Here is a 72089-nt window from a genome sequence, read left to right on the forward strand (position 1 = left end):
CCTGGGCGGGCTCGGGGAAGTCTCGCCTTCCTGTCCCCCGCAGTTTGGCAGCTTTGAAGGGGGTTCCCCTTTCTGGCGGCGGGCGGGCTCGGCACGGTGCCCGGCGCTGGGGGCACCTGGGCGCGCGGGGCGCGGGGCTCGCCGCGCGGGGTCTGGCGGCCGCAGCTCCGGGGCTGGCCCGGCGGCCCCCGGGGGCGCAGCGAGCGCGCCGGAGCCCGCGGCGGCGACCCGGGACTGGGGACGCGGGACGCGGGCCCGGCGCGGCCGCCCGGGGGCCCGCGGGGAGGCGCGCGCGGAGCCGGCGGCCGGGGCGGGCGGACCTGACGCACCGCCGCGCGCGCTGTCTCGCTCCGCAGCCCGAGCGCGGCCGCCGCTTCCCGCGCGTCGCAAGGGCAGCGGGCCTGGCGCGGCCGCCGGATGGCGCGGCTCGGGGACTGCCTGCCCCGCCTGGCGCGCGCGGTGCGCGCCCTGCTCTTCTGGTGCCTGGTCTACTGCTACTGCGGGCTCTGCGCCGCCGGCTACCTGCTCAAACTTTTGTGGAGCATCGGCAGGGCGCCCGCGCAGACCTTCCGGCGGGTCGCCCGGGAACAGCCCCCCGCCTGCCTGAACGACCCCTCTTTGGGCACCCACTGCTACGTGCGGATCAAGGTGAAGGCCGGCGCGGGCCCGGCGGTGCGGGGGGGACCGTGACGCCCCGAGAGCGGAGGGCGCCGGGCTGCTCCTTCCGTGACGTTTGGCCCAGCGGCCCCGAATGTTCCCGGGGCGCAGAGGGCGCGCGGTGTGGCTGGGAAGATGCCGAGGGGCGCAGAAGGGGCGGTGTGGCGGGAGGAGGGTCGGACTCTGTGTGTGTGTGTGTGTGTGTGTGTGTGTGTGTGTGTGTGTGCACGCGCGCGCGTGAGAGAGAGAGAATGAGAGAATAAGAGAATGAATAAGAATAGGTTATGTGGAGTTTCTCTAGTCAGGGTTCTCTTATTTTACTCTCCACTCCTTCTGAACCCCAACAATCCAGAATAATTCTGCTCCCTTGCTACTCCAAGGGGAAGCTGTCTCCTGTCACCTTTTCACCTTTTTGCCCTTTGGAGCTCAAATCAGCTGGAGGGAATTGTTTCTAGTGGCCTGTAATGTCTCAGGAGGCTCCTTAGCCAAATTTTAGAGATTGAAAGAGTGAATAGTATAAATTATTGGAAATCGGGAGTCTATTCTGATCCGTGGAATGGAGCATTTGTAGATTACCCGAGCAACAGGAATAGAGGAAGATAAAATGGTTTGTGGGGAAGGACCCCGATTCAGAAGTCAGAACCAAAGGAATGGGATCCAAAGTAAATGTCAACTGTGCGTGCAGACTCGCTAACGGTCCGTGCTTGTCCCCAGCCTCCTCACAGCCCACGGATATTCTATTTCCTGAGACTCCAGGTGGTGAAGGGAAGTGGCCCCTTGTGATGCACCCTGCAGTCTGACTCACAGGCCTTACAGAACTAGTCTCACAGGAGGGGATATTTATGTCACCAAGTCCTCTTCCTATTAGCCAGATTTCCTAACAGCTGGAGTTCAGAAGACCAAGGGCACTTTTGACATTTCAGCCTGGCTTTGATATGACAATTAAATGAGCTAATGTTTGTAAAAATAAAAACAAAAACCTTAGACTGTTGTAGCATAGTGCTGTAAAGGGTTCGTTACCTCACCGATCAAGTGCCCACGGCATTTTATCTTCCCAGACTCACTACCAATAAAAGAAGTCATTGACCTGATAGGAAGGCATTCAATATTTGAGGGCAAAGTCAGTTTTGTTATCTGCATCCAACATAAGAAAGCAGTGGAAGCATCATCCAGAAATCCTTATAATGCCTTTCTTCTGACTTTGGCCACCATTAAGAGGTTGTTCAGAGATACAGAAATGAGAAGTAGAAAGAACTTTCTTTGGGAGGTAGCACAAGATGGGGGATCTAGTCACAGTCCTGTTCCCAAAACTCCTTATCTTAACATCACCGAGAACCCGGGTACTCGGTTTCCAAATCTTCAAAAATGATGGGGTTGAATTAGAAGTCCTTTAAGTTTTTTTTCCCATCTGAAAACCCACTTGCTTGGGTTACTGGATATAAAACTCTGTGCTTAGCTTTTGGTTTTCTTTATTTCTTTTCTTCTTTCTAAGCTTTTGTTTTTCTCCCATTTCCTTTCTTCAGTTTGCTTTGTGCTGGTTGTGTTCCTATCTGAATCCCATGCTTTTTATTTTCCTTTGACAGTCCTGTCCCCCATATGCAGAGTGAAGCCTTGAACACATAGAGCATTCTGCTATGAGGAATACACTGATATGACAGAGGAGCAGGCAGCAGGGGAACAGCACACGCAACTCTCAACTTAAAATAATAATGTGGGAAGGAAACACCTAAAAATAAGGAAAGGAGGTGTGAATTATGTAACTGATGGCATAGCTCTTGATGGGGTAAGCTGAGAAAAGTACATGACTAGGAGGTAAATATGGCAGGAATATAAATTCAGATCAGAATTATTTACATGTCCTGCAGTGTCTGAATGAGATGAAATGTGACACATCAGTAAAATGAAAGTCACAAATTGTGACATTATTTCAAAAGCTCATAATATATACACTGACCTTTTAAGCAGAACAAGAAGGGATGGCACAAGGGAATGTAGACAAAAGTGAATCTGTTAACTTGCTCTCTGCTAATACATGAGTTTCTTCTTTTTGAAATTTAATATTTAATTTCTTGATATTACAAGTAATTAGAGTTTTTTTTTAACGGACTGGGAATACTAAATGACTACTTTGAAATCAACACACCACTAAAGTTCCATACCCTCTGTTTTCTACTGCAGGATTCAGGACTAAGATTTCACTATGTTGCTGCTGGAGAAAGAGGCAAACCACTTATGCTGCTGCTTCATGGATTTCCAGAATTCTGGTAAACTTGCCAATTAACTTTTAGTTTTGTTGTATCATTTATTTTAATGACTTGATAGACCCTACTCTATGATCCGTTGCCTACAGTTATCATTCTTAAATGCTTCTGAATCACAGGAATGGTATTCCTTCTAAAGAAATGCTTCTGAATTTTCTTTTTTTTAATTTTTTTTTACTTTTTAAATATTTTTATTTTTTAAGATTTATTTATTTATTTATGTATTTATACAAACACTGGGTACAGTCAGAAGCGCGGGAGGGTGAGAGAATTCACCAGAGCCAGAGTGGGGAACAGAACAGACAGACTGATGAAATACACTGCTGAGGGGAGCAGGGGGCGGCAGGAGAGGTCTGCGCTCCATGTGGGACCCTCCTCTGGTGGCCAGGGAGCAGCCGGGGATTGAACTGGCGCTGCAGAGGCTGCGGGCAGTTTGCAAACCCAGCACTCAACCGCTGCGCCACCAGGGAGGCCCTGAATTTTCTTTTTGAGAATTAAAAGCAGTATCTTTTAATGTTTCAATTCTGAAATAATTCAGAACAGTTTTTATAGTACCTTCTGTGTGCAAAATGCAAAATTAGAAGAGGAAAGGAGATTTGAAAGAAACCAAAGACTTAGAATGCCTGTTACTTGGAAACTTTTTGTGAGGATTGAGGGGAAAGAGAGACAGGAAAGAAAATTCACAGAAACTGAAAATGAACTATTTCCTATGTACACCACAACAGGTTCATATGAAAGTGGGACCAATTAAACACCCAAATACTTCACATTGGAAAGAAAACCTCTAGCCTAAAATACACAGTTGCTCGTTACCTAGGAGAAAATGTTCTGTCCTCCCTTAAACTCCACAGAGTCAAATAAGTACAGAGGAAAAGAACATATGACTTAAGCTTTTTTATAAAAGAACGTCTTTAAAAGAGGTGATATATCATGCTGATGAAAAGAAATCTAGATTTTTTGCAGCATAGACTTATGATCTTGAGATGATTCATGAATAGGCCAAGAAATAGATGAAAATATATCTTCTGCGTTGGCTGAAAAGTAGGATATGTGGTATCTTTTTAAAGGTCTGGGGCAATGTCTTGTCCCTAAATATTTCCCTTACTATCCTCTTAATACCTAGAATTCTATCATTGTATATTTTTCACCTGCTGGACATTTTAGAGATTTTGTGTCAACAAAGGTCCTGATTTTAAATGCATCCAGCTCCATATACCTCATCATTTTTCCAGAGCAAGAAGTCTGTGCGTGATCCTTACTTTCTAGGGAAAAAAAAAATCTGTGACTCCCTTGTGAGGGTTTTTCTTCCTCCAGGATTTACCTTCACATAAATAAGTCAATTTAATGATAAAATTTATCCACCCTGTCCTCTGGAAGCAACTTAATTAGGAGGTAGATAAATAGCCCTGTGGAACTCAAGTATATATATATATATATATATATATATATATATATATATATATGACTTTTTTAATTTCGTGCTTGATGTGATTGGTTCACAAGAAAATATTGGTCTGAAACATCAGTCAGATCTGCCTAGAGTAACATAGGCAGTGAATTCTGGCTCATCCACTTACTTGGTACAGGACCCCCCATGGTCCTCTACAGTAGTCTTACAGAGTTGTTGTGAGTGAGGATAAAAGGAGTCTAAACATGAGGAAGTCCAGTCACATGACCCCAAGTGAATACTCAATAAAGGTTCATTTTCTTCTTTTCTTCCTGTTCACTCTGTTTGGAGCTCCACATATCAGATAATTTCTGATTCTAGCTGCTACTATTGCTGATAGCTAACATTTTTTGAGCACTTACTATGTGCCAGGTATTTTCTCTTTTACAAATATATATCATCTCATTTAAGCCTCAGAGCTACCCTATAGAATTGGCAAGGCCATAAAGTGAAGAACTTCAGGGCTGACTTCTGCAGCTTGTTCACAGTATTTAGGAATGATGATGATCTGATACAGGGACTTTAACCCTTCAATTTTTACACCTTATAGAAATAATCAAGAGCCATTAAAAGTTAGCCAACAGTATGAAAATACCTTACTTCAACTTTTAAAATCATCATTCTAAGTAAAATTCATCATCTGAATGGGGAACATTGATAATTAACTTTTTAGAAAGAAAAGACTTAAAGGTTGTTCTCTCTATCTCACACCAACCCCAATACTTGTCATTGCTCCTTTTCCTCCTGGAACTTTATTTACGTTTGGAACAATGTACCTGGAGATAAAAATAAACTTATACCCACTTGGTAATTGTTTTGAGGTGTCCCCCCAAATAGCAATGATAATCACCTAATAGAGGATAGTAGATACTTTCTGTCACATTCTATAAATGATACTTTTGCATACATTTTCTTAGCATTATCCCACTATTTTCTCTTCATGAGGTCTCTTTTTGGAGACTAGAAATATTTGGTGATTCTTGTACATGTCCTGGAATATTCAGTGGACAGGACAACCTAGGGATGCCCTGCACTGATCCATGGGCTTCAGCCCCATTAGCTCCAATGACACTGTTTTAGATGTGTCTGAAGGGGATCTAGTCATTGTGAACAATGGTTTTAGTTTCGGAGGGAAAAAAATATACCCTCACTCTGAAGAGCATAAATTAGGAAATAGAAGCAGATCACAAAGTTAGTTCACCAAACCCACTATTTGTTACTCCAGCAAGAACTTTGTTACAATTTAAAATATTAGCATCAACCTCCAGATATCATTTACCCAGTAGACCAAACTGAATACACTGCATTTTGCAGACTATTGATCTGAAAACTAGCTGGTTGTTGAGGGAGAATCTTAAAGCTAGTACTTGAAGATTGTTGATAATCAAAGACTTCTATTTGAGTATGTCACACTCTAAATCAAGACCTCAAATGTTCATGCCCACTTGCCTTCGATCCATTCAAAAGACCATTATTTACGCATAAAGGAATATATCGTCAGTTCTATTCAAGTGTTCCACTTAGAAAAAAAAGTCTCTTTGAAGCAGAGTTTAGAACAAAACTGTTTTGATTAAGCAACTTCAAGACCTTTCTTAGGTTTTCCCTTTTCTTTTTTTCCTTTTCATGACTTCCTCTCTTTAAAAGCTCCCCCCCCACCAAAAAAAAAAAGGATTTTAAGTCTGGCATTTCAAACCAATTCACACCAGATTCATCAATTACGTTATAAATGTAAGAATTTTTCCCCTATTAATCAAATTTTGCCTAAATACACATGAAATTACAAGCTTGTTTGTAGATCAAATAGTTCAGAAACATTTGATTCAAAGATTTGATTCATAAATTGTCAATGTGTGTAAAGTGCGTTTTAAACTGAAAAGCACTATATAGTATATTACCTACGTTTATCGTCATTACCTAAGAATAGCTCTTGAGAAATGGTGACGTTTAATATAGACTATTAGATGTTACAGAAACAATAAAAATCCTGGATGTTCTTTCTTAAAACCTAAAGGAAATTTCAAACAAGATACATGTCTATGAGATCTTTAGCTACATTATCCCAAAATAAGTCTGTTCGTCAAAGGATGATTTTTCTCCCACTCTCTCTCCACCTCAATTTGCATTGCCTTTAAAAAGATTTTGAGCTGATGCAGGCAGTTTCTTGAATCGTTTTCATCACCAGCTGTATGGGATGGATTTGTCATTTCTCAATTGCTGAGGCAAGTGGGCCTCTTCATGGAGACAGCTGGGCACAGAAGCCTTCTCTCTGTTATGAAGGGAAAACAGGTATTTACACTTGCAAGTGGTTAGCCTATAAATCAGGAGCCCTCCTTATGTGAAGAGTAATAACTAGCAAATATGTACTCTTTTTTAAAAGTATCCTGTTACTACCTAAATTTACCAGGAAAAAGAAAACCCAGTGTGGATGAAAATAACTAGTTTTGTTTATTTATAATATGTTTAGGATTTACAGATTTTGTGATTATGTTTCATTTCTGTATCAAAGAAGTTGGCTTTTGTTTTTTTCATATGAATGACACGCCCATCAGTGTATCACTTGGGTGATTTCTCATTCAATGTAGAGTTAAAAGTGTAAGTCAATAGGCTGTTTATGAATCCCAGGAAAATTACATTTCAAAATTATTCTTTTGCAATTCATTAAAACAGTAGTTGTTCTATTTCTTAGAAAGGTTGAAAATAGGGCCTCCCTGGTGGTGCAGCGGGTTGAGCGCTGCGCTGTGAGGCGTGGGTTCTATTCCCGGCCAGCCAGGGAGAAACCCACATGGTGCAGCAGACCTCTCCTGCCTCTCCCGCTGTTCCCCTCAGCAGTGTCTTCGGTCCTTCTGCCCGTACTGCTCCCCGCTCTGTCTCTGGTGAATTCTCTCACCCTCCCGTGCCTCTGGCCTGTACCCCAGTTCTTGTATAAATAAATCTTTAAAAAAAAAAAGGTTGATGACATTGTTTGACTCCATTCATTGATAACAGCAATAGTTGGATTTATTTGTAAGGTAATTTCAGTTATTCACAAGATGTATGCAGGCACTACATTTGCATAATCTGTAATATAATTTCAAATGTAAAATATTGCAAGATCTTAACATTTTCAGTCAAATTTTTCCCTCAAAATCTCTATCAAATGAATTCTAAATGACAGATATTTAAGATATTAAAACAAAGCACATTTTAATAGAAATGGAAGATAAATTGCTTAGGAGTAATTTGGGGATTTAATTTCTTTTTTATAGTGTAATCTGTCTTTAATACTTGTAGAACAAATGAATAAATGGACACATGAATAAAAATATGGTACATTACATTTTCTCTTCTTGTGCTCATTAGAGTTTCTGGTTGAAATAGTCATCCCATGTAGAGTTGAATTTGGGAACTATTTTTTAATTTATTGAGATAGCATTGCTTTACAATACTACATATGATTTAGGAGAATAGGTTCACACTTTCTTAGATGTATGTTACCATATCCTGCCATTATCCAAGAACCCATAGTACTTTGCCCATAAGCCACTTGTCCCCGCCTCTTTATCTTCCCCCTCCCCCTCTAATAGTCTCAATTTTGTAGTCATATTTCTAAGGTTAGTTTTGTCGCTTCCTTTGTTTTATTTCTTTAGATTCAAAATATACATGCAATCATCCAGAATTTGCCTCTCTTCATCTGACTTACTTCACTTAGCGTAATTCCCTCTATTTCCATCTATGTTACACATGGCAAGAGGTTTTTTTTTTAAATAAATTTTATTTTTATATTCCCCATACAATTGCAACCCCCTTATTTTGACCCCAATCCCTCCCCTCCCCGCCCCCCCCTCCATAGAGTGTCTCTGGTTCATAGTTTTTTGTTGATTTTGATTTTCACTTTCTTATAGTTATTCATTTTCCTGGTCCCTTATTTAAGTTTTCTAGATTCTTGCTATGAGTGAGACCATCCGGTATTTTTTTTTTTTTCTTTCTGGCTTATTTCACTGAGCATGATCCCTTCCAGTGCCATCCATGTTGCTGCAAATTGCATGTGTTTATCTTTTTTGAATGCTGAGTAATATTCCATGGTGTATATGTACCACATCTTCTTGATCCAGTCATCTATTTTTGGGCATTTGGGTTGTTTCCAAAGCTTAGCTATTGTAAACAGTGCTGCTATAAACATAGGGGTGCAGGTGTTCTTTGGAATTGATGTTTCTGTGTCCTTTGGGTAAATACCTAGGAGTGGAATTGCTGGATCATATGGAAGCTCTATGTTTAGTAGGTCCAGAAATCTCCACACAGCTCTCCATAGTGGTTGGACCAGTTTGCACTCCCACCAACAGTGCAGGAGAGTTCCTTTTTCTCCACATCCTCGCCAACATTTGTTGTTGCTAGTTTTTTTTTAATATGTGCCATTCTCACTGGTGTAAGATGGTATCTCATGGTAGTTTTGATTTGCATTTCCCTGGTTACAAGTGATGTTGAACATTTTTTCATATGCCTGTTGACCATTTGCATTTCCTCTTCAGAGAAGTTTGCAAGAGGTTTTTTTTTTTAATAGCTGAGTAATATTCCATGATACATATATACCACATCTTCTTAATCCACTGCTCTGCTGATAGGCATTTAGGTTATTTCCACAACTTGGATATTGTAAATCGTGCTGCAGTGAACATAGGAGGAATTTACTGAGAGATAAAGGGCAGAGACTAGGGAAAGGGGAGTGGCAGAGGGGGATGGCTTGTCAGACAAAGGAAATCATGTGGACCAAATCATAAAAGCAAAAAATAATACCCATCTTTGTTCATCACAAGTGGTTTAGTGTCACAGAAGAAATGTACTGGGAACTTTGAGGTTAGACTCCCTGGGATTGAATGCTGGCTCTGCTATTTGCTAATTCTGTGAAATTTGGCACTTCATTTGTAAAGTGGAGATAATAAATAATAATACCTACCTTGCAGTATTGTTTAGAAGATCAACATCACTAGGTGTGAAGCACTTAGAATTTTGCCTGGCATATAGTAAGAATATTGATGTTAGCTCTTTTTATTATATAATGAATTATATATAGTATAATCAGGCTGAAAAATTGGGCAATAGTCAATCAAATCTTGGCAGTTTTGTCTGCTAGAATAACATGAAGTTTGGGCTTCTTGTTATGAGTAATAGGGCATCAAGGAGATATTTTAAACAAAAATGACATGAGATAGTTTGTGTTCTTGCTACATCACTCCGATTTGGTAGAAGGTAGAGCTGAGGGGAGTGAAATGACATAAACCAATCAATAGGTTACTGCATTAGTGGAGACCTGAATGAAGGTAATGATAGCAAAGATGGATGGGAAATATGATTAAATAAATATTTAAAAGGTTAAATCTGCAGAAGTTTATTGATTGGGTGTGAATGATTATGAAGAACAAAGAGTTGGGCTCCAGTTACAAAGATATTTAAAAATCAATTCAAATTTTTAAGTAAGGCTAATGGGGAAAATAATAAAATCATCTGCATTGACAGATGAGTAGCTTTAAGGAAAAAAAAAGACTTAATTTTTTTTTTATTAGATAATAAATTTTATTGTTATATTCCCCATACAATTGCAGCGCCCCCATTCTGACCCCAATCCCTCCCTCCCGCCCCTGCCCCCCTAAAAGTGTCTCTGGTTCATAGTTTTTTGTTGATTTTGATTTTCACTTTCTTATAGTTATTCATTTTCCTGGTCCCTTATTTAAGTTTTCTAGATTCCTGCTATGAGTGAGACCATCCGGTATTTTTCTTTTTCTTTTTGGCTTATTTCGCTGAGCATGATCCCTTCCAGCGCCATCCATGTTGCTGCAAATTGCATGTGTTTATCTTTTTTGAATGCTGAGTAATATTCCATGGTATATATGTACCACATCTTCTTGATCCAGTCATCTATTTTTGGGCATTTGGGTTGTTTCCAAAGCTTAGCTATTGTAAACAGTGCTGCTATAAACATAGGGGTGCAGGTGTTCTTTGGAATGGATGTTTCTGTGTCCTTTGGGTAAATACCTAGGAGTGGAATTGCTGGATCATATGGAAGCTCTATGTTTAGTAGGTCCAGAAATCTCCACACAGCTTTCCACAGTGGTTGGACCAGTTTGCACTCCCACCAACAGTGCAGAAGAGTTCCTTTTTCTCCACACCCTCGCCAACATTTGTTGTTGCTAGTTTTTTTAATATGTGCCATTCTCACTGGTGTAAGATGGTATCTCATGGTAGTTTTGATTGCATTTCCCTGATGACAAGTGATGTTGAACATTTTTTCATATGCCTGTTGGCCATTTGCATTTCCTCTTCAGAGAAGTTTCTTTTTAGCTCTTCTGCCCATTTTTTGACTGGATTATTTTCTTTGTTGTTGAGTCTCATCAGCTCTTTGCAGATTTTTGTGATCAGTCCTTTATCATTAGTGTTGGGTGCAAAAATGTTCTCCCAGTTGGTGGGGTTTCTCTTTGTTTTTGTTATTGTCTCTTTTGCTGTGCAGAAGCTCTTTAATTTGATGTAGTCCCAGCTGTTTATCTTCGCCTTCACTATCACTGCTTTGGGTGATGTGTCTGTAAAGATGACTTTGATGTGCAAATCACGTAGTGTTTCGCCTATTTCCTTCTATATATTTTATGGTTTCAGGTCTTACGTCTAATTCTTTAATCCATTTTGAGTTGATTTTTGTGTATGGTGTGAGGTAGTGGTCAAGCTTCATTCTTTTGCATGTAGCAACCCAGTTTTCCCAGCACCATTTATTGAACAAACTTTCTTTGCTCCAATGCATAGTCTTTGCTCCTTTGTCAAAGATTAGTTGACCATAAATCTGTGGGTTTATTTCTGGATTTTCTATTCGATTCCATTGGTCTGTATGTCTGTTCTTGTTCCAATACCATGCAGTTTTGATGATTATGGCTTTGTAGTATAGTTTGAAGTCTGGGAGTGTGATGCCTCCATTCCCTTCTTTTTTTTCAGGAGAGCTTTGGCTATTCGGGTTTTTGTGATTCCATATGAATTTCATCAATAATTGTTCTATTTCTTTGAAGAATGACATTGAAATTTTGATTGGAATAGCATTGAATCTGTATATTGCTTTTGGAAGGATGGCCATTTTAATAATGTTTATTCTTCCAATCCATGAGCAGGGGATATCTCTCCATTTCTTTGTGTCTTCTTCTATTTCTTTTAACAGTGTTTTATAGTTTTCTTTGTATAGGTCCTTTACCTCTTTTGTTAGATTTATTCCCAAATATTTGATTTTTTTTGTTTTCAATAACGAAAGGGATGGTTTTTTTTTGATTTTTTCTTCTTCAGATTTATTGTTTGTGTATAGGAAGGCTACTGACTTTTGCGTGTTGATTTTGTATCCTGCCACTTTACTGAACTGATTGATGAGTTGAATTAGCTTTTCTGTGGAGTTTTTGGGGTTCTCTATGTATAATATCATATCGTCTGCAAATAGTGATAGTTTGACTTCTTCTTTTCCTATTTGGATTCCTTGGATGTCTTTCTCTTGTCTTATTGCCCTGGCTAGGACTTCCAGTATTATATTGAAAAGCAGTGGTGAGAGTGGACATCCTTGTCTTGTTCCAGATCTTAATGGAATTGCTTTCAGCTTTTCACCATTGAGAATGATACTGGCTGTTGGCTTGTCATAGATGGCCTTTATGATGTTAAGGTATGTTCCTTGTATCCCAAGAATTTCAAGGGCTTTTATCATGAATGGGTGTTGCACTTTGTCGAAAGCTTTCTCAGCATCTATTGATATTATCATATGGTTTTATATTTCTTTTTTTTGATGTGTTGGATAACGTTGATTGATTTTCGGATGTTAAACCATCCTTGTGTCCCTGGAATGAATCCCACTTGGTCGTGGTGAATTATCTTATGGATACATTGTTGGATTCTGATGGCTAAAATTTTATTGAGGATTTTTGCATCAGTGTTCATTAGGGAGATTGGCCTGTAGTTTTCCTTTTTTGTGTTGTCCTTGTTCGGTTTTGGTATTAGTGTAATGTTGGCTTCATAGAACGTGTTTGGTATTGTCCCTTCCTTCTCAATTTTTTGGAAGAGTTTGTGAAGGATAGGCACTAATTCGTCTCTGAATGTTTGGTAGAATTCATTTGTAAATCCATCAGGTCCTGGGCTTTTGTTTTTGGGGAGGTTTTTGATTACCATTTCAATTTCGCTGCTTGTAATTGGTCTGTTTAGGTGTTCTATTTCTTCTTTATCTAGCTTTGGGTGATTGTAGAGTTGTAGGAATTTGTCCATCTCCTCTAGATTGTTAAACTTGTTTCCATATAACTGTTCATAGTAGTTACTGATTATTCTTTTGATTTCTGCTGTGTCCTTAATTTTTTTTAACCCAGAAACAAGATTGCTATGCCTAGCAAAAAAAAAAAAAATTCTTATTAGCATTTTCAAATCCTTCCTAATTGCTTCCAATGCTTTTGCAGATTTTCACAAATCATAGATATCTTAGGAATAGATCAATGATTCTGTGTCCTTTCATAATTCTATAAATATGTATCTGACTCCCTTATATCTGTTGGTATTTGATTTGTTTCACGGATCTTATTGTTTTATGTCACTTCTCACAATGATTGATAATTCAAATCACTCTACTCACTTCATTATTACACTACAAAAACCTTTTCAGACAATGATCTTCCATTTGGCTTATGTCAGAAAATTTACACTGTATTTCCGTGAAGAGATGTGCATGCAGATACATTTGTTTTTTAAATGCAGTCTTGAGTTCCCTCACATAGTCACTTTGAGAAATCCATATTTTTTGATTGTTATCTAAAATGATTTTGATTTTGAAGGATATCTTATGGCTTTCTGATTTCAATGAATTCTGTACAGAGGGAATACCTGGCCCAGCAGAGGACTTAGGACTTGGCTGTAGCATTATGGTCATTCTAATTGGTGTATGCTGGTGCCATTGGGTTTAGTTTAATTAATATCACACTTGCTTGTACACATGAATCAGGATCTTCTCCACCAAAGAATTTTGTTTTAGCAGCAGATTTATCTTAAACAGTTATTTGATTCTTTCTTTTTTTAAAAAAGATTTATTTTATGCATACAAGAATTTGGGTGTAGGACAGAGTTACGGTAGGTGAGACGATTCACCAGAGACAGAGTTGGGGGAATTATGGGCAGATCTACTGAAAAACACTGATGAGGGTGAAACAGGAGAGGTCCGCTGTGCCATGTGGGTCAGCTCCCTGGTCGAAGATGGAACTTGTGTTGCAGTGGCTGCCAATAGTTTGATAGCGCTGTGTCTTTAACCTCTGCACCACCAGGGAGGCCCTAGTTGATTCTTTCAGTAATAATCCTTTTTTTCAGGGCCTCCCCGGTGGCGCAGCGGTTGAGCGCTGGGTTGCGAAGCTGCCCGCAGCCTCTGCGGCGCGGTTCGATCCCCGGCTGCTCCCGGGCCCGAGAGGAGGGTCCCACCATGGCGGCAGACCTCTCCTGCCCGCCCGCTGCTCCCCTCAGCAGTGTGCTTCGGTCCTTCTGCCTGCTCTGCTCCCGCTCTGGCTCTAGTGAATTCTCTCACCCTCCCGCGCTTCTGACTGTACCCAGTGCATGTATAAACAAACAAAAAAAAAAAAAAAAAAAAAAAAAAAAACAAAGAAGAAAGAAAGAAAAGAAAACATGCTCTATATAAAAATAAAAAATAAAAAATAATCCTTTTTTTCAGCCTTAAGAATTTTTCATCCATAAGTAAACTGTTATTATTACTAACAGTTTATTACTGTTATTAATACTAACAGTAATAATAACTAAACTGTTATTATTACCAAGCCCTATTTGACAGTGGAGAAAGATAAGTAAACATCTACATTTTAGGGAAATAAATTTTATTTTTTTAAATATTTTATTTTATATAATTCTTATATCATTTTTCATTTTTGGACAATGTATGCATTTTCATTTTGGTTTATATTCCCCATACAATTCCCACCCCCCTTATTTTGGCCCTAATCCCTCCTCTTCACCCCTCCCCACCCCCCATAGTGTGTCTCTGGTTTATAATTACTTGTTGATTTTGATTTTTTCTTTATTATAATTAGTCTTTTTCCTGGTCCCTTATTTAGGTTTTCTAAATTCCTGCTATGAGTGAGACCATTCGGTATTTTTCTTTTTCTTTCTGGCTTATTTCGCTGAGCATGATCCCTTCCAGCTCCATCCATGTTGCTGCAAATAAATTTTAATCTTGAAAATTTGTTTAGAGGATCAAATGATTCTACTATACAGATGCACTTGCAGGTTTAGGTGCCTTCGCACTTGTAAACTAAGAAAAGCTTAGAAAATTGATTTGTGAAGTATATCTGTATATATTTTAGTTTCTGATAGTTTACATCCTTTGTTATATCCACTGGAGTGGATAAAAAATAGGATAATATAATTTTAATAAAGAACAGCAGTGCTTTTTGCTCACACACAGCTATATAAACTTCCTCAAAATAAGGAGTTTCTTACAATTTTCCACTAAGAAAATCTATACTGCTATTCCTTGTTTTAGTTATTGTGATTTTTTAACATTTCTTATTTTCTGCAGGTATTCTTGGCGTCACCAACTAAGGGAATTTAAAAGTGAATATCGAGTTGTAGCTCTGGATTTGAGAGGTTATGGAGAAACAGATGCTCCCACTCATCGAGAGAATTATAAATTGGACTGCCTAATTACAGATATAAAGGATATTTTGGACTCTTTAGGTAGGTTGTTTTTTTTTTCTCAAATTACTGTATTGTACATAACATTTTTAAATTGTATTTTTTACATCATTCTTCATTTTTGTATAGTATATGCTTTCTCATCTCGGTTATAGTTCCTGTGAAATTCCCACCACCAATTAACCCATATACCATCACCATAGTCCCTTGCACTCTTGTTTTTAAAAAGCATTAATTATTTTCAAGGGGCTAACAGTCAACAAACTGTATAATGATAACCTCATTTCTTGGAAGAATGTATTTTCTATCTATATCAACTGTGATCTTTATCCTGTCACCATGGTTTCAGGTGTGAAGACTGAAATATTTATATAGGGAATTTGAAATAACACATCCAGAATGACTATTCAGTCCATCAGCCAAGAGCAACTTTCAATTATGTTTTTAAAGATAGATATAATGATGTTTTTTATTATATTCAGAGCCAATTATTGGAAATCTTATTCTTATACTCAGAAGATTTATTTCTTTAGAACCAGGGCCTAAATGTTTGTTTTTAAAAATATCACATGAGGCAGAAGCATTTGTATTATCTTTCTTGTATTCACCAGCTGGTGTCACAACAATACGGTGTAACATACCACCCCAAACTCAGTGGCATACAGCCTCTGCTCATGGGTCTACAGATTCACTATAGACTGGACTGGATGCCTTTGAGTCTTTGCCTCAGGCCACAGATCCTGCTAGAACTGGCTTCTCAAGCTAAAGGATAGTGGTAATGGTAGTAGTAGCCCAACTGTTAAAGCATATGCAAGTTTCCATTAGCTGTCCATTTGCCAAAGCAAAACATGTGGCTGAGCCCAAAGTCAAGCCCCACACTGACCATGAAACCAAAGCAAATCACATGGCCAAACCTGATATCAAAAGTGCAGTGATAGGGCCTCCCTGGTGGCTCAAGGGATTAAGTGTCAGCACTATAAAGCTCCAGGCAGCCACTGCAGCACACGTTTGATCCCAGGCCGGGAAGCTAACCCATATGGGGCAGCAGACCTCTCCTCTCTCACCCTCTGCTCCCCTCAGCAGTGTATTTCAATACCTGTTCTGCTCCCCACTCTCTCTGATCTACCTGTTCTGCTCCCCACTCTCTCTGGTGAAGCCTCTCACCCCCACCATTCCCCCACCTCTCGCTTACACCTCAGCTCTTGTATGCATAAATAAATAAATTCTTTAAAAAACGCAGTGAGAGGGCCTCCCCTGGCAGCTCAGCGGTTGAGCGCTGGGCTGCCTGCAGTCTCTGCAGCGCTGGTTCGTTCCCTGGCCTCCGGTGAGGGTCCCACAAAAAAAAAAAAAAAATCAAACATGCAGTGAGAGAAGGGGGAGTAAATATATCTTAAATGTAATCTAATTCACTCCATCCCTTTGTTGACTAAAGTCCAGCTGTTGCCAACATTATGTTAATTGAGCCAATATAGTGAGAAACACCAGGAAATCAAAGGCACTTTCTTCAGTATCTTTCTCCAATCATCTAATGAGATTATTGCAGCTCAGGTGAATATTCTTAGAGGAAAAAAAGATGATGAAATCTGGGCGTGTCAATGCCTTGTTACTAATTGCTCTGATTATAATAAAATAGATTCAGAGACACTGATTCCAACAACCATTTTTATTTCATATTTTGTGGTAATTCAATCATACCTGGTCTAAATCTGTTACCTCTTAATTTTCTGCATAAATCAATAATATAAATAAGATGCGTATGTGCATTTGTCTGTGTGTGCATGCATGCAGTTGTGTTAATATAATGGTGGGGGTGATGGTGAGAAATACTGGGAAAAAATAAGTAATTTTAAGTATTCTAAGCATAAATTGAATCTTACCCATCCATATGAAGGAAATCCTGTAAGATTATCAGTTGTTATTTTAACGTAATTCAAATGACTCTAATAATTACTTGAAATGAAACTGTAATTGGTGCTAGAATTAAGATATTCCACTAATTCAATTTGGCTTTGTAGTAGAAGCAGGCACAGGGCAGGCTGAGGGTCAGGAACCAGGGGACCAGGAGGTTAACAAGCCTCCCAGCCCCCAGCATATCTTTACTCTCTCTGGGTTTTCTGGCATCTTATATGCTCAGCCTCCAGGTTCAGGTGTGCCCACTTATTCATGCCCACACCATGCTCCAGGCGTCCACCATCAGACATGTGTACACCAAGCCCATGCTCCCAAGCGCCTCCTGCATTCAAGGCCACAGGTGATAGCCACAGAGGCCAACAAGTACAAAAGCCTGAGTAATCTTCATTTACCCTACAGCTTCACGGTTTAAAATTAGTGACATTTTACTGTGTTGAGTTGTAGCATTGGATTTCTGAAGCTAGGGAGAAAATAAATGCTTCTTGGAAATAAAGATTACCAGTTGGACACAGAAGGGTCATTTATGATTTTTCTGTAACTAGAAATTTCTCAACATTCAAAAATAACTCAATCTCACTTTTGATCTAATTATATGTAGTCTTTGCTATGTTTTCCAAACTCAAATTCATGGAACCAGATCTGAGACGGCTATTTCAGATTCTTAAAAATAAATAAATCCCTGGAAAAGAGTCTGAATTTATAGGTTTAGAGTGGAGCTTGGGGGCCTCCCCGGTGGCGCAGCGGTTGAGCGCTGGGTTGCGAAGCTGCCCGCGGCCTCTGCGGCGCCGGTTCTATCCCCGGCTGCTCCCCGGCCACCAGAGGAGGGTCCCACATGGCGCGCAGACCTCTCCTGCTGCCCGCTGCTCCCCTCAGCAGTGTACTTCGGTCCTTCTGCCTGCTCTGCTCCCCACTCTGGCTCTGGTGAATTCTCTCGCCCTCCCGCGCTTCTGACTGTACCCAGTGCATGTATAAACAAAAAACGAACAAATAAATAAATAAATAAAACATGCCTCTATTAAAAAATAAATAAATAAATTAAAAAAAAAAAAATAGAGTGGAGCTTGGTTGAGCAGCAAAATTTCCTAAAACACTACCTAGATAATTCAGACATACAAGTATTAGAATACCACTCAGTATTAGCAAAAAGTACATAATGAAGGTAAGATAGTGGAAAGATCAATTTCAGAAGCAGGTCTGTTCTCTGTGAGGCAATGATGCACCCACTTGTTTCTTTCCAGTGATGTCAATATTTATTTCTTGATTACAGGATATAGCAAATGTGTTCTTATTGGTCATGACTGGGGGGGCATGATTGCTTGGCTTGTTGCCATCTGTTATCCTGAAATGGTGATGAAGCTTATTGCTGTTAACTTCCCTCATCCAAACGTATTTACAGGTGAGTTTATATTTTCATGAAAACATCTTTGCCATTGTGACAATTCATTATTGCCATTGAAACTTTGGATTAAAAACAAATTGTGATTAATATTTTAAAAATCAGATGACTAAAATAGGATATTACTTGGCAATATCAGATATATTGGCTGTAAGTGTCCCTGAAGAGTCTGAGAAAATTTAACTTCATATTTGCTTAATAATTTTATTCATTTTTCGAAAGCATTTTACTACTAAAATGGGGGAAAGAAAGGGGAAAATATGGTGACATTACTTTGACAGTAATGACTCTTGACAGCTTTGAGATAAATTCTTCCTTTGCCTGACTGCTTTGACTATTAGAAATGGCAGTATACTTTGAAGCAGCAGTTCTCAAGTTTTGGGTCTCAGTACTTCTTTATTTTCTAAAAAATTAGTAAAGGCCCCATGATTTTTTGTTTATATGGGTTATTTCTATACTGTATTAGCAGTGAAAAATGAGAATTAAAAATATGTATGTAATCATTTTTTTAAAATAATAAATTCAGTACATGTTAACATAGATAACATTTTGATGAAAGCTGTCTTCTAAAACAAAATATCAATAAGAAGAGTGTCACTGTTTTACATTTTTGCAAACCTCTTTAATTTTTGGCTTAATAGAAGACAGCTGGATTCTCAGATCTGCTTCTGCATTCAAGCTGTTGCAATATGTTGTTTGAATTGAAGTATGTGAAAAAAATCTGGCCTCACACAGATTTGTAATTGGAAAAGGGAGGAGTATTTTAATAGCCTTTTCTGATAACTATGGATTTTCTTCTTTAATATTACACCAAGCTCAGAAATTGGTGGTTTCTTAAAGGTTAGTAACAATACAGAATCTGATGTCATATTAATGAACTTTTTGTACTCTGTTACATTAAAATCCATTGATCTTTCTAGAGCTTTGAATGGATTTTTTACTCATGCATGATTTTGCTTTATCATGCACTGAAAGACATTGGTTCATTGAGTTTTGCAGATCTTCCATCCGTTGACATATTTTATTATACGATATCAAAGAATCACATTCATCAAAATCACCCCAATCTTATTTTTTAAAAAGCCTTTAAGTATTGCAAAGCTGTCAAGTCACAGTTGCAGATACAAGTTTCCAAAATTCTAACTTTCATTTGAAAGCTTGAATTTTATTATTGGTAACAAATACTGTTGATTGTTTTCCCTCAAGTGACAGGCTCGCTTTGTTCATTTTTAAGACTATGTGCCAAATACTCAAGTTTGACTGATAGCTCATTAGTCATTCTTTCAAGTAAAAGTAGTGTGTCAGAAGGAATGCAGTAAATTCAACTTAACTCAATTTTGGCAGTGCCTTTCCTCATACAGCCATTGTAATAGATATGCAACAGAATTGCATTATGTGTATTTTCTGTTTCATCACAAAGAATGTTAAAAAGATAGGTTCACAAAGAATGTTAAAAAGATATGCAACAGAATTATATTATGTGTATTTTCTGTTTCGTCACAAAGAATGTTAAAAAGATAGGTGCTCAAATGCCAAAATTTAATAAAATTAATAATTGTTATTCCGTGAGCAAAAATGACATTTATGCATTTATGTATTTATTTAATAACTTTCTACAAGTGTGTGGTAGTAAAGAATACAATGAATTATTATATTTACTACTGTTACTGCTGTTTTAACACCACTCTCTAGATTTGAGCTAAATCGGCAGTGGTTTTATTGACCATGCTTTTGTACCATCAGTGCAAATGTAACCAAAATGAAAAAACTAATGGTCTTAGTATTATTTTGAAATAATTTTGACTACCCAGAACCTTTGAAAGGGTCTTGGTGATCCCCAGAGGTCCACATAAACTATACTTTGAGAACCTGTGATTTATTTTTTTTTTTTTTTGAAGAATTGTGTGCCAGAAGGTACTTTCCATTAAAGCATTTTCTTCTTTGTGTTTTGTTTTTTTTTTTTAAATAGAGGCATGTTTTTTTTTTTTTATTTGTTTGTTTGTTTGTTTGTTTATACAAGCACTGGGTACAGTCAGAAGTGCGGGAGGGTGAGAGAATTCACCAGAGCCAGAGCGGGGAGCAGAGCAGGCAGAAGGACCGAAGTACACTGCTGAGGGGAGCAGCGGGCGGCAGGAGAGGTCTGCGCGCCATGTGGGACCCTCCTCCGGTGGCCGGGGAGCAGCCGGGGATTGAACCGGCGCTGTAGAGGCTGCGGGCAGCTTCGCAACCCAGCGCTCAACCGCTGCGCCACCGGGGAGGCCCGAGAACCTGTGATTTAAAGGGAATTCTTAAAAAAAAAAAACAAAAAAACTTGGGTGATTAAAAACCTATGAACAAAGATAAGGCGCATTTTTATTTGGTTTTGGCTAAAATTACCATTTTTGTCTCTTTAAGTTTTCTGAGGTTCAGATCCTGCTACAACTCACAGAAGCTCTCTAGAGAACAAAAAATTCAGAACAGTTATTTCTAGTTCTTCCTCAAAATTAAGCAAATGAGAAGGGAAGAGACCATGATTACATAAATACTGTGTATGTAAGTGTAGGAGTTGAATTTTAGATGCGTATCCAATCGTCCTATTTTTTGTTGAGGCAATGTGATGGAGGCATAGGATTCAAATATGAAACTGTGATTTATTATATTTTTTCAATTGCTTTAGGCAACAGAAGTCATGTTACATGTTTGTTCAATTGTGCAGGTTATGGACAAATTCTGATTGTTTCAGCAAGAGGATACTAGGAATATTTCTGGAACCATCTTCACAGTAATAGGTTTAATCCTAATCAGGTCAAGATAAGGTCTTTGAATAATATGCCTATGTTTTCCCATTAATTATTTTTTTAAAGATTTATTCATTTTTATACAAGAACCCGGGTACAGGCCAGATGCGCGGGAGGGTGAGAGGATTCACCAGAGACAGAGTGGGGAACAGAACAGGCAGACTGACGAAATACACTGCTGAGGGGAGCAGCGGGTGAGACAGGAGTGGTCTGCTTCGCCATGAGGGATTCTCGCTGGCCAGCAGCGATTGAATCCGCTGCTAAAAAGTATATTTCTAAAAACCTACCTAAAAAGTATATTTCTAGGGGCCTCCCCGGTGGCGCAGCGGTTGAGCGCTGGGTTGCGAGGCTGCCCGCGGCCTCTGTGGCGCCGGTTCGGTCCCCGGCTGCTCCCCGGCCACCAGAGGAGGGTCCCGCATGGTGCGCAGACCTCTCCTGCCGCCCGCTGCTCCCCTCAGCAGTGTACTTCGGTCCTTCTGCCTGCTCTGCTCCCCGCTCTGGCTCTGGTGAATTCTCTCGCCCTCCCGCGCTTCTGACTGTACCCAGTGCATGTATAAACCAAACAAACAAACAAATAAATCATAAATAAATAAAAATACATAAAAAAAAGTATATTTCTAAAAACTCTAACCATGTTGAAAATAAAATTAACAATATGAAAAAAAGGGACTTCTATAGCAAGGAAATGTATAATACACAATACACAATAAGTTCAATTTTTTTAAAGATTTATTTATTTATGCATACAAGAGCTGAGGTACAGGCCAGAGGTGTGGGGGGTGAGAGAATTCACCAGAGACAGAGTGGGAAACAGAACAGGCACATTGACCGAAGTACACTGCTAAGGGGAGCAGTGGGCGAGTCAGGAGAGGTCTGCTGCGCCATGTGGGTAGCTCCCTGGCCATTTGGGGGATCGAACTCGTGTTGCAAAGGCTGCAGACAGCTTCACCGGTTGTGTTTTAACCCCTTGCACCAGGGAGACCCAAGTTCATGTTTTTTAATACAGATAATTACATCACACTGAAATGTAAAACTTCAGTGTCTTCCCAAAACTCTTAAAATCTTGGTCCTACCTGACTTTTTTTACCTGGCTTTTCTTTCTGACTCATCTCATGCCATTTCTCTTTCTGCTTCTATCTGCTTCTATCTGCTTGAATGTGTCAAATCTAGGATTTAGGTCCAGTTCTGGAAGGTTATTCTTACATTTTTGCATTGCTGATTCCTTCTATCATTCAGATTTCAGCCCACATACCGTGTTCCCAGAGAGGCTACTCTGACCACTTCAATTAAAAAAATTCCTCCAGGGTCTCCCTGATGGTACAGGCATTAAAGTCTGAGTGCCATCAAGCTATTGCCAGCCACTGTGGCATGAGTTTGATCCCCAGCCAGGTTGCTAACCCACATGGCAACAGATCTGTTGTCTTGCCTGCTTCTCCCCTCAGCAGTGCATTTTAGTAGATCTACCTGTTCTGTTCCCCACGGTCTCTAGTGAATCCTCTCACCTCTCTGGTGAATCCTCTCACTCCCCACATCTCTGGTTTACACCGCAGTACTTGTATGCATAAATAAATAAAAAATAAATTAAAAAAAAAAAAGTTTCTCCACACCATACCACCACCACTCTCAATCATATTATCGTGGTTTATTTTCTTCACGGTATTATTGCTCTCTAAAATGATCTTTTAAGTATTTATTATTAATTGCACAAGTTCTTCATTAATGGGAATTATTTTTTTCTTATTCACTGCTAAATTCCCTCATACACAGTAAATGTTCATATGTTTGTTGAATGAATGAATTGTCTGATATGCAAATAAATTTATAGAAAGTACTTCAATTTCCATTGAGGCCAAATGAATAAGATCATCAAGTCAGCCTATAACATAAACCTTTTAAACAATAGAAAATTACCTCCTCGTGTATCTCTACGAAAAGTATTAGTTTGTTGATAATAACCTTGAAAAAAAGGCAGTGTTATTTGGTTTCCTACTCTTTTCTGAGTTGACTTCACAAAGTGAAACTCTTTATTATCTATAATGTTATAAATTTCCTAAATACCAGAAATATTCATTAGAAAATATAGGCCCATAAAAATCTTTCCAAGAAAAAATATACAGAAGACTTATTTGTGGATTCTTTTATGGGATCATCTTAAAGGTTAGACTGCCTTAGAAAGGAATTCTTTCAGCAATAAGTTATTTATACACCTTGGAGAAGGTCTAACATGGCATTTTAATTTCAGAATATATCTTACGACACCCCACCCAGCTGCTCAAATCCAGTTATTACTACTTCTTCCAGCTACCATGGTTCCCAGAATTTATGTTCTCAATAAATGATTTCAAGGTAAGTCAAACAAATAGCGTATGCTTGTTAATGAAAAACATTTTTTTAAACAATTATTTCATAGTTCTGTCTCTTCTTTTTTTAAAGATTTATTTATTTATTTATTTATACAAGCACTGGGTACAGTCAGAAGCTCGGTAGGGTGAGAGAATTCACCAGAGCCAGAGCAGGGAGCAGAGCAGGCAGAAGGACCGAAGTACACTGCTGAGGGGAGCAGCGGGTGGCAGGAGAGGTCTGCATGCCATGCGGGACCCTCCTCTGGTGGCCGGGGAGCAGCCGGGGATCAAACTGGCACCGCAGAGGCTTCCGGCAGCTTTGCAACCCAGAGTTCAACTGCTGTGCCACCGGGGAGGCCCAATGAAAAACATTTTAAATGAATGTCCATCCTTAAGAAAGAAAAATAGACAAATGCCACAACTTAGGAAGTGCTTCTAAGACCTCATCTATAGACTTGCTTTTTTTTTTTTTTTTTTTTTTAATGGTATCTATTTGAGTGCCTGGTCCTTGTCCAATTTTTTGTGAAGAAAGCCTGTGCCCCTTCAGGTATACTCTCTCTAGAGAACATCCCAGGAGGGAATATGAATACCAGATGAGAGAGTTTGATAGCAGCAGAAGTAGAAACCGTTGGAGCAACAAAAGCCAAAACAAAGTAGGCGTGCAGGTATTGGTATGCTATGTACACTGATTCCAGGAGACTTAATATCTCTTTCTTGGAAGCTTGTTGGATATTTCTTGTATGTCCAAAGAGGCATTAGATATTTAGGAAGGTTAAAAAACGAAGTATCATTTTGCCTTGAAAGAAAGATTTCCCCCATACATCTTTGACAGTTTTTTTTTTCTTTTTCTTCTTCTTTTTTTTCTTTACATAATCCCAATGCCCTTATCAAACCTACCAAAATGAGCAACTCTTTCATATCACTTAATAGCCATTCAAATTTTTTTTACTATCTCAACTATCTTCTAATTTAACTGTTTGAGTCAGGGACCAAACAAAATCCACACATTGTATTTGATTATTATGATATTTTCAAATTTATAACAGTTGCTTTTGTTTCTTGCTTTTGGGAAAAAAAACAATTAGACTGATTTAAGATCTTATTTAATTTTAAATTTGATCTCTGTGTGGTTTGTCTCTTGGGTCATTTTCCACAAAATTCTGAGATGCTATAGGAATGCGAAGGTTTCATTTCAAGGTTTGGGCCTATATAAGGCTCTGTGAAAGGACTGTACATTATGGGATAGCCCTGTGTTGTCTTATGCCACCTGGAAAAAACTCTCAGAGACTGACCTCCAGGGGGTATTCATATGTTGGATTTTTTTTAAAAACACCACTTTTTGGTTGAAGAAATTTCATCATTCATCCTGAAGAGTGATCTCTATTTTAGATTTGACTGACTGCTTTATCATGATGTTATTTAACTTGTTCTTCTAAACCTTGTTTTTCCTAATTCATAGATGGTACTGATCTAGAAGCTTGATTAGATTAAACTTTAATTACACAAGAATATTTTATAGGTAGTGCTGTTTATTTCCTAATGCATCACTTTGGAGAAACACACATAATGCCTAGTTATCCAGTTTCAGGAATGTTGGCACTAACCAGTAGGCTCACAAGTTGTCAGCTTATCCAAAATTAACAACCTGTCACCAAATAATTTTAGTATACCTTAATTATCATCACACTAGATCTGTTATTTCATAAAGGAGTGTAAAATGATTTTCTAATTCTGTTATTCTTGTATCAGTTCTTGTGTAAAGAACTTTTCTCTACTATTGGATTATTCTGAAGTACACTTCACACAAGGATAACAGGATAAATGCTTCATTGTTTCTCTTATTAGACCACTTCCAGGGTAATGAGTTGGTGTCCTAGAAACCTCCAGTAATGACCAGTGATTATATGTGTATATACATATGAGTGTATATGTAGATATTATTAACTCATGAGTCTTTAAAGTTATATTTCATATGTAGCAATTTTAGTCATTATTGTTTTTATAAACCAAATTATGCCATATTAAGCCAGTGAGGACCAACTGAGATTTACTCCTGTGTTCTTTTGACAACCCATTAGTCAGTGATAACTTGCCTCCTTAATGTCCTAGGTTTATTTTTTATATCAGGCCCCACATCTGGAATCGGTCATTTATCAAAGTAAGTAGTATTTAGGGAGCACAGTCTGGGTAACATATTGATCATTGTTACTGGGTTTGAATTACTTCTAGAACTTTCCTTTGACCATACTTTTTTTTCCCAACAGAAAAAAAAAATGAGTTTTTATTTATTTATTTATTATTATTATTTTAATTTTATATGTTTTTACATCATTTTTCATTTTTGCACAATGTATGCATTTTCATCTTGGTTGTAGTCCCCATACAATTTCCACCCCCTCTTGTTTTGATCCTACTCCCTCCTTCCCCCAACCCCGTAGTGTGTCTCTGGTTTATAGTTGCTTGTTGATTTTTATTTTTACTTTATTATAATTAGTCTTTTTCCTGGTCCCTTATTTAGGTTTTCTAAATTCCTGCTATGAGTGAGACCATCCAGTATTTTTCTTTTTCTTTCTGGCTTATTTCGCTGAGCATGATCCCTTCCAGCTCCATCCATGTTGCTGCAAATTGCATGAGTTTATCTTTTTTGATTGCTGAGTAATATTCCATTGTGTATATGTATCACATCTTCTTGATCCAGTCATCTATTTTGGGGCATTTGGGTTGTTTCCATAGCTTAGCTATTGTAAATAGTGCTGCTTTAAACATATGCTCTTCTGCCCATAAAAAATGAGTTCTTACTCATATATCCAAGGCAAATTTAAGGCTGCTAGATTTTTACTTAATCTCCATGATTTTGTATAAAACATTTATAAAAACATTTATGTAGTTTGAGGTTAAAACGCTAAAGCAAGGGGTATTCAGAGAGCGCTCACATCTCTGTTCCCTGTTTCTGTTTCTTCCCTCTTCTCTGAAAACATTTGGTTAGTTTTTGTTTTATCTTTTTAAAAATATAAATAAATATGTATATATTTTTCTCCTTCTTAAAGGATAACATACCATAAACACTATTTTCCATACTTGCTTTTGATTTTCACTTAACAATATTTCCAAGAGATCACTCCCATATTAGCATGTATATCATCTCCATTATTTCTTGGAGTACTAAGAACACATAATATACCATTATGTGGCTATATCATCATTTATTCAACCAATCCCCCACTGGTGATTATTTGACTAATTATCAGTTCTTTTCTGTTACAAATAATGTTGTAATTAATCACCTCATGTATATATTGTTTCATATTTTTACAACTGTGCTTTGGGATTGAGTGATAAACATTTTAAACAAGAATCCTAATTACTCTGATGAACCATAAATCTATGGTTTAGATTCATACTTTGAGAAATGCTGGTGCAGAGTAGTGTTTTTCAAGTTGTGGGACAGGAGCCATTAGTGAGTCATGAAATCCATTTAGTAGCTTGCATTTTTAATTTTTTTTTAAATAAAGTTGAACAGAATTGAAGAGTTACACAATATCATAGAGTATAGTAAAGCTATTTCTTTAATCTTTTCGTTTCCAAAATATGTATGTAGGGGTATCAACTGAGTATGATATAACATGTGTTAGTTACTCTGGGTTGTGGTCAAAAGAAGTTTGAACAACTTTGGGGGAACTGGATTGTTATCAGTAAATGGAGGATAAACTGTTAGTAGCTGGACTATTAGGGAAGGTTTTAGAATAAGAATGAGCTTGGCCTTGTAGAATGCAAATACGCACCAACAAGATGGGATACTTTTTATAAAAGTGAAGTGTGAATGGGGGATTGGAAGGGAAAGGGAAGAAGCCAGGAAAGCAGAAATGTATAAAATGTATATAAGCAATGGAGTCCTTACCCGGACTAGAGCAGAAATTGGGAGTTGTCACTGCATATTAATCATCATTCCCTTTCAAAGTCAAGGGTTTAATTTATAATTAGGTAACTGAAAATTTTTAATTATTCTCTTTCACTTAATTAGGCTTTGAAGCATCTGTTTACCAGTGACAGCACTGGTATTGGAAGAAAAGGATGTCGATTAACAACAGAAGATCTTGAAGCTTATATTTATGTCTTTTCTCAGCCTGGAGCATTAAGTGGTCCAATTAACCATTACCGTAATGTCTTCAGGTCAGCATGATTTCTTTTTATGAAATATTTCATTCTCACCCTATAAAGTCAGTATTTTATTTTTAAGACTAAGTTCACTATTTATCTAAAGTATTCTGATTTAAAAAACTGCATGTTTTTTTTAAAGATTTATTTATTTATTTATGCATATAAGAACTGGGGTATAGGCCAAAAGTGGGGGGGAGGGATGGGTCAGGGGATTCACCAGAGACAGAATGGGGAACAAAACAGGCAGACTGACTGAAATACGAGTCAGGAGAGGTCTGCTGCGCAATGTGGGTCACCTCCATGTCTGGGGATCAAACTTGTGCTGCAGTGGCTTCAGAGAGCTTCATAGGTTGCGTCTTAACCCCTTGAGCCACCCGGGAGGCCCTGCATGGTTATTTTTTTTTTTTTTTTTAATAAATTTTATTGTTATATTCCCCATACAATTGCAGCCCCCCCATTCTGACCCCAATCCCTCCCCTCCCACCCCCGCCCCCCTAAAAGTGTCTCTGGTTCATAGTTTTTTGTTGATTTTGATTTTCACTTTCTTATAGTTATTCATTTTCCTGGTCCCTTATTTAAGTTTTCTAGATTCCTGCTATGAGTGAGACCATCCGGTATTTTTCTTTTTCTTTTTGGCTTATTTCGCTGAGCATGATCCCTTCCAGCGCCATCCATGTTGCTGCAAATTGCATGTGTTTATCTTTTTTGAATGCTGAGTAATATTCCATGGTATATATGTACCACATCTTCTTGATCCAGTCATCTATTTTTGGGCATTTGGGTTGTTTCCAAAGCTTAGCTATTGTAAACAGTGCTGCTATAAACATAGGGGTGCAGGTGTTCTTTGGAATGGATGTTTCTGTGTCCTTTGGGTAAATACCTAGGAGTGGAATTGCTGGATCATATGGAAGCTCTATGTTTAGTAGGTCCAGAAATCTCCATACAGCTTTCCACAGTGGTTGGACCAGTTTGCACTCCCACCAACAGTGCAGAAGAGTTCCTTTTTCTCCACACCCTCGCCAACATTTGTTGTTGCTAGTTTTTTTAATATGTGCCATTCTCACTGGTGTAAGATGGTATCTCATGGTAGTTTTGATTTGCATTTCCCTGATGACAAGTGATGTTGAACATTTTTTCATATGCCTGTTGGCCATTTGCATTTCCTCTTCAGAGAAGTTTCTTTTAAGCTCTTCTGCCCATTTTTTGACTGGATTATTTTCTTTGTTGTTGTTGAGTCTCATCAGCTCTTTGCAGATTTTTGTGATCAGTCCTTTATCATTAGTGTTGGGTGCAAAAATGTTCTCCCAGTTGGTGGGGTTTCTCTTTGTTTTTGTTATTGTCTCTTTTGCTGTGCAAAAGCTCTTTAATTTGATGTAGTCCCAGCTGTTTATCTTTGCCTTCACTATCACTGCTTTGGGTGATGTGTCTGTAAAGATGTCTTTGATGTGCAAATCACGTAGTGTTTCGCCTATATTTCCTTCTATATATTTTATGGTTTCAGGTCTTATGTCTAGTTCTTTAATCCATTTTGAGTTGATTTTTGTGTATGGTGTGAGGTGGTGGTCAAGCTTCATTCTTTTGCATGTAGCGACCCAGTTTTCCCAGCACCATTTATTGAACAAACTTTCTTTGCTCCAATGCATATTCTTTGCTCCTTGTCAAAGATTAGTTGACCATAAATCTGTGGGTTTATTTCTGGATTTTCTATTCGATTCCATTGGTCTATATGTCTGTTCTTGTTCCAATACCAGTGCATGGTTATTTTTAAAGAAAAATTTCAAATTTGAAAAAGTAGAGAAAATAGTATAGTGGATTCCCCCATGTAATGGTTACTTGTTTTATACATAATTCTGTCCACCTCTTCTGTCCCCTTGGATTATTTTGAATATTAGAGTATTGTTGACTTATTTTAGTTACATATGTTAATTATCATTTACTCATTGAAGAAATATTTATTAAGCACTTTCTATGTGCTTAATTATGCCCTCTCAGGAAGTAGTAATGACCCAAACTAAACAAGGTCCCTGATCTCATAAAAATTGTAGCAAAAGCATATATCAAGCAAATGACCACAGTAATAAATATATGGTTATAAACTGACATAAGGACTTTATTAAAAAAAACTTGCAAGCCTGTCACACATCTGAGACATGCAGTAGAGGAGGGGGAGGGGGAGAGGTCAAAATGGGAGGGAAAAATGCAAGGGACTGTGGGGATGGATCAGGGCTACTGTGGTGGTGGGAGAACTACAGGGACTACACCTGAGGGGAGAAATCAGATATTGTACAAAAAATAACGATATAAGAAAAATAAAATTAATTATAAAAAAAAACTAACATAAGGACTTTCAAAGAAAGGAAATAGAACTGAAGAAATGTATTTGAACAAGGAAGTGAAGAATGAATCAAATAATGATTAGATAAAGTTGGGGGTTGGAGCATTGGCATTCCGGAAAATGAAACAGCATATACCAAAACTATGCGGGAAGATGGAGATTATTGCAGGTATCACGATGAGGGCCAATGAGGCTGGGGTACCTACTGGAAATAAGTGTAGGAAGAAGAGAATGGCATAAGAGGTAGGCAGAGATGACAATATTAAGGACCAAAGGGCCGCAACTTTGAAGTCTGTGAGTGAGAGTTTCAAGCAGAAAAGAGAAATGATGCAATTTGTATTCGGATAATTCACTCAGTGTGGAATCTGGAGGAGTGAATGTGGGAGACTACAGCAGTCCTGGTTAACAATGAAGGTAGTCTGAACTAGTCTGAAAGCAGAGGAGATGGGATATGTGGGTAGATTTTTAAAGAGTAAAATTACATGGTTTTGTGATGGGTTGGCTGGAAGGATGAGAAGAAGGAAAATGCGGAGGATGATTCTTAGATTCATGGCATGAACAACTGGATAGTCATGCCGTTCATGGACAGAGAAAACACTAGACGAGGACCAGTTTTTTTATGGTAGAGTAGTTGAGTTTGAGGTGGTGCCTTTAGGTATTCAAATAGGCAGTTAGATACTAGAGTCTGGAACTCAGAGGAGAGAATCTGGAATGAGATAAAATCTTGGAGATAAGGCTTTGATTTAGGAAGAGATTATCTAAAGAGTAATTGTCTTCAGAGTAAAAGATAAAACCTGGAGGTTTGTCTGTTTGGGTTTGGACTCTGGATTAAATGAAAAGATTTCTCTGGAGAATTAGAAAATATGATTTACCTTGAAAAGATTTAGGGACTTGAATTTATGCTACTTCCATAATAGTGGAAATCTCAGGGAACAAATTATATTTTAACATCATTTTATGCCGGTAACACTCCCGAGGAAGTTTGGCAGGAACCAGACAAAACCTCCCTGAAGGATACATCTCAACTCAGGTTCACAGTATTCCCACGTAAAGCCCCCTGAAGATTTGTTTATAATCCAAATTATGAAAAACATCAGTCCCCCACCAATGAATCTTACAACTTTCAAACTCCTACAAATTTCAAATAATAGAATTAACAGAGACTATAGTTTGTATTTGAAATATTAAATATATGAAAATTTTAAAAAATAAGAAAAGAAACTGGAAAGAGCTAAAATAAAAAAGAGCTTGTCGAAATGAAAAATGTGGATATGAATATTGAGACAGACTGGAAAGCGCTAAAAAGGAACCAAAAGAACTTTTGAAATGAAAAATATCGATATGAATAATATCAAGACAGATTGGAAAGAGCTAAAAATGAACTAAAAGAACGTTTGAAATGAAAAATATTGTTACTGAAATCTAAAATTCCATGAGTTAAAGAGACTATTAGTTAAGTTAAGGAGAATTGTGAACTGGAAGATAGGTCTGAAAAAATGTGTCTTAGCTAAAGATTATTAAGAATTAAAAAATAAGGGCCTCCCTAGTGCCCTAGGAGTTTAAGTCTCAATGCTATCACCTCTACGGCCTGAGTTCGATCCCCAGCTAGAGAGCAAACCCAGCAGACCTCTTCTGTCTTGCCCACTGCTCCCCTTAGCAGTATATTCCAGGAGATCTGCCTGTTCTGCTCCCCACTCTGTCTCTGGTGAATCCTCTCAGCCCCGAAACTTCTGGTCTACACCACAGTTCTTCTGTGCAAAACTAAATTAATACAAAAAAAGAATTGAGAAATAAAATTAAAATAAAAAAATAAAAATATAAAATGTTATATCTGACAGGGAGTATAGGATGAGAGATTATTTACACAGATATAAAGGGACTATTAGAAATCATTCATATATACATACTAAGAATGTCTTCCTAATAGAACAAAATAATAGAATGTATTATTTCCAAACCAATAGAGTGGGACAAGGAAACTTTCGATTCAAGGACGGAAAGGAGAGAAAAGGAAGCAAAGCATGGTAAAAAGAAAGTACCAAACAATTTCAATGTTAGTAGTAGATTAAAAACCAAAATACCATCTTTATTACTAATGAAGGATAGATTGATGAATATGATTTAATATAAGAACCAAAATTGATTGGCTAACATACTGTCAGCCTAGATTTTAGAGTTTTCAATGGTGGGAAAGTTTGCAGAGCAAAACTACCTCCCTCAACTCCCTCAACTAATCTGGTAGAGGGGAGGAGAGGTTAAATCTCTATCCTCAGAGATTTATTTGGTAGACTCACCCGTCCCAGAACTCTGAACTAGCTCACCAGTCTGTGGTGGGGCAAGGATCCAGGAAGGCTTAAGGAAAATCTCTCCTTTAAGGAAACCAGAAGAATGTAGAAGAGGTATCCTAAAATATTTGCACATTTACAAATAATCTTGGCAATGGTAAGAATCAATTTCAAACTAATCATTATTCCTTAAGCAGTGGTTCTTTAGTTTGTTTCAGAATCATCTGGAGGGCTTGTTAAAAAGCACGGATAGCTGGACCTCACCTTTAGAGTGTCTGATTCAGTGGTCTGGGTTGGGACCCAAGAATTGGCATTTCTGACAAATTCACAGGTGATGCTGATGCTGCTAGTCTGGTGACTATACTTTGAGAACCACTGCCTTAGGGTGAGGTGAAGAAAAGAAATGGTATCAAGGAAAGGTAAGCAGAGAGATGAAATTATATTTACAGTTTCATTTCTTGAGCTGAGTGGTAGGTATGTGGTTAATTATTTTCTACATTTTCTTTTTAATCAAAGTAATGAAATCTTTCCACGTAAAATATAGAAAGTAATAAGGCAATATATAACACTCTGAAAATGACTGCCTTCATACTTATAAATAACTGACATTTGGAGGAGTAGCATGTTAAACTCAGACTAATTTGAGGTAGGTGTCTCAAAATACATTTTGATGGGTTAAATGATTAGCTATATACCAATAATTGTTACTGCTTGTTACAGATTTTTACATGTTTCAACTTATTTCTGTACTAAAATTAGTTATGTATAATCAGAGAGATTTTATCAAGTGTTTCCCAATTAGTTCATTAGTTTAATATAATAAAACACTCTTAAAATATTTAGTGTTTTAGTTTGTTTTATATATATAACTTATATTTCACATAAATTTGGTTATTTGAAACCTCAGGACTGGAATATGCTTTTCTTTTAGTTTTATGGAAACTCCTCCATTTTATCCCCAATTTGATCTGAATTATATTTCTCTGCTTTTGACTAATAATCTTTTAAAATCCCCCCTGTCTTACTAATTCAATTATTATCTACTCCAATGTTGCTAAATATACATAAAACTTTGAGGAAATGTTCAATTTTGAACATTTTATGAGCTCTAGAATTTAAGTATCTTGCAAGTCTTTATAGCAATCTTTGTGTTAATAATTATGTATAGAGGACCTTTCTGGTATCCTAGGGGTTAAGTCTCAGGGCTATCACCCACTACTGCCTAAGTTTGATTCCCTGCCAGGGAGCTAACCCACATATGGTGCAGCAGACGTCTCTTGTCTTGCGCACTTAGTGTATTTCAGTAGATCTGCCTCTTCTGCTCTCGCCTCTGTCTCTGGTGAATCCTCTCACCCCTTGCTCCTCTGGCCTAAACTCCAGTTCTTCTATGCAAATAAATAAAAATAAATTTGTATAGAATATATTTTTCTATCAGTTTATCCATTCATAAAGAACTTAATTTTCAGGAGCATAAAGAACCAAATGATGGTCACTGCACTGGAGTCAAAGTTAAGTCTTTGGTGGACAAATGTGCTACACATTCCAGCACTGTCTTATCAACTCCAAAGTAGTCACAAGTCACATTTTTTGATAACTTAATTTATCCGGCTGTAAGACAGTGCCAGAGAGTATCTAGTTAGATGTGTATTCTCATTCAACAGAATGTAGAAATACCGTCCCACTTCTCTGAAAAAAACAAAACAGTGCAGTAAATAAGTCCAGGCTTTAAAAATATTTATACAATAGTCCCACCTTGACCAAGCGGAATACTTTCCAAGACCCAGTGGGTGCCTAAAACCTATGATAGTACCAAACCCTAACCTTACAAAATGAGAAGGTCCTAATCCGATGTAAAATTTGCATGCATACGCAGTATAGATTATGTGTTTTTACTGCACATAGTATGGTTTCAACCATATGCATAGAAGATAACCAAAAATTATCTTTTGATGGTGGGATTATGAATGATTTTATCTTTATATTTTCATGTGTTTAAGAAAATACACAATTGTGGCTTCAGTGTCATAACTGGTTCACATGTGGTAGTCATAAGAAAATATACAATCAAAACATGTTTTAAAAAGAATCTTCTTGCAGAATAAATGTAGTATGAAGTAATATTAAAGCTTAGTCCATATATATTTTCTGACTCTTCAGCTTTGATTTTTCATTGAAAATGCATTAGATTATCGGACAAGCAATTTAATATGTATTTACACAGTAATGTATTCTAGAGCTCTCTTTCATCACACATTTCAGAAATGCTGGTATTCTTTTAAAGCAAATTATTTCTTACAGTGATGAATTTCATATTTAATTTATAGCCTTCATTATAAATTTTGCTAGCTTCATACAATTAAAAATTTTATTAGGCCTTTTAAATTTTTTATTGTGCAGATTGATTGCCTAATGCAGTATCTCTTAACCATTTCTTTTCATCATCACCTCCCTAAGGAACCTTTTTAGACGTTTTTTTCCAATTCTTCTCCATCTCATGAAATTTTAATAGCTATTTATGCACTGTATGTATATCCATGATTTATATTTTAAAGCCATAAGATTTTTTTCACCTTCCCAAGAACCCATTTTTACCCCTTTTGCAGTGATATTGCCCCCTTTGAGAACATATGGCTGAATGGAATATTATGGAAAAATATTATTTTAACTTTTCAATGAGTCTTAAGCCCACATGTTTTGTTTTTGTAGCTGCCTGCCTCTCAAACATCACGTGGTGACCACTCCAACACTTCTCCTGTGGGGCGAGAAAGACGCATTTATGGATGTTGAGATGGCTGAAGTCACAAAGATTTATGTTAAAAACTATTTCAGGCTAACTATTTTGTCAGAAACCAGTCATTGGCTTCAGCAAGAACAACCTGACATAGTGAACAAATTGATATGGACATTTCTAAAAGAAGAAACAAGAAGAAGAGATTGACTTTTCTGTATCTTCTCTGTGGGTTCTGTAATGAAATCTCTAAATAATTTTTAAATTGTTAATTATTGTTAATATTGCCCATCAATTTCTTTAAGCATTATTAAGGGGGAAAAAAAACTGTTTCAGTATGCTTTCTCATAAATAAATGTCCTGACAAATGCTATTGCAAAAGAAATCTGAGAATGTGTGACCATGTGACGTAATATTGATTTTCTTCTGTTATATTTTGCACAGAAAAGCATCTGCCTTAAAATGTATACACTTCTACAAAAAGAAAGTTGGAAAAGTGGCTCAATTTTGGTTTCTTGCTTTCTTTACCCTGTCAACATATGGTGCCTTTACAAATGTATATTAAACATTAGCTGTGCTATATAAAAAGGCAAACCTGAAATGGTATAAATTTTTTATTTTATTGTTCAGAAGTTCTTTTTACTCTTTTTTAACCATTAAAAAGTTCTATTATCAAATCTCTTGGATTTATAGTATATTTGTTTGAAGGCAAATATGACTAGTTTATTGTGCATTCTAAAAATGGACCATGAATACCGCTCATATTGGGAAGATTAACAAAAGGTGATGTGGCAATTATCATATGTATATATATGTTAAACATTGCAAGTTGGGAAGCACATCCTGTGAATTTACTTGCCTTAATTCTCCAGCTAAATTGATAAAAGAATTCGACAAAGGATCAGAATATCCTTTTGTCCCATTCAATGCAAAAGGAAGTGAATACTATACTTCCTGTGTACACTGGAATGTAAGTTCCCCAGGATAGAAATTTTAAAAATTGCTTTAATTGACATATGTCTAGCAGTTAGAATAATGACATGACTCATTTTAGGCACTCAAACATTTGCTTAATGAATAAATAATGTAACTGATACACTGCTAGACACTGACACTGTGGGGGAATACTGAAGAAAGATGATGTGTAATATGGAACTTTCCCTTAAGATGTATACACAGAATGCAGTTAAGTTAAACAAGGATTAGATATGACTATTACAAAAAAGAGTGGAAAAGAGTTACAAAACAGGGCCTCCCCGGTGGCACAGTGGGTTGAGCACAGCACTGTGAAGCTGATTGCAGCCTCTGCAGCGCAGGTTCAAGCCAGGCGGGCCAGGGAGCTGCTCACATGGCACAGCAGACCTCTCCTGCCTCTGCCTCGCCCGCTACCCTCAGTAGTGCTTTTGGTCTGTCTGCCAGTTTTGCTCCCTGCTCTGGTGAATCCTCTCACTCTCCCACACCTCTGGCCTGTACCCTAGTTCTTGTATCAATAAAAGTAAATCTTTAGGGTCTCCCGGGTGGCGCAGCGGTTGAGCACTGGGTTGTGAAGCTGCCCGCAGCCTCTGCAGCGCCAGTTCGATCCCCACTTGCTCCCCGGCCACCAGAGGAGGGTCCCACATGGCGCGCAGACCTCTCCTGCCGCCCGCTGCTCCCCTCAGCAGTGTACTTCGGTCCTTCTGCCTGTTCTGCTCTCCGCTCTGGCTCTGGTGAATTCTCACACCCTCCCATGCTTCTGACTGTACCCAGTGCTTGTATAAATAAATAAATAAATCTTTAAAAAAAAAAAAAGTAAATCTTTAAAAAAAATGTTATGAAACAGAGAAGGATACCATCTCAAGGGACAATATTCATTCTCTTGGGTTGCTCTCCTTTGGCATGGGAGACAACCAATAACATTGCCAAATCATGACTCCTTTGAAATTACAACTGTGTTAGCAAATAAGACTAAAATGGTGAAAAGAATGTTTCCCTTATGTAATTCTGACAGCAACAAAAGAAAGTGGAATGTCCTCAAGAATTCTCATTGTATCCTAGCAACGTCTATTTACTAATGGATAACTAAATTTTCTATATACATTATATATGTGCCTCTTAACAAGATTGCAAGGTAGGTAGTATAACCAATTTATAGAATGAAAATGGGGTTAGCCAATGCCCACAGTGTAAATGTTAGAGCCAGGATCTGAACTAAGCCCATGTGACTGTGAAGTCCATCATTTCCACTTAGGTGCCATTCTGTTTAACAGGCTCTGGTAGCCACAGGCTTTTCCTGTTTTATTGGTAAACTGATGTGTTCCAATAAACAGAAACATCTCTTAGAAACCTACAATTTAACTTAATTCTGGGAAACAATTTAAATTAGCAATTAGCAACACAGAAATACTCTACATAGCATTGTCAGAGATGCAAATGTTATAAGATAGAGAAAAAAGACTGGTTCCGACCAACTTTGATTATGCTTCACTCAGGATCATTTCCAAAATGATCAAGCAACAAAGGCAGGAATGGGACTTCATAGACTGTGTGTGTTGACCCAGTAAAATAATCTTGATTTAACAAAATCCTGTTTTGACAGAGGTGATTTTAACATCTGTTGTTACTAATGTTAGTTTGAAATGCTGACAGGTTCATGTAGACTAATGTTAAGAATATGAATCAATCTGGGTTGGCAAATGCTGGCCTATTACAAAGAATATATTTTCCAGTTTTCAATGGATGTGAAAGATTGTAACATAAAGGCTCAAGGGTGCCATGGGTTAAACTTCTTAGCACAAAGAGATATTACTGTCTGTAGAAATTAATTGATAGTGAGAGTAAGTAAATTTTGCTTATCAGCTTCAAAGCAACACACAGTAAACTTTACTGGTAATGACTTTTAGGTTTTAATGTAATCAAGATTCATATCTTTAAAAATTACATCTATTTATGATATTAATATTAACTATATTAAAAATATATAAATGCCAGAAATTGTGTGAAAATAACTTATTAAACATATGTTCTAAGGAAAATGTTTACTGCAAAGAAAGAAGACTACTGGTTGATACTCTTCTGTTACTTCATTTACTATTCTGGATAATTTCTGACTTTAAAGGTAACGCATCATTTCCTATAAAGGTACAGTTGCCTCTAAGTGTTCTAATTATGCGTGACAGCAAGAGCACTTGAAAATGAGGCAGTAGACTGTGGGGTCTGCACCCAGATCTAGGCTCCTGGCAATCTGAGACCCCGAGAGACTGAAAGGGGTCCTCATGGCTGATGGGCACTCTTCGGTCAGTGAGAGGAAAGAGTCGGCGCCTCCATACCTCCATGAGAGAAGCAAATCCTTGTACCCACCAGCGGTGGCCAACCCCTTCTTGCAGGAGACACACCTCAGCGTGTGGCGCTGGATCTCCATTATCCTCATGGGGACTGTGCTGGTGCCGCTGCGGGTGTTCTGCATGTTCTTCCTCATGGTCTTCCTCTGGCCAGTCACTGCTTTACTCACCACAGGTTTATCTGCTCAACCAACCAAGCCCCTCAGGCGTTGGAGGAAAAGACTCTTAGAACCAGCCACCAAGTTCTTGCTTCAGGCCATCTTCTTTTTAGCAGGATTCCTAGTTAAAGTGGAAGGCAGAAAGGCAAGCCGGGATGAGGCCCCCATCCTCGTGTCGGCGCCACACTCCACTTACTTTGATGTAATCCTCTGTGCGGTGGCGGGATTACCCTCAGTGGTCTCTGCAAGTAGAAATGCAACGATTCCAGTGGTTGGGAAAATCCTGCTGTCATTGCAGCCGGTCTTCGTGACCCGAGATGACCCCAATTCCAGGAGGACTACCAGGGCAGAAATAATGAAGCGAGTGACATCCAAAAGGAATTGGCCACAGTTGCTGATTTTTCCCGAAGGCGTGTGTACCAACCGCTCCTGTCTGGTTACCTTTAAACTAGGGGCCTTCTCTCCAGGTGTCCCTGTGCAGCCAGTGCTACTCAAGTACCCAAACACCGTGGACACAGTCACCTGGACCTGGCAGGGGTTTTCAGCCATCCAGGGCTTTATTTTGACCCTGAGTAGGCCTTTCACTAGGATAGAAGTTGAGTTTATGCCTGTTTATGTCCCAAATGACCAAGAAAGAAAAGACCCTGTCCTTTTTGCGAATACAGTGAGGATCAACATGGCAAATGCTCTCGGGGTGCCTGTGACAGACCATACCTATGAAGACTGCAAACTGATGATTTCTGCAGGTAATCTTCAACTTCCCATGGAAGCTGGTTTGGTGGAATTTACAAAACTGAGCCAGAAATTGAACTTAGATTGGGATAATATTCATCAGCATTTGGATGAGTATGCTGCCGTCGCAGCTGCCTCAAAAGGAGGGGTGATAGGAATTAAAGAGTTTGCAAATTACCTAAAACTCCCAGTTTCAGAGCCCTTGATACAGCTTTTTGACCTCTTTGACAGCAATAGGGATGGCTACATAGACTTCAGAGAATACGTGATTGGTCTGACTGTCTTATGCAATCCTTCTAACACTGAACAGATTCTGAAATTGTCATTTAAGCTTTTTGATCTTGATGAGGATGGCTTCATAACAGAACAGGAGTTAACTGCTATACTTCGGGCAGCTTTTGGAGTGCCAGATCTTGATGTTTCCAGACTCTTTCGGGAAATAGCTGGAAAGTCACAGCGCATTTCATACAGGCGCTTCAAGAGATTTGCCCTGAGAAATCCACACTATACCAAGTTATTTAGTTCCTACTTAGACCTTCAGGCAGCCTATATATATTCTTTACCATAAGTAGGGTTTAATCACTGTATTCAAAAGATAAAGTTATTCCTGAAAAACGGTGATGTAACTTCCAGGTAGAATCTATGATTGAAATAAAAATTATCTTTTGAGGAAAAACACAATAGTTTTGTGGCCTGAACATTTAATGATAACATTTAAAATGTGCTTGAGGAATATATTTTTCAATTAGATTTCATAGTACCTTCTTTCTTCTTTCATAAGATGATGTTTCAGTGTGACCTAAAGGTAGAAGAATAAGAGATCTAATCATAAAGCTTGCTTACACAGCATGGTTCTAATTAATGCCTTTATTTTGTTTCATGCTAATGTAAGGCCAGAGGAACTTATGACCCATCACCTCTCCCTCATTTTTGCAGAGAAAATATTTTGTTAAGAGTTCCATTGGCAATAAATAAGTACATCAAATTCTCATTTTTATTCCCTTCAAAAAAGATCTGCTGGATAAAATGCCTCTTTGTTCTTTCTCAAAGAGAAAGAGCCCAAATTTCTCATTTTATTTTTTTTAAGATTTATTTATTTATGCATACAAGAACTGGGGTACAGGCCAGAGTTGTAAGGGGTGGGGTAAAAGGATTCACCAGAGACAGAGTGGGGAACAGAACAGACTGACTGAAATACACTGCTGAGGGGAACAGCGGGCGAGCCAGGAGACGTCTGCTGCACCATGTGGGTAGCTCCCTGGCCAGGGATTGAACTCATGCTGCAGTGGCTGCAGATAGCCTCATAGGTTGTGTCTTAACCCCTTGTACCACTGGGGAAGCCACAAATTTCTCATTTTATAAGAGAAAATAAAAAATAAACATCATGGAAATATAATATTGGAAATCCCACTGAAATAGTTTTATATGTAAACAATTTTATATGTAAAACTATTTCAGTGGGATTTCCCATACTATATTACATATACATACACACACACACACACACACACACACATATATATATATATATTATGGCTGCTCTTATTTCTTTTTTTTAGATATGAAAGTGATTATTAAGAATAAGAAAAGAATAAGAAAAGAAATCACAACAGATTTGTGTCTTTGGAAAGCCAACTAATATCACAAACAGATTATAAACATAGGAATTCTGACAAATTCTATTTTGATGATTCTTATAAAAAGGGAAAATTGTACTTATAATTGCATGTTTTTCATTACTGGGAATAGTTCTTTTGTTTTGACTAGGCACCAGTGAAAAATGAGGTCTCTGTTCACTCTTGTGTACCTCCTTTTCTAACCATATGCTTTCAGTACCCTTTGCTGTGTTAAAAAACTAAAATTCAGGGCCTCCCTCGTGGCGCAGGTGGTTGAGTACAGCGCTGTGAAGCTGTCCGCAGCCTCTGCAGTGCCAGTTTGATCCCTGCCAGCCACAGAGCAACCCACATGGTGCAGCAGACCTCTCTTGTCTCACCCGCTGCTCCCCTCAGCAGTGTATTTCAGTCAGTCTGCCTGTTCTGTTCCCCACTCTGTCTCTAGTGAATCCTCTCACCCTCCCGCACATCTGGCCTATACCCCGGTTCTTGCATGAATAAAGAAATCTTTAAAAAATAAAATAAAATTCTCAAATTTAGAGATCTAATTGGCTTTATTAAATGATTCATGACTTGGACAGCATCCCTCTGTATACTGCAAAAGCTTGCATAAAATGGAGGGTGTTTACAGAAAGAGGGTGGAAAAAATTTATTAACAAAAGATTTCTTAAGACAAAGCCACCTTCCTTCAGGGAAGGCAGGGTGTTCTTATCATGCAGATGACCTCACTGGTGTGGATTAGGAAACTCAAAATATTTATTGGTTTATTATTACACTTTTGGGAGAGGTTGGAACTGCAATAGGCATTAAATCTGAGTGCACTTCCCATGAAGGACTCCATTTTGGGTCCTTTTTTTTTCTATTTTTAACAGTTGCAAGACATCTGCACATGGTGATATGACCTTGGGTCCTAGCCACTTACGTCACAGTGCTGGATAAGTTAGCCAAGTATCCCTACGGGACGGGGAACAACTTATCTTTATGTGGAAGTGATTGCAAAGCAATAAATATGCCTTGTTAGCCAAACTAACTTGTTTCCTCAACTTAGTTTCACTGTAACTAAATCCCAAAAACGCCTGTAGCCGTTCACTGCCACCAGTTATGCGGGGCCATTTGACTAAGGGGAGAGTCTTGGTCAATAGTGGTCAAAATCTCTTTTGCAAGCTTTACAAATTTGTAAGTAAACATATTTCTAAGGACCTTACGAAAGCCTTGGCAGGACTTGTCCTAGTGGCATCTCTGAAACTTAAACTTCATTAGCTTCCTAGTATTTTGAAAGTGGAGAAAGGAGGTAGAAGTCTGCAGATGGGGAAAGCAAAAGAAAAAAAATCAAGCATTGTTTTGAATCATTTCCATGCAGTTCTGATGTAAGAAAAGAAGTAAATATACAGTATTTTATAATCCTCATTGTCTAGGTCTGTTTGGGCTGCTGTAACAAAAAAATATCATAGACAGGGGGACTTAAACAACCAACATTTATTTCTCACAGTTCAGGAGGCTGGAAGCCCAAGATCAATGCCTTGGCAGATAATGGTGTCTGTTGAGAGCCTTTTTCCTTGTCCAAAGATGACCGTCTTCTTACTGTGTTTAGGGGAGAAGGCAAACCCTCGAGTCTCTTTTACAAGGGCGCTAATCCTAGTCATAAGGGTTTCTCTATCATGACCTCTAAAGATCAAATCCCAAAGAGCCCACCTCCAAATGCCATCCCAATGGGTATTAGGTATCCCATTGGGATTAGAGGACAGAGGACACAAATATTCAGTGTAGGGTGCCCACCTACCTTTTTCAGTGCACTGAAATTATTCATCTAATAAGAGATTTTCACTTAAAAGTACTTACCAAAGTATATATTTAACCAATGTTACTATTACTCAAGCATTTGCTGTAGTTTGAAGTAGTTTGTAATTCGATAATGAGCTATATCAAAAAAATCAAAGGCATTACTTCATTATACTCTATAATTTAACCTCAACGTGTTCAGCAGTTTTTTCTTACTCTTCAATACATAATTGTGGGGTGTCATTTAATAATGTTAAAATCTAAGTCCCCACCCCTTGGCCAGCAGGAAGTTTTGGGAGGCTTAAATAGATAAAGGAAATTGATAAGGTTGCTGTGGGAACCAGGCCATAAAGTGGATCACTTTGACCATGAATGTGGAAACAGGGTCAGTACACATTCTGTGTCAAAGGTCAATGGGTAATGTGGAACATCCCAGAACTAACTGGCCCAAACGGACTTCCTACTCATGAAAAGCCCAAGAAAACAGATTTTATAATCTGTTTTATAATCTCTTTTATAAGAGAACACCAAATCCTCTTTCGTGTGCAGATTTCTCCCTTCTTATCTGCTGCTTTTCTTTTCAGTAGACCCCCCTTTTCTGTTCTCCATTCTTTCTCTGGTGAATTCTTTTACACACACACACACACACACACACACACACACACACACACACACCCCTATGCCATCTTCTACACCCTGATTCTACCCCACAATATATAACACTTAAAAAATGTTTTGTGGAGGCCTCCCTGGGGGAGCAAGGTGTTAATTCTCAGCACCATGAAGCTACCCACAGCCACTGTAGCACAAGTTTGATCCCCGGTCTGGGAGGTGACCCACATGGCGCAGCAGACCTCTCCTGTCTCACCCACTGCTCCCCTCAGCAGTGTATTTCAGTAGATCTGCCTGTTTTGTTCTCCACTCTGTCTCTGGTGAATCCTCTCACCCTCTGCACCTCTGGCCTATACCCCAGCTCTTGTATGCATAAATAAATAAAATATATATATGTATTTTTTTTTGTGGGACCCTCACCGACGGCCGGGGAATGAACCGGCGCTGCAGAGGCTGCAGGCAGCCTCACAGCCCAGCGCTCAACCGCTGCGCCACCAGGGGAGGCCCAATAAAATAAATATTTTTAAAAAATGCTTTGTTGTAAAATGAATACAGATTTTTAAAAATTACACCAAGCAAATCTATAGCTAGTAATAATTATATTCATATATAACATATACTTTATATTATAACCCCTTTTAAGATGAATACTATTGCAATCAACACTTAAATAAAATACAAAAGTTTTCCAGCTATTCTACATTCCCCTTTATGCCCCCAATTATAATTACAACCTCCTCCTTCCTTCCCCAGTTAAATTACTCCTGATTTTTATAGCTTCACGTACTGTGTTTCTTTACAATTTATCATCCAAATGTGCAAACGCTGATACTATGTTAATTTTAAATGTTGTAAAATAACAGACTATATATATATATATATATATATATATATATATAGAGAGAGAGAGAGAGAGAGAGAGAGAGAGTCTGGTGTGTGTGTGTATAAGGGGGAGTGGTATAAATCTTGCAGAACTTTGGAAGGCAGCTATGCTAACCACTATACCACCAACGCCCCGGCTAATCTTGCAGAACTTTGAAGGGAAAGAGTTAGGTGCTTTACTGCTTGGGTTTTAATACCTAGACTACCACTTATTGGTTGTGTGGTCTGGTCAGGTTCCCTCTCCTGTCAAGCATCAACTTCCTCATCTGTAAATTGGGCTCAAAGCAAAAGCAGCACCTACCAAAAGGGTTGTGAGGACTCAGCTAATACATACAAAGCAAGTAGAGCAGTTTTTCACTTGATAAACATGCAATACATATTAACTATTATTATATGATCTTTGACATTCTTCTTTCTTACAGAAATAATTTTTTAAAGATTTATTTATTTTTGCATACAAGAGCTGGGGTCTAGGCCAGAGATGTGGGAGGTGAGAAGATTCACCAGAGACAGAGTGGGGAACAGAACAGGCAGACTGACTGAAATACACTGCTAAGGGGAGCAGAGGGTGAGACAGGAGAGGTCTGCTGCGCCGTGTGTTTTCTTCCTGGCCAGCCAGGAGGCTGCAGATTGCTTCACAGTGGGGTGTTCAACCCCTTGCGCCACCAGGGAAGCCCCTACAGAAATAATTAACTCAATTATCCAGTGTTATTATTCAGAATTAACTCAATTATCCAGTTTTATTATTCAGAAGTAAGGTGTGTGAATACTTGGGAGGGGCATTATTTGGAAAAACAGGTATTTCTTGCCCAATCTTATAGTATAAGGTCCATATATTTTGCAAGTAATTAGTATTAATTATTAGTACAAAGCTGAATGAAACAGAACTACTGAGTTTTCTTCCTTTGAAGGAAGTAATCAAATAAAAAGTAGGAAAAGAGTGTTAAATGATATCCTGTTGCCTGGGGAGCGGGGCAGCAGGGTTGGAAGTGGAGTGGGCTGAGGGAAAGATTACTGAAAGTCCTTGTGGAGCAACAAGAAGCCTAGAGTAGAGGGGCTGCACTGGATGTGATGTGCAGCCCCAATTCTAGTATTTATTAGCAATGAATACAAAGGTGGGGCAAATACATAGGAAGTATACATGCACAGGTGATAGGATTAGGAGGTAAAGTAGGGTGCAATGACCAGGGGCTATTGCCTGGGGGGCCTCTATTATTCTGGCCAGTCTAAGCATATTGTCTCTATTCTAATATTTGCCTGCTGTTATCAGCCCATACTGGTTTCCCATGTTCCTCATACAAGGACTTTTGACCTCTGTGAGAGGCCCCCTGCATGACCCTACACTTTGTTGCCAAGCAGGAACTCTGGGCAGCAAAACAATATTCCCCAAAATAAGGAGGACTGGGAATTCCACAATATCCACTACAACTCTTTTCTTCAATGGAGAAGATTCAACACCCTATAGCTCTTGAATCTACTCATTCCCCTGCTTAATTAAAGGTGCTACTTCTCTAGCCTTACCTCTTTCCTTCCTCATCATAAATTTTATTACTTTATATGCAAAGCACTGGAATATAATCTTACACTTCTCAGTTAAAGTCCAAGAGCAGTTATATGAATCACTCCCTGGGTTAGAAGTGGAAGAGGTCTTCTACATAAATTACAGGCCCTTTGCAGGGAACCATGGAGTATATTTTACTTCTGCTGATTTTGTGAAATTCTTCCCCTGCCCCTCAAATCCCCAGTATTTCTTATTCAAATAATTTATCCAAAGAAGTTAAATGAAGGCCCTTCCTGGTGGCACAAGGGTTTAAGCATGGCACTATGACGCAATCCGCTGGCTGTGCAGCACAAGTTTGACCCCCGGCCGGCCAGGGAGAAACCCACATGGTCTGCAAACCTCCCCTGACTTGTCTGCTGCTCCCCTCAGCAGTGTATTTCAGTCAGTCTGCCTGTTCTTTTCCCCACTCTATTTCTGGTGAATCCTCTCACTCCCTGCATCTCCGGCCTGTACCCCAGCTCTTGTATGCATAAATAAATGAATCTTAAAAAAAAAAAAAACAACAGAAAAGTAGTGAAATGAGAGAGTGTGACTGGACAACAGGAAAGGTCTTGTGAACCTGTCTTTCCTGTACCAAAAAAAAAGGGAAAAATCAAAACAACATTAATATCCACTGATATCCCAAGAAGATGTGGAAAGGCTGCACAAGTTGAGTTGACGTAGACTCTCAATAAAACATCCATGTAAATGGTTATTCTTCTTTAATGATAAAGGGACGAAACAGCAGTGGTAAAGAATGAAAAATTTTAAACCTAAACAACAAAGAGAAGTTATAAGAAACAAGGTGTAAAAATATGATCTGGGAATATAAAATAAAGCAGTTAATTTACTTTGCCTATGCCAAAGGATTCCTTTTATTCTATATTTGCTTTTCTTGCTAACAGGACCTAATATTATGCCCCAGTAACATCAATGTTACTTTCATATGGCATAAAATCCATAGCTATTGGAACTTTGTGAGCACCAGGCACACGTTTCACCGGGCAATATCTTAAAATATGTCTAGGAAATGACTCACACAAAGGGATTCCTAGATTCTTTCAACAGGCATTGATTTTTTTTTTTAAAGAAGATTTATTTATTCATACAAGAACTGGGGTACAGGCCAGAGGTGTGGGGGTTGAGAGGATTCACCAGGGACAGAGTAGGGAGCAGAACAGGCAGATCTACTGAAATACACTGCTGAGGAGAGCAGCAGGCAAGTCAGGAGGGAGCGGTCTGCTGCGCCATGTGGGTAGCTCTCTGGCTGGGGATCGAGCTCGTGCTCCAGCGGTTGCGTATAGCTTCATAGGTTGAATCTGAACCCCTTGCCCCACCAGGGAGGCCCTCAACAGGCCTTGATTTCACAGGCAGTTTTCAATGTGGTATTTTAGGTAATTGGTCTTATTACAAAATCGTTTCTCAACTGGGACTATAACATTTTCTGATTAAATAAGTAAGTAAAAAAATAAATGGTTAGCACCAACCAAAAAGCAAAGAAGAGGAAGAGGGATAAAGAACCCCAGGGACCGGCGGGCTGGGGGTGGGGGGGCGAACCGGGGACAGTTCACCCGGCGCAACGGGGGGGGGGGCGGAGTGGCCGCCGGCCGAGGTAAACAGGCCTACTACGCCTGCGCACACCGTTCCAGGGTCACGTGCCGGAGCTGGCCGCGGCCCGGGAGACGCCGCGGGCGCCGCGAGGGGCCGTCCACAGACACCGGAGGCGTCGCCCTTTCCCCGAGGGGCGGGCTCGCGTAGGCGCGGAGCCTCGGCTGGGAACGCCCCTTTCCAGAGCCGGCGGGAGAGGCCGAAAATCGGGCCTGCGGGGCACCGCCGAACCTTGCTGGGACATGGCCCGCTGTGGGGAGGGCACCGCGGCTCCCGGGGTACCTCTGGGGTCCCCTGGAGGCTGCGGTAAGGGGTTGCAAAGGAAAGGACCCTGTGAACGGCGCCGGCTGAAGGCGACGGTGTCGGAGCAGCTCTGCCGGGATCTGCTCAGGTAGGAGGAGGCGGGAACTCCGGCTGCTTCGATACCTGAGGCGCCCAGCCCCGCCCCAGAAGCTGGGGCGCCTCTGTCTCCCCATCCGCCCCCACCTCGACCTCCTCGCTTCTAGCTGCTGCAGCAGGTTCTCCAGGCTCCACCACGTGCGGGTTCGCGCGCCCTAGAAAAGCAACCCCGGGCACCTCGGAGACAAAGTACCAGATCCACGAGGAAAATGAGAATTAGTGGCCTGGTTACGGGCAGCGCCGGTTTATGCCAAAGTGCTCCAACATGGACAGGTTTAGGGATGTGTCGCTAAGGACAGGGTGGATCTGTTTCATGGTCCTGGAACTACACAGTTGTTTTTTTTTTTTTTTAATAAGCTGTAAAAGTTATAAGAAAAATGTTAAAATGGGATAGAAACGTGAACATTTATTTAGAATGAAGAAAACCAGAGCAAATTATACTAGAGCCTTGGGGGTCTCTCTTCTGAGATATGCTGAAATAGAAATACTCCCTGACTGCAACCGGCTTCCCATCTCCTCGTAGAACAAGCTACTGCTCTTGGTAACATCTGGCTTCTTTGAGGACCCACGCAGGCAGAGCTGAACTCAGGCTATTCAGCTAACTTCGTCTCAGTTTATACACAAAGTGAAACTTAGAAATTTACCTTGGCTAGTTTTCATTTCTATCTAAATAGTGATTCCTGAACTTTAGTAAGCAAAAGAATCACCGAGAATTCTCGCTTAGAAATTGATTAGGTAAATGGCGCAGCAGACCTCTCCTGGCGCACCAGCTGCTCCCCTCAGCAGTGCACTTCAGTCAGTCTGCCTGTTCTGCTCCCCACTCTGTTTCTGGTGAATCCTCTCACCCCCCCTTCCCCCCGCATCTCTGGTGTGTACCCAGCTCTTGTATGTATAAATAAAATAAATCTTAAAAAAATTGACTAGGGCCTCCCCGGTGGCACAGCGGTTGAGCGCTGGGTTGCGAAGCTGCCCGCGGCCTCTGCGGCGCCGGTTCGATCCCCGGCTGCTCCCCGGCCACCAGAGGAGGGTCCCGCATGGCGCGCAGACCTCTCCTGCCGCCCGCTGCTCCCCTCAGCAGTGCACTTCGGTCCTTCTGCCTGCTCTGCTCCCCGCTCTGGCTCTGGTGAATTCTCTCACCCTCCCGCGCTTCTGACTGTACCCAGTGCATGTATAAACAAAACAAACAAACAAACAAAATAAATAAATAAAAAAAAACATGCCTCTATAAAAAAAAATAAAAAGATTTAAAAAAAAAATTGACTAGGTAAAAATAGGGAAGAAGAAAGGTGTCTGGCTAAAGGAGAATTACTTTTACAAAGGCACACATTTGAAAGAGCTTGATTTATTTTGGAAAGCAAGTTATATGTGATTCTTTCAAGCAACAGAGATTAGGAACAGAAATTCATCTGGGGTAGTGGAGGCTATATGGAGGAGGAAAACAAGAAGCAGTTTCAAACTTTAAAAAACTAGAGCTGATGTAAAACTAGAACGTTCCTTGGCACATGACAGCAGTGTTACAGTAAGGTTTCACTGAGGAATGGGCCATTATTCAGGTCAATTGTAATAACAGTAGCAGATTCTTATTGCCACTCACTGTTAGCTAGACACTGGGCTGACTTGTGATGTTTTATTTACGCCCCTCATAAATCCTGGGAGGTAAGTCTTGTTAATACTCCAATTTATCAGGTAAGGAAACAACATTAGAAATGGTGGAGACAGAATGACAACCTTGGCACCAGGCTCTAGAGACATTACAGTGACTTGCTCGAGGTCACACAACAATAATACGAATCCAGCCAGTCGGCTTCCTATATGGCAATTGATCAAACTGATCCTCCAGTAACTTTGTTCCTTCATTTCTGCTTCTGTCCGTACACATTTCTTTTTCTTTCTTTTTTGGACTTGCTTTGGAACTCTCTCTCAATGCAATCAGTTGCTTCCTATTTCTTATAGAATGTCTCTGCTAAACATCACTTGTTTAAGCACATTAGTTGATGGCTAACCTTGACTCAAACCATTGCCCATCAGAGATGGTTAAGACTATCAGGGTCATGTAAGACAAAGCAGAACTTACATAAAGATTTATTTATTTATACAAGCACTGGGGTACAGGCAAGAGGCGTGGGAGGGTGAGCAGAACAGGCAGAAGGACCGAAATACACGCTGAGGGGAGCAGTGGGCGAGACAGGAGAGGTCTGCTGTGCCATGTGGGAGTCTCCCTGGCTGGCCGGGAATCGAACCTGTGCTGCAGAGGCTGTGGACAGCTTCACAGCACTGCGCTCAACCCACTGTGCCACCGGGGAGGCCCCTTTATCATTTTTTAAAGATTTATTTATTTATGCATACAAGAACCGGGGTATAGGCCAGAGGTGTGGGGGATGAGAAGATTCACCAGAGACAGAGTGGAGAGTAGAACAGAGTGGATCTACTGAAATGTACAGCTGAGGGGAGCAGCAGGAGAGATAGGAGAGATCCTGGCCAGGGATCGAACGCGTGCTGCAGTGGCTTTGGATAGCTTCATAGTGCTGCATCTTAACACCTTGCATCACCAGGGAGGCCCCTGAATTTGGTAGCTTTATTGGGAGCGGATTGTGGGTATGGCAGGTACAGCAGAATGAATAGACTAACAGAGCATGGAGGTTTTCTTTCCTTGAGAAGAGTTTGGAATGTATTCTGGAAGCAGTTGAAGGTTAAAAAAGGTGAAAGGGATTCACATGTACAGTTGATGGATGGGTGACATCATTTGTGGAGGAACAGGGAGAGCGAGGGATAGAAGAACGGAAAGGGAGGAGTATAGTGAATGTTTAGGAAGCCATATCCAGGATACAAATGGAAATATGTTTGGAGTTAACGAGCCCCCAGTTGTCCAAGCCACTAAGAGAGAGATCTAAGTTATTTTCTTCCCTTTACTAAGTTATATCTATTCACCAACTCCTGCCAATTTTATTACCCAGATGCATTTTTATTCCATCCCTTTTTGCTGTCATCATTGATCCTTTCCTGATTCAGTCCCTTTATAGATCATTTGTGCTGTGCAGTAGTTTCCTTATCTTCATTCCCCTTTCCCCCTAATTCCTAATGGGTGATATTTTAAAAAATAAATTTGCCCATATTTCAACCACTTGGTGACTCCCTTTCAACTGTAGAATACAGTTCAGCTTCTTGCCTCTTTTCTTTATCCCTAAAACGGCATCTGCCACTTCTCACTCTCTCAATACTCTATGGAATATCAATTTGTGACTGTATACGCATACACACCTTTGTGAGAAACATGAAGTCAGGAACTGATTGTAACTGCTTTGCTTCCAGAACCAACTCATATTCACTCCTTCAAATCTCATTTGGTTTTCATGCCTTCTATACAATTTTCTCTTATAACTGTCTTTGAAAAGATTTTAATTATTTGTGCTATTGACTTTATCACATGCTCTAATTTTCAGACTTGCTCTGCCTACGATACTGTAAACTCTTGGAGGAGGGTATTATGTTTTAATCATCTTTGTGTCCCCAGTGCTTAGTACATAGTGTGTGCTCAATAAATTTTTAGTGATACTTGGGTTTTATCATTAGGCTGAAATTAATACAGTACTTAGCAGACAAATGAGACGGCAAGAACCTCGCCATGACATTGTTGAGTCTTTGCTCTAACTTATCCTTCCTCTGAACTTTACAATTAGAGGAGCCAACAGCCCCCCTTAATGTTTAAGCCGTTTGAGTCAGATATTTGTCACTATAAGAAATACAAGAAGGGGTCTCCCTGGTGGCCCAGCGGGTTGAGCGCAGCGCTGTGAAGCTGTCCACAGCCTCTGCAGCGTGGGTTCGATTCCCAGCCGGCCAGGGAGAGTCCCACAAGGCGCGGCAGACCTCTCCTGCCTTGCCCGCTGCTCCCCTCAGCAGTGAATTTCGGCCCTTGGCCATACTTACCCTCATTCAGGTGGGTAGGATAGGAACAGGTGATTTGGTATTTCACAGTTTTCTTCCTAAAGCTGTACTTTTTTGAAACCGGGTTTGAAGCATTCTTTCCAGCCCAATATTAGAGCTGACACTCCAGGCCACTTTCAGCCCCAGGGGACATGGGGGGTTTCAGAGAACCTAGTGCCTGGCTCCTGGCCCCAGGTCCAGTCTTCATCGGTGACTGCGGAGCCTTGTTCCCTGAAACCTAGTGAACAGCCCTCAGTGGAAGTGCAGTGGCCAAGAGGTCACAAAGCACCTCCCCCACCCAGGCCCTGCTGCCTGCAGCCAGGGAGAGGGTCTCACAGTGTGCTGGAACAGCCCTGTACACGGCGCCGTGGAAATGCTTGGACATGTTCTTTGAGAATCCAGAACCTGTGCATCCATTATAGCCAGAGAGATGGTTCCCTTCCTTCCAGAATCACGGGTACAACAGCTTGGTTTCTCCTGGAGAACATTCCAGGCAGAGGCAGGCAGCTGACTGTTCCTCGCCTCCTTCCTCGGGGCTCAGTGTGTGTCCCCTTGGGTGCCCTGCTCTACCTCTGGTGAATTCTCTTTCCATCCTATGCCTCTGGCCTGTACCCCAGTGCTTGTATAAATAAATAAATCTTAAAAAAAAAAAAAAGAAAGAAATACTAGGTGTGGCTAATACACCTGGTTTTATAAAAGTAAAAAATTATGTTTTCACATTAACAATTTTTAAATACATTAACTTTTTTATTTAACAAATACATATAAGCCTCTATTATAAACAAGGTGGATTTCCCAGAGGTGGTTGTTTGGCTCCCAGCTGCAATACTTCCTTAGTCAACAGGGGACAAGGAGAAGAGAAACAAATTATTTGTATAATTTGAGTTTGTATTAATGTTTGTGAGACCAATACATTGTTAATATAACTTTAAAAATCACTAATGAAAGTAATTTGTAGGTGAAAATACTGATTAAAATGCATATGTTTGCTTATTGTTTTCAAGTTTCTGAAAACTTTGTGCTCTGAGGCATATATTTTGTTTATGATAAAATATAGCAAAATTCCACAAACAGATTTTGAATTTCTGTATGATTGAGGACATACAGTTTCTGCCTTCAGGGAGTTCATTGTCTATTGGGTAATAGACATAAGAATAATTACAATGCTATTGTGGAAGTGCTGTAATGGAGATATATGTACTGAGTGTGATGGAATGAAAGGAAGGAGACATTACTTGATCTTGGGGGTGTCTAAGTGTCAATGGCAACATTCTAAGCTTTCACTGTAATAGATCTCTTTATCCATTACTTGTACCTCCTGTAGTGAACTAGTGTGATTGCCAAGTATATCCTGCAGTACAGAAGTCCTCTGAGAACACATCGCTTCCTGATGATAATGTTATCGTGGTACAAAATATTATTTATTCCAAAATATTTGGAAAATAAAAATGTAGTTAGTGCAGAGACCAAAGATTATAAGTTTGTATTATGATTTCTGTTCTCCCATTGCTTTACATGTAACCAGTGGGCTTTACCATAAGTATGTCTACATCAGCAAAGGAATTTGAATGGGTATTCCCCCAGGAGTTTATCACTTTAATAATAGATTAGAGCATGGTTAGTTGTGTTTGTGGGTGGAAATGGAGAAGGGCTTAAATGCCACATTCTTGAGAACCGTGTCTGTATTTCAGACTTGGTATTTAACAATAGTCGAATAATGCATACCAGTTTCTAATCTCAATTGTCTATTGTTATATCCAGTTTACTGGTGTTCTTGACTGTTTATTCCTTTTGTCTCAATTTAGTAAGATTTTTAAAAAATGATTCTTTTTAATAGTCAATGACTATACCTGTGTTCTTTTTTCAAAATAAATATAAAGTAGATACATTTAAAGGTAAATTAATATTAGGAGTAAAAGATAAATTTTATTATTAGAAGGAATTTTAAAAGTAACAATTTTTTTTTAATTAGTCTGATCCTTTTAGTGAAATTACCTTTGTTTTCATTATAACTTTCAGAAAATTAGATTCTAAGAGACTGTTGAACTGTGTTCTTTGGAATGAACTGAGAACAAACTCATTTTTATATTAACTTATTTTTGTATTGTGGTTCCTCTATATTTTTGGTTTGTGTTTTTATTTTATTTTATTATTATTATTATTTTTTGCATAGAAGAACTGGGGTATAGGCCAGAAGTGTGGGGGGTGAGAGGATTCACCAGAGACAGATTGGGGAGCAGAACAGGCAGATTGACTGAAATACACTGCTAAGGGGAGCAGCAGGAGAGACAGCAGGCTCCATGCAGGCCAGCTCCTTGCCTGGGGATCAAACCCAAGCTGTAATGGTGATAGTACTGAGACTGAATGCCTAGGCCACCAGGGAGGCCCTGGTTTGTGTTATTTTTAAAACTGATAAAGAATGGATATATTATATACCTCTGAGCCTCACCACTAATTAAACTATGGTTCTTTTTTATTCCTTACAGGCTTCTAAGGGAAGAGATCCATACAGATGTTACTTTCTCTATAGGTTGTACTTTGTTCAGAGCACACAAAGCAGTCCTTTTAGCCAGGGTTCCTGACTTCTATTGCCATACTGTTGGACAGGCATCAAATAATTTAGCAAATCATGAGCCAGTTGCTGTGGAGAACTTTGAAGCTTCAGAATTTAGAACATTTTTACAGTAAGTGCTTTATCCCTTTTTCTCTTAATATTTAAGTCTAATATGTAATTGGTTATTTTTTTAAGCATAGTTGTATATGGATGTTTTTATTTCATGTATTTTCCTGTTTTATAACATTCTAAGAAAAATCCATTCATTAAAATTCCAAATTATTTTAGTAATTCGTATTAGAAGAGGCTTAATATTAGTAGTAGCATACTAGAAGCTTAGTATTGGGAGAGGCTAAGTATGAACTTGAGATTGATCAGGGAAAGGGGAATGAATGGTGTGCTCTCCAGTAATTTATTTTTTATTTATTTTTTAAAAGTATTTATTTATACAAGCACTGGGGTACAAACCAGAGGCACAGGAGGGTGAGAGAATCCACCAGAGACAGAGCAGGGAGCAGAACAGGCAGAAGGACCGAAATACACTGCTGAGGGGAACAGCAGGCGAGACAGGAGAGGTCTGCCTCACCATGTGGGCATCTCCCTGGCTGGCCGGGAATCGAACTGGCCCCTTGGGGGCTACAGACAGCCTCACAGCGCTGTGCTCTACTCGATGCACCACTGGGGAGGCCCCTCTCCAGTAATTTAAATGAATCAGTCTGCTGTGGTTTCTCAGCAATGGCACAACTGATATTTTAGGTTCCATAAATTTTTGTTATTTTGTACATTTTAGGATGTTTAATTGCATCCCTAGCTTCTAAATTCTAGGTGCTAGTATCACTTGCCTTTCAGCTCTCTCCTCCCCCCAGAAATGACAATCAAAATGTCTTCAGGCATTGACAGATGTCCTCTGGATGATAAAATGCCCTCGATGTGAACCATTGCTATATACTGACTTCTGTAGTATTGATGTGCAAAACTTTATTATTTTTTAATTTTTTTAAAGATTTATTTATTTGTTTATTTATTTATTTATTTATACAAGCACTGGGTACAGTTAGAAGCGCGGGAGGGTGAGAGAATTCACCAGAGCCAGAGCAGGGAGCAGAGCAGGCAGAAGACCAAAGTACACTGCTGAGGGGAGCAGCGGGCGGCAGGAGAGGTCTGCGTGCCATGTGGGACCCTCCTCCGTTGGCCGGGGAGCAGCCAGGGATCGAACCGGCACTGCTGTGCCACCGGGGAGGCCCAGATGTGCAAAACTTTAGATAAATTATGTATGTTTATGAAATATGAGATCATAACTTTTTATTCTCATGGCTTGTATATGGTCAAAAGTGGAACATCTTGAAATGAGATATTCTTTGAAAGTAGAACATCTATTGATCTTGTTAGTAGTTTGGGCAACTTGAGTTTGGTGAACTTAGAGAATTGTCATTGGCTAAATAATGGGATAAATTAATTCTAATTCAAATGGAATAGAATTCCATTTTAATGCTTTACTGTTGTCTACACATTACATGTAATTATTTGATACTTATTTTTGCTAAATGTTTGTGAGGGGAGTATTTTTTAAAACTTCTGTGAAAATTGTGTCTCTTTTTTAAAACTGTAGTTAAATGACTTTAGAGAAGCAGCATAATGTCTAAGAACATGATCTGTAGGGCTAAAATACCTGGTTTAATTTAAGCTCTGCCAAGTGGTAGCTTTGTGCTTTAAATTTAACCTCTTTGTAACTAGTATTTCCTCCTATGTTAAATGCAACAGTGTTTGGATATCTTGAAGAGTTTATCTGTATTTCATTTAAATAATTTAAACCCTGCCTACCCATAGTTTTTTCCTTTTTTCCAATATATGAAAATTAATACTGTTCTAGTAGTATTTTTACGGTTTTCTGTCCCGCTGTCTCTCACGTACACTTATTCAATGGATGTTTGTTGTTCTCTATTATGGGCAAAGCCCTGGGTGAAAGGCTCCTTTTGCACTGATTATTGATTCTTTATTTCAGCATTTGATGGTGATAAGTAATTGTGGAGCTAAGTTTTGAAGCTGAACTGGCAATTATGTAATTGTATAGTAGTACACATTTGTCAACTGCCAGTTTTAAAAGCATCTTTGTTGAGATAGCGTATGTATATTACAGATATGATTCACCCATTTAAAGTTTACAACTCAGTGGTTTTAGTATTTTCACTGTGTCATGCAGCCATGACCACAGTTTAAATTTAAGAGCATTTTCAACACCCCTAAAAGAAACATTCTCATTAACTGTCACTCTCCATTTCCTCACCCCACTGTCCTAGCAACTAATCTACTTCCTGTGTCTGTGGATTTGCCTGTTATGGACTTCTCACATAATGGAATCTTGCAGTTTGTGGTCTCTTGTGACTAGCTTATGTCATTAAGCATAGTGTTTTCAAGATTCATCCATGTTGTTGCATGTATTAGTACTTCATTTCTTTTTATTGCCAACAATATTCCATTTTATGACTGTACCACATTTTGTTTATCTATTCATCAGTTGGAATTTATGTTGTTTCCACTTTCTGGTTATTATGACCAATGCTATTATGAACATTGGTACGTAAATTTTTGTGTGAACTGATGTTGTCATTTCTCTTGTGTATATCTCTATGGGAGGAATTACTGGATCATATGGTAACTGTATTTAAATTTTTGGGGAACTGCCAGACTCTTTTCCCAAAGAGATTATATCATTTTACATTCCCACCAGCAACATATGAAGGTTTCAGTTTCTCCACACTGTTGTAACACTTTATTATCTTCTGTCCTTTTTATTATAGCCATATTACTGGATATAAGGTGGTATCTCCTTACGGTTTTCATTTGTATTTCCCTGATGGCTAACAATGTTGGCATATTTTCATGTGTTTGCCATTTGTATATTTTCTTTGGAGAACATTCTATTCACAGCCTTTTCTCATTTTTCAGTTGAGTTATTTGTCTTTATTATTATTGAGTTATAAGACTTCTTTGTATATTCTGGATATTAGGCATATGATTTACAAACATTTTCTCCCATTCAGTGGGTTGTCATTTTTACTTTTTTCTTTTTTATTGAATATTGATTTATAATGTAGATTTCACATGTATAGCCTTTACAAATCAACATCTGTATATGCTACATTATGTTTGTCACCAAAATTCTGGTTTCCATCTGTCACCATATAGATATATCAATTCTTCTTTACCCTTCCCTTTGGATAACTGCTTTTTTTGTTCTTACAGTCTAAAAGTTTTGTTTGTTCATTTGTTTTGTTTATTTTACATGAGTAAAATGAAATGATGTTTGTCTTTCTCCATCTGATTTATCTCACTAAGCCTGATATACTCTAGTGAAAATGACAGGATTTCGCCTTTTTTATAGTTGAGTAATACCCCATTATGTATTTATAGGCATGCATCATTAGATGATTTCTTCATTGTATGAACATCATAAATTGTAATTATATAAAATCTAGGTGGCATAGCCTACTGCCCACATATGTGTTGCTAGTCTTTTAGTTATTTGCTGACATACTTTTTGCTTGTAATTAAAATCACATTGACTTTAGTATATAAAGTTCTTTGGGGGGGATTAAATTTTAAGTTTATTTATATGATTTGTTCCTCATTTTATCCTCTGATAGTTACTTGAGTGGTCTTGGGTGAGTGATCTATTATTGGGTTTTTTAAAAATTATTTAAGAGTTTCTTGTATGAAGCTTTTGTAAGCATTTGGAAGATTGCCAAACTCAGCTTCCTTTATGTCTAAAAATAACATAATATCCTATAAATTAAACTGATACTTTTAGCACAATTTAGAAAATCATTATCATTTTCCAGTATAGATCATAGATCATTGAGTTCCCAGCTGTGAATTTATTTATTTATTTTAAGATTATTTATTTATGCATACAAGAACTAGGGTGTAAGCCAGAGGTTTGGGGGTGGGGAGTGGAGAGAGGATTCACCAGAGACAGAGTAGGGAGTAGAAAAGGCAGATTGAAATAACTGCTGAGGGGAACAGCGGCCATGTGTGCACTGGCTCCCTGACCAGGGATCAAACTCGTAGTGCTAAGACTTAACCCTTTGCACCACCAGGAGTTCCCCCAACTGTGAATTTAATTTATCTATGGCTATATATATATATTTTATCCTCCTTAGTAGGTGGTGTAATGGTGGTGTTGGTATAGCAGATTCTGTAGTCAAGCCAAGTGCACTGCTTCTAACTGTGACCTTGGAATAATCACCATCAATTTCTTCACCTGAAAAATAGACATAACAACAATACCTGCTTGGGCCTCCCCGGTGGCGCAGCAGTTGAACAGTTGAGCGCTGGGCTGCAAAGCTGCCCGCAGCCTCTGCAGTGCTGGTTCAATCCCCAGCCACCTGAAAGGATCCCACATGGCGTGAAGACCTCTCCTGCCACGCCTGCTGCGCCCCTCAGCAGTGTATTTCGATGGTCTGCCTGTTCTGTTCCCCTCTCTGGCTCTGGTGAATTCTCTCGCCCTCCTGTGCTTCTGACTACAGTGCTTGTATAAATATATAAATAAATCTTAAAAAAAAAAAAAACAACCAGTACCTGCTTATAGTGTTGAGAGGATTAATTGAAATGTTTATAAAGCACTTTAGCATGATCTGGCATATATATATGTTAATAAGCATTATTCATTGTTGTAGGCCATATCAAAGTATAGATTTCCTTAACTATTGACTGTATGTTTAGAAATAAAGTATTTAGGATAGGTCAACTTTTTTTTTAAAGATTTATTTTTCATTCATACAATGAATGAAGCTAAGGTACACGCCAGAGGCACGGGAGGGTGAGAGGATTCACCAGAGACAGAGTGGAGACCAGAACAGGCAGGTGGACTGAAAGCACTGCTGAGGGGAGCAGTGGGCGGGACAGGAGAGGTCTGCTGCACCCTGTGGGAATCTCCCTAGTGGGCCGGGAATCGAACCCGTGCTGCAGAGGCTGCGGACAGAGGCTGCTCTGCAGCGCTGCACTCAACCCACTGTGCCACTGGGGAGGCCCGGGATAGGTCAACTTTTAATTGATGTGACATTGCATTATACTGTTATGTAAGTTTATAAAAAACCGTTTGTATTTACTACATTAAGTTTACCACTAAAAGTCCATTCCTGTTCTTCACCATAAAATTGAGGCTAGGTCAAAGTTTTATATCTTAAAGAAAGAAAAGCATTACATCAATATTATTCTTGCTATCATTAAAAGTGATAGGAAAAAAGATTGAATAGGAGATAGGAAAATGGTAGAGTGAGGAAGCACTGGATTTGGCAACAAGACAGATCTTTCTTCTGGTTGTGCATTATCTTGATGATTTCTTTGAATTTCAGTTTTCTCATATTTAGAATAAGGACTTTGGAGTGGATGGCTTTGTGCTTCATAGCCCTTCACAGTCTCCTATTTTAAGCTCTTAATCACATTCTATTTTGTATTAGTCATGTATATCTATGTTATGTAAGCTCTTTGAGATTAGATCATCTGGTTGATGTGAACATCCCTAATGGTATCTAATGAAGTGTCTTGGAATAGAAAGTACTTGTGATATACCCCCCTTTTTTGACAATTTGCATTGAGTTTTGTCTATATTTACATAAAGCAGAGAGAAGAATTATAGTATAAAATTTTGAGATTTTTAAAATGTTAGTAAATTTTTGATAAAATAGTCTTTTTTACTATAAAATTCTCTTATAAATATATTTTTAAAAAAGATTTTGTTTATTTATGCATTCAAGAACTGGGCTATAGGTCAGAGATGGGGGAGTTGAGAGGATTCACCAGAGACAGAGTGGGGCTCAGAACAGGCAGATGTACTGAAATACACTGCTGAGGAGAGTAGTGGGCGAGACAGGAGAGGTCTGCTGCTCCATGTGGGTCAGCTTCCTGGCCAGGCATCAAACTCGTGCCGCAATGGTTTGTGATAACTTGATAGTGCTGATACATAACTCCTGCACCACCAGGAAAGCCATATGAATATCTTCCATGCACCTTCTTTCTCTTTAAATAAACAGTAACGATTTTGAAATATTATTTTATGTTCCTAATTATTGTAGAGGCTTTTGGTGTACATTTGAGTTAGAGTAGGAAATACCAGAGTTGAAAAGTCGTTTTCTCTACTGTGGCTTCAGAAATGCCTCAAATGATTGGCAATGGAAAGTACCATTTATGATCTGATGGTCATCTTAGGACCATAAAAATACTTGATTTCCCAAGAAGACGTCACCTGGTGTAGTTGTATCTGTATGTTTGTATGTGAAGAGAACTTTCACAAATTTCTCCCACATCTATTCTCTTACTTGACATTTGCACTATACAATTTGTCTTCACTCCTGTTACTATTGATGAACTGTCAGTGCTTGTAAAATCAAACCCTTCACTTGCCCACCAGATCATATCTTATTCCTTTTATCTATTCAGGGATATTGTTCCAGCAGTTTTGACTTTTCCGAAAAACATATTTCTATTTTCTTGGATCTTCTCATTCATATATATAAGCATGATGTAGTTCCTCCTAAAAAGCACCACCCCAAAATAAATAAATAAATAAAAAGCACCGAAACCTTCTCCTGAATCCATTTCCCTTCCACTTATAAAGGAATGTTGTGCTCCTTTTCACATCAAAGCTACAGCCTCTCCTCCTATCCTCTCTTTTTTAGTTGAGATATACCTAAAATTCATATACCAAAGCCTTAACATTTTAAAGTGTATTTTTCAGTGGTTTTAGTATCTTCACAATGTTGTGCAGCTATTACACTGTCTAATGCCTAAATATTTTCATCATCCTACCAAAAAAATCCATACCTATTAGCAGTCACTTCTCATTCTCCCTTTCCACCAGTTCCTGGAAACCAATAATTTAATATCTGTCTTTCCGGTTTTGCCCTTTTTGGACATTTCATATAAATGGGATCATATAGTATATGGCCTTGCATGTCTGACTTCCTAAATTTAGTGTGATGTTTTCAAGATTTTCTGTGTTGTGGGGTTTATCAGCACATCATTCCTTTGTGTGATTTAATATTTTATTGTGTGATGGACGAAGAGGAGCCCATCATTAGGTTTGATGATTTGCTGGGACTCACAAGACTCAGTGTATAGTCATACCAAAGGCTATGATTTATTACAAAGGAAACAAAGAAAAAGGGATAAAGAAAAAAGGATATGACAGATTCCAAAGGGTCTTTGTCTGACTTCCACCAATTAATTCCCCACAAATTTTGAAAGAAGCAGTAGTAGACTTCTCACTGTTTCTCACTGGTGATTGGCTGGCTGGGATCTTGTAGAATTCCTTTTAGCTTGGGGGTTTGGGGCTCAATAATAGGAAAGTTAAGCTAGCAAATTCTAGATGCAAAGGGTCTTGTCACAGAAGCACATGGGGCTAAGTAATTGAGAAATCAAGAACAAGCTTTTAGGAGTCCTCTCCCATTAGTGTCACGCAGGACATGCTTAGTTCCCCCAGCAACAAGTTGTGAGAACACTTCTTAAATGTCTCCAATCTGGGGAGTTCATTAAAGGCTTAACACCCAGGATTTTATTGGGTATTGGTAGGCTGCTTCTACCTAACGTGTCATATTCTAGACTTCTAGATGGAAAGCAGGTATTCGGCAAAAACCAGCATAAACCAGTATCAACAGTTTAGGCATCATGAATAATCTTGTCATTTAGAGATTGCTAGGTACTCTCCTGAAATTATATTCCCACTTATCAGCCAACCTTATAAGCACATCTTCAGAAGGTAGCAGTCAAGTCTGCTGTGTTAATACCTTTTTGCACATGAGGCTGTACTGTGTTTTGCTTATCCATTCATTTGATACAAATTTGGGTTGTTTTGACTTTTTGGCTTTTTTTTTTTTTAAAGATTTATTTATTTATATATAGAAGAACTGGAGTGTAAGCTAGGGGTGAGAGGATTCACCAGAGACAGAGTGGGGAGTGGAGCAGAACAGGTGGATCTTCTGAAATACTCTGCTAAGGGGAGCAGTGGGCGAGACAGGAGAGGTCTGCTGCACCTTATGTGGATTAGCTCCCTGGCCAGGGATGGAACTCAGGCCTTAGCAGTGTAATGCTGAGGCTCAACCCCTATGCCACCAGGGAGGCCCCTAGCACCATTTTTATTTTATTTTATTTTTTAAGATTTATTTATTTATTTATACAAGAACCGGGGCACAGGCTGATGCGCGGGAGGGTGAGAAGTTTCACCAGAGACAGAGCGGGGAACAGAACAGGCAGACTGACGAAAATACACTGCTGAGGGGAGCAGTGGGCGCGACAAGAGAGGTCTGCTGCGCCATGTGGGACCCTCGCTGGCTGGCTGGGATCGAACCAGCGCTGCAGAGGCTGCGGACAACTTCACAGCGCCGTGCTCAACTGCCTGCGCCACCAGGGGAGGCCCGGCACCATTTTTAAAAGACATTATACTTTTCCCATTGAATTGTTTGGACACCTGTAAGAAAAAACAACGCTGTGTGTCTGCTCTATGCATAGTGTTCTATTCTTGTGATCACCAAGTATGTCAGGCTTTTCCATACACCATACAATTTAGGGATTCTCAAAACTCCAATTAAGTGTCCTATAGATATAGCTCAATTATGAATATACCTCGAGAAAGCATCAGATTCCACAATTAAACTGCCCCCCTACTCAAAATGCCAATTACTAGTCCAGGTTGTAACTTGTGCTTCTGACCAATACCTGTAAATTGGAGGTTCCCACAACCCCCTCTTTAGGTTTGAATAATTTGCTACAGCAGCTCATACAACTCAGAATATATTTTACTTACTGGATTGCCAGTTCATTATAACAGGATATAAATAACACAGGAACAGCCAGATGGGAGAGATGTATAGGGCAAGGTGTGTGGGAAGGGGTGCAGAGCTTTCGTGCTGTTTGTGGGTACACCATCCTCCCAGCACCTTCACATGTTCACCAACCTAGAGGCTCTTCAAACTCCCATCCTTTAGAATTTTTATGGAGGTCCCACTACATTTGGCAGGATTGATTAAATCGTTGGCCATTTCTGACTAATTCAACCTCTCCCCTTCTTGGAAGTAGTTGGGGGTGGCTGAAAGTTCTCACCCTCTAATCATACGTTGGTTCCCCTGGCAACCAGCCCACATCTTTAGAAGCTTACCACAAGTCACCTCATTAATGTAAACTCTGGTGTGATTGAAAGGAACTTGTTATGAATAACAAGGATAACACCTTTATCCCTCTGGAGCTATTTCAGGAACTAAGAATATAGCTAAGTATTATTACAAAAGATGTTCCTATGGCTCTTATATAGAAAATTACTAGGAATAGGGCCTCCCTGCTGGCACAAGGAGTTAAGCACAGCACTGTGAAGCTATCCGCAACCTCTACAGCACAAGTTCAATCCCTGGCTGGCCAAGGAGCTACCCACATGGCGCTGCAGATCTCTCCTGTCTTGCTGCTGCTCCCCTCAGCAGTGTATTTCAGTCAGTCTGCCTGTTCTGTTCCCCACTCTGTCTCTGGTGAATCTTCTCACCCCCCGCACCTCTGGCCTGTATACCAGTTCTTGCATGCATAAATAAATAAATCTTTAAAAAACAAAAGAAAATTATTAGGGACAGTTGATAAGGACAAAATAGATATTTCTTCTAGTTTTGAGCTTTGTGGGTTTTTTTGTTTTTGTTTTATATTGCTTATTGTAAATCACAGTATAACAACACCCTTATTGGCATTCAGTTCCCTGTGAATGCATGTTTTGGACATTCACTTAATTTCACTTATCTGTGTGTTGTTGTGTCAGTACCACAGTGTTGATGACCATAGCATTGTAGGACGCTCAGAATTTAGGAAATGTAAACCCTTCAGCTTTGTTCTTTGCAAGATTCTGAGTCTCTTGTGAATCTATTCAGATTTGAGGATTGGCATTTCAATTTCTGCAGAAAATGCAGCTGAAATTTTGATAGGTATGGAATCTGTAGATTGATATTCAGAGTATTGCCACCTTAGCAATATTAAATCATCCAGTCCCTCAACACAAAATGTGTTTCCATTTATTTAATTGCTTACAGCATTGTTTTTATAGCTTTTCAGTAATTTTAAGGCTAGCACTTATTTGGTCAATATATTCCTAAGTATTTTTTAATATTATAGTAAATGGAATTCTTTTCTAATTTCATTGTGGACTCCGCCGATGTTGCTATTATCATCTAGAGATGTGGTTGGTTTTGCATGTAGGTTTTGTATGTTACAACTTTGCAGTGCTTGTGGTGGATTTCTATGGATTTTCTATATCTATTTGTCATCTGTAAGTAGAGATATTTTAATTCCTTTCCAATTCAGGTGCCTTTTGTTTTTTTCCTCACCTAATTGCCCTGGCTAGAACCTTTAGTTAAATGTTAAATAGAAGTGGCAAGAGATCTTTGCTGATCTTAGGAGGGAACCTTCCAGACTTTTTACCATTATGTATATTAGCTGTGGAGTTTTCTTACTGTATTTTTTAGCTATCAGGCTTTCATGTATATACTTTATCACATCAGACTATTCTTAGTTTGCTCAGTATTGTTGTTGTTGGTTTTTTTTTTTTTTTTTCATGGCAAGGGTATTGGATTTTGTCAAATGTTTGCTCTGTGTCTGTTAAGATTGTCATGTGAATTTTGTTCTGTTGATATGGGTTCTTACTCCATAACTACTTACCACAGACTGGGTGGCTTGTAAAGAATAGACATTCATTTATTACAGTTCTGGAGGCCGTAAGTTCAAGATCATAGCACCGTGAAGGGCATTGCAGACTGTGGGCTTCTGTGCCCATCACATGGTGGAAGTGGGGGAGAGATCTCTTTGGAACCTCTTTTATAAGAGCACTGATCCCTTCCCAAGTCTCCACCACCTAGTGCTATCACATTGGGCATTAGATTTCAACCTAAGAATTTTGGGTCAACACAGATATTTACATCATAGTATATGGTGTATAGCACTGATTTTCATGCATTTAACTACTCTTGAATTTCTAAGATCTAGTCCAGTTGGTCATGGTGTATAATACTTTTTATATGTTACTAGATTCAGTTTGCTGTTACCTGTGAGAGTTTTTTCATCTATATTAATAAAGAATATTGGCCTTGGTTTTCATTTCTTGTGATATCTTTGTCTTCTAGTGTGTTAGGATAATACCGGTCTCACAGAATGAATTGTGAAGTGTTCTCTTGTCTAATTATTGGAAAAGCTTGTGAAGGATTGGCATTAATTCTTCTTTAAACATTTGGTAGAATCCTCCAGATAAGCTTCCTCGTCCTGGGTTTTTCTTTTTAAGAAGATTTTGATTACTAATCAGTTACTTTACTTTTTTATAGGTCTATTAAGATACTGTTTTCTTCTTATATTAGGTTTGGTGGTATGTGTCTTTCTAGAAATGGTCCATCTCATCTAGATTATTTTTGTTGACATTATACGTTTCCTTTTAGCAACAAAAAATTTTACAGACCACTTCTCATATTTTTTGCTATTTTAGATTGAACCTTCTCCCGTTAATCCGTATTTAAAACATTTTAAAATTATGTAATTGTTGTATGTGAAAGCAGCATATTGGGAAACTAGCTTTTAAGAATCACCAAAATTATTTTCATTAATGTTTTATATTTTGTCTTTTAGGATTGTATATTCATCAGACAGAAATATAAAAGACTATGAAGAGGAAGTTCTTAAGAAAAAGATAGTGGAGAGGGGGTTACCACAAAAGAAACAAGACTTCAATTTTCAAAATTGTGTTGACGATGAAGAAAAATCATCCGTGCAGCTCTTAGGTAAAAAATCATCTGATTTTGGGCCTCCCCGGTGGCGCAGCGGTTGAGCGCTGGGTTGCGAGGCTGCCCGCGGCCTCTGCGGCGCCGGTTCGATCCCCGGCTGCTCCCCGGCCACCGGAGGAGGATCCCACATGGTGCGCAGACCTCTCCTGCCACCCGCTGCTCCCCTCAGCAGTGTACTTCGGTCCTTCTGCCTGCTCTGCTCCCCACTGTGGCTCTGGTGAATTCTCTCACCCTCCCGCGCTTCTGACTGTACCCAGTGCATGTATAAACAAAACAAACAAACAAATATAATTAATAAATAAATAAACATGCCTCTATTTAAAAAAAAAAAAAAAAAATCATCTGATTTTTCTTTCCTGAAGCATGAAATTCCAGAGGATATCAGTAATAGAGAGGACAGCTTAATTTCTACTGGTAAAGTATTTTTTAAAGAAAACATTTTAATAAAATTTTATAGAATTGAAAGTAATTATATTTCAATACAATTAGAAGCATACTCAAAAGAAAGCAGCTCTACTGATTATTTCATTTAGTCTCAAATAATCCTAAGAAGTAAGTGGTTACAGACTGATTCTTCTAGAGGAAGACTCTAAGAGAATATAAGTGACTTTCCCAAGGTCACGCAAATAGAGCAGTTGACAGAACTGGTATCTTTTTTTTTTTTTTTTAAAGATTTGTTTATTTATGCATACAAGAACTGGGGTACAGGCCAGAAGTGCAGGAGGGTGAGAGGATTCACCAGAGACAGAGCTGGGAGCAGAACAGGCAGATGGACCAAAAACACTGCTGAGGGGAACAGCGGGCAAGACAGGAGAGGTCTGCTGTGCCATGTGGGTAGCTCCCTGGCTGTCCAGGAATTGAACCCGCACTACAGAGGCTGCAGACAGCTTTACAGCGCTGCCTCAACCCCCTGTGCCACCAGGGAGGCCAGAACTGGTATCTTATACCCATTTTTTCCTGCTTCTAGCAAACTTCACAGCCTCCCATTAAATTGATCTCCCATTAAGTTGTAGTGAAAAGAGCTCATTTGTCCCTCAGTTCCCTCTCTTTCATCTACTTTCTCCATCACTCCATGGAAAAGCCATATGTTCCCCATTAAACGGAATCTTTTGGTCCACATCTTATTTTTTCCATTTTTCATTCTGTCAGTTCCCCCTTCCTCGAGGGTCACTGCCTTCTGTGACATTGTGCTCTTGATTTTCCTTCTTGGCCACACCCCAGTCTCCTTCACTGGCCCTTCATCTTTCTGCCCCATAGGTACCTGGTATTCTCCACTTTTTCTGGGTTTTATATCCAGTCACTGACTGGACATCTCTGTCTATATACAGGCATCCCTCTATTGACTTTATGTGATTTATTGTGATTCACAGATAATTGCCTTGTTTACAAATGGAAAGTTTCTGGCAACCCTGCATTGAGCGAGTTTACTGGCACCATTTTCCCAGCAACATGTGTTCACTTCATGTCTCTGTCACATTTAATTAATGTATATGCATATTATTATTTTTGTGGACATACTGCTGGTGCATAATTAAGACTACAGTGTAGTATAAACATAACTTGTACATGCAGTGGGAAACCAAAATAAGTCATGTGACTCAGTTTATTGCAATATTAGCTTGTTTGTGGTAGTCTGGGACTAAACCCACAACATCTCTGAGGTATGCCAAGATAGCTGAAATATCTTAAAATTTAACCTGTCTCAGACTGACCTAATCTCTGCTTTTCCTAACCTGCTCTTCCTTAAATGCTCTATCAATGTGAATTATGTCACTGTCTTTCTGTTCTCTTACCCTTCATTCTATTCAAGATTGTGTCTGTTGACTTATTTCCTGAATACTTCTTTAGTTTATCCTGGAGCTTTTTCTTTATTTCAGGACTTGGCTATTTTCCTTGAGAATTTGTATTCTGGGTAATTACCAAGCCTTTTATTGTACCACCCTCTGTTTTTATCATATAGAACAGTGTTTGTTAATTGCAAGTCTGACATAGAACTCCCTTTATTAAAATTCTTCAGTAGTCTCCCAAAACCTTAATATAAATCTCAAATCCTTTCCCATAGCATGAAGGGATTTTGTGAGCTGTCTCCTTCCTAGAACTCTTACTTTCTCTCTTTACAACCCCTGAGACCCCAAAAGCACTAACCCTAATGAATATCCTGACATTTCTTTTTTTTTTTAAAGATGTATTTATTTATGCATACAAGAGCTGGGGTACAGGCCAGAGGTGTAGGGGGTGAGAGGATTCACCAGAGACAGAGTGGGGAACAGAACAGGCATATTGACCGAAGTACACTGCTGAGGGGAGCAGTGGGTGAGACAGGAGAGGTCTGCTGCACCATGTGGGTTGCTCCCTGGCTGGCTAGGAATCGAACTCGTGCTGTAGAGGCTGCAGATTGCTTCATAGGTTGCGTCTTAACCCTTGTACCACCAGGGAGGCCCAATAACCTGACATTTCTTCTGTTCCCCCCCACCACCATATTTTGTCACCCCTGTGTGTTTGCACTTGCTATTCTTCCTAATAACTTATCAAAATCACTCATGTTTTGAAGATGTGAAGTAAACAAAACAATAAGGTCCTGTTCAGAAGTTTAGTAGTGGATATAGTCAGGTGGATAATGTACAAAGTGTTATGAGGACGTGTAGAGTACACATATCCTGGACTTTAGGCTTTCAGAGAAAGCTATAGTGGGAGTCCCAAAAAGCAGGAATTAATGAGGCAAAATGAACTTATGGGAGAAGTATTCCAGGCAAGGAAAATAACATTCCTGAAGTCAAAGAGAGTCACATAGCAAATATGAGAGGCGCATAGCAAATAGGAAAACCAGGAATGGTTTGCTCTGTAAGTGGGATGAAGTAGGGGACAAGAATGATAACAGTAAGAGATGAGCCTGGAAGTGTATGCAGAAGTAGATCATGAAGAACCTTATATAAAAGACCTTATATTTTGCAATCCAAAGTGGGACACTTTTGAGAGAACAAAAGGTGAAAAATCATCATTGCTGTTAATAATTATTATGGGGTATTCAGCATTGTCCCAGGCATACCAAGACACAAGGTCACCTTACTCATAAGTCACTTAAGGGGTTTGGATGGTATTGTTTTATAGGCTTAAGGAGGACAAATAAAGCAAATTTAGGATAGAGGAAAACAATCACTTTAGGTTGGAGAACATTGAGTTTTGAGTTGTTATGATTGTATTTTTCCTTTTTTACCCTGACTTTATCTGTGACACCAACTGGGTGTTTTTCCACACACCAATTCTTTGACAGAAACTGGTATCCAACAACTCAATACTGACTTACACAGATCCCACAGATTAAGAGCTAAGTCCACAAGATTGCCCTCACTTCAAATGTAATCACAAATGGAGTAACTAGGAAATGTAAAATGACAAAACTAAAACAATTTAACAAGCAAGTTTGATATCCTTTATTCAAGAAACAGCAATCTATGCATTGGGGGAGTCCAGTGCCTCGCAAGCAGTAGAGCACTCTACTTGAGGAATGTTGGACAAGAGGGATTTTTATAATGTTAGAAGTAGCAACTCAGAAGCAGGAAGTGATTGCTGTTGGATATCTGATCTTATTTAAAAAGACCAAGGAACAGGGAAATAAGTATACAATCCAGCATTGACTTGACATTTGGGGATTGGCTAATTGGATAAAATGCCTTTCTGGTCAAGCAGAACATCTGCAGCAATAAAGTTCAGCTGATGATGTGGCACCGCGCACAAGAGCATCTCTATTTAGCCTAGAAATTTATTTCAGTAAGAGGAAAAGTGGGCCTACCTGGTGGTGCGAGGGGTAAGACACAACCTGCAAAGCTGTCCATAGCCACTGCAGCACGAGTTTGATCCCCAGCCAGGGAGAAACCCACATGGTGAAGCAGACCTCTCCTGTCTCGCCTGCTGCTCCCCTCAGCAGTGTATTTCAGTGGGTCTGCCTATTCTGTTCCCCACTCTGTCTCAGGTGAATCCTCTCACCCCTCCCCCCCCACACCTCTGGCCTGTACCCCAGCTCTTGTATGCATAAATAAATATTTTTAAAAAATAAGAGGAAAAGTTTCTTCTGTTAGAGAACAGAATGGGGGGGCACCCCAGGATCCCCAAGCCTTCCTGCACTAAATGTGTTCTGACATTGCCGCATCAAGACAAACATACCCTTAGTTTATAAGACCTTCAGTAGAAAAGAACTTTAACACAATTAATGTGCAATAGAGAGAAGAGAAAGAATATAGTTAAAATAGTTTCCACATGGAACACCCAAAGTTACCCATCCCCTCATAGGTAAATGCCAGCCAACCAGAGTTGGCCCAAAGCAGGGCCAGAAGGCCAGAAGGCTTACATAAGGCTAAGGCACTTCTGTTGGGGACCCATAGGAAAAGGGCAGAAGAGGCCAGGCAAGTCTGGAAAGAAGAACAAAATAAAAATCCAGTCAAGATAAAGGCTACCAATGTCAGCCTCCCCTCGGACTTTGCACCCACATCTCTTCTAAGTGTCTCCTTCTATGTCTCCCATGTCCCTGGTACAAGTCCAAGGCTGAGAAGCAAACGTGGCCTCTTTTTTCACGTCTCTGCTTCATGTGCCTCCTCCAGGTCGTCTTCTTGCTCTCCTTCCTTCTCCCTGTCCTCTCTAGCTTCTCTTCCCTGCCTAGCTCCACCTTTAGGTGGACCAGGGAACTTGGAACCTCCCCTTTTTTTCTATGGATATCATACTGTATATACACTTCTTCCCTCTTGGATTTTGTAACCAGCCTAAGAACTAAACTAATTAAGATGGATTAAAAGAAGGAAAAATTAAACAATTTTTCAAAACTTACGTTCCCACAGAGAATTTCATAAAGAAATTTCATAAAGAATTAAGACTCGGGCCTCCCCGGTGGCGCAGCGGTTGAGCGCTGGGTTGCGAAGCTGCCCGCAGCCTCTGCAGCGCCGGTTCGATTCCCGGCTGCTCCCCGGCCACCGGAGGAGGGTCCCACATGGCACGCAGACCTCTCCTGCCGCCCGCTGCTCCCCTCAGCAGTGTACTTCGGTCCTTCTGCCTGCTCTGCTCCCCGCTCTGGCTCTGGTGAATTCTCTCACCCTCCCGCGCTTCTGACTGTCCCCAGTGCATGTATAAACAAAAAACAAACGAACAAACAAACAAATAAATAAATAAAACATGCCTCTATAAAAAAAAAAAAAAAAAAAAGAATTAAGACTCAAGAAGATATTCAGATGATAGAAACAAGGAGTTTCGGCCCACAGAGGGTGGAGGCAAATTTTGGGAAGGTGGGGGAAGAAAATGTACAATAAATAAAGATAGTCTTTATTTATTATGCAGACGAGTCAGTGATAAGAGTAGCCTCTTTCTGCTAAGGAGTTATCTTTAAAGATGTAAATTTTCTCTATAAAAGGAAATGTTTGAAAGGAGATGTTTATACTTCAATTTTAGGCAATTAGGGGGAGGTAAAGAGCTTTTCCTGTATTTGCTGATTCTCAGATAACTGTAGTTCATAATCCTTATGCCAAAGTGGCGTATCTCAGGGTGACATACTGTGGTTCCCTTTGCTACACACACTTATGCCAACCAGTTACAAATTTGGGGCATTCTACTAAAACCCCTCACGGTGAGTAACTTGCTAGAATGACTCACAAAACCCAGGACACCATTTCGCCTATGTTTACTGGTTTATTATAAAAGGTACAAATCTGGAACAGCCACTGGAAAAGATGTATAAAACCAGGTATGGAGGTGGGACAGGAAGGAATTAAATAATGAAAAAATATTAAAACTGAAAAATTTTCTAACTTTCTAAGTCAGGTGTTCATGATGTGGCTTTAATTTTGTTGAATAATTTTGTGATATCACCTACATTTAAATTTTTTTTTAATTTTGTGTATATTTATATTTAAAGCTGAATCTATGTTTAAGTGGAAATATATATCACAGAGCAGAAAGTATAGAAGATTCTAAATTTTTATCTTGAATTTAGCACTTACAAATATTCGAATCTCTGCTGTTCCCTCTCAGTAATCAATCTAGATAACTGGAGAAATTGTTTGCTGATACTAGAATACAGAATATTTGACTAACCCTTATAGCCTAACCATATAGATCTAGGGCATCCAGAGGGGGAGGAGTGGGGAGTATTAACAGACTATGGGGGGGGGAACTGGGGGTGCTTTGGTGGGAGAGCTACAGTGTCCATTCCTGAGGGAGAAATCCTATACTGCAAAAAAAT

General features: G+C 39.2%; 3 protein-coding genes across 3 annotated transcripts in view; all 3 read left to right on the forward strand.

The window, feature by feature from the left end:
• The first annotated feature begins 386 nt into the window (after positions 1-386).
• Positions 387-35443, forward strand: EPHX4 (epoxide hydrolase 4). Its single transcript, XM_037500311.2, has 7 exons — positions 387-648; positions 2836-2921; positions 14912-15069; positions 18206-18334; positions 23354-23457; positions 27475-27623; positions 34938-35443. Exons 1-7 carry the CDS (start codon positions 418-420, stop codon positions 35167-35169), a joined length of 1089 nt encoding a protein of 362 aa, XP_037356208.1. The 5' UTR covers positions 387-417; the 3' UTR covers positions 35170-35443.
• A 1541-nt stretch (positions 35444-36984) lies between these two features.
• LOC119236107 (lysophosphatidylcholine acyltransferase 2B-like) lies at positions 36985-39837 on the forward strand. The gene is made up of 2 exons (XM_037499741.2): positions 36985-37066; positions 37966-39837. Exon 2 carries the CDS (start codon positions 38211-38213, stop codon positions 39732-39734), a length of 1524 nt encoding a protein of 507 aa, XP_037355638.1. The 5' UTR covers positions 36985-37066; positions 37966-38210; the 3' UTR covers positions 39735-39837.
• A 7550-nt stretch (positions 39838-47387) lies between these two features.
• BTBD8 (BTB domain containing 8) overlaps positions 47388-72089 on the forward strand; it is a 79601-nt gene continuing 54899 nt past the window's right edge. Inside the window, exons 1-3 of the mRNA XM_037498474.2 lie at positions 47388-47591; positions 54007-54204; positions 65712-65863. Of these exons, the coding sequence (XP_037354371.1) occupies positions 47443-47591; positions 54007-54204; positions 65712-65863 (499 nt within the window). The 5' untranslated portion in view covers positions 47388-47442. The remainder of the gene's footprint in view (positions 47592-54006; positions 54205-65711; positions 65864-72089) is intronic.

Source organism: Talpa occidentalis, unplaced genomic scaffold, assembly GCF_014898055.3.
Source record: "Talpa occidentalis isolate TD23 unplaced genomic scaffold, MPIMG_talOcc4v2.1 talOcc4.9, whole genome shotgun sequence".
NCBI lineage: Eukaryota > Metazoa > Chordata > Mammalia > Eulipotyphla > Talpidae > Talpa > Talpa occidentalis.

Coding starts and splice junctions, on each gene's coding strand:
- EPHX4 (XM_037500311.2), top strand. CDS start 418: ATGGCGCGGCTCGGGGACTGCCTGCCCCGCCTGGCGCGCGCGGTGCGC. Junction 15,070..18,205: donor GGATATTTTGGACTCTTTAG/GTAGGTTGTTTT, acceptor TCTTGATTACAG/GATATAGCAAATGTGTTCTT. Junction 27,624..34,937: donor CATTACCGTAATGTCTTCAG/GTCAGCATGATT, acceptor TTGTTTTTGTAG/CTGCCTGCCTCTCAAACATC.
- LOC119236107 (XM_037499741.2), top strand. CDS start 38,211: ATGGCTGATGGGCACTCTTCGGTCAGTGAGAGGAAAGAGTCGGCGCCT.